The sequence below is a fragment of the Ipomoea triloba genome, chromosome 3 (genome assembly GCF_003576645.1).
Source record: "Ipomoea triloba cultivar NCNSP0323 chromosome 3, ASM357664v1".
Taxonomy (NCBI): domain Eukaryota; kingdom Viridiplantae; phylum Streptophyta; class Magnoliopsida; order Solanales; family Convolvulaceae; genus Ipomoea; species Ipomoea triloba.
Genome location: NC_044918.1, coordinates 19628020 through 19688565, shown reverse-complemented (window position 1 = coordinate 19688565; position 60546 = coordinate 19628020). Strand labels below are relative to the sequence as shown.

At 34.6% G+C, this 60546-nt stretch overlaps 7 protein-coding genes across 12 annotated transcripts; 6 read left to right on the top strand and 1 right to left on the bottom strand.

Annotated features, from left to right (window-relative positions):
- Positions 1–7060: 7060 nt before the first annotated feature.
- LOC116014194 (36.4 kDa proline-rich protein-like) lies at positions 7061–9312 on the top strand. Its single transcript, XM_031254195.1, has 2 exons — positions 7061–7923; positions 9074–9312. The coding sequence occupies exon 1, from the start codon at positions 7112–7114 to the stop codon at positions 7907–7909; it is 798 nt and encodes a 265-aa protein (XP_031110055.1). The 5' UTR covers positions 7061–7111; the 3' UTR covers positions 7910–7923; positions 9074–9312.
- A 2418-nt stretch (positions 9313–11730) lies between these two features.
- Positions 11731–12156, top strand: LOC116013034 (36.4 kDa proline-rich protein-like). The gene has a single exon (XM_031252695.1). It carries the CDS (start codon positions 11731–11733, stop codon positions 12154–12156), a length of 426 nt encoding a protein of 141 aa, XP_031108555.1.
- A 4455-nt stretch (positions 12157–16611) lies between these two features.
- Positions 16612–18918, bottom strand: LOC116014158 (spermidine hydroxycinnamoyl transferase-like). Of its 2 annotated transcripts, XM_031254161.1 has the most exons (3): positions 18195–18918; positions 17449–17796; positions 16612–17322 (listed from the first exon to the last, which is right to left on the bottom strand). In XM_031254161.1, exons 1-3 carry the CDS (start codon positions 18833–18835, stop codon positions 17094–17096), a joined length of 1218 nt encoding a protein of 405 aa, XP_031110021.1. In that variant the 5' UTR covers positions 18836–18918; the 3' UTR covers positions 16612–17093. The 2 variants fall into 2 exon arrangements, with proteins under 2 accessions (XP_031110021.1, XP_031110020.1); XM_031254160.1 differs by having other exon boundaries at positions 16612–17796.
- A 17033-nt stretch (positions 18919–35951) lies between these two features.
- On the top strand, positions 35952–38272 carry LOC116011936 (12-oxophytodienoate reductase 3-like). The gene is made up of 4 exons (XM_031251371.1): positions 35952–36145; positions 36242–36382; positions 37023–37153; positions 37285–38272. Exons 1-4 carry the CDS (start codon positions 36060–36062, stop codon positions 38124–38126), a joined length of 1200 nt encoding a protein of 399 aa, XP_031107231.1. The 5' UTR covers positions 35952–36059; the 3' UTR covers positions 38127–38272.
- A 1766-nt stretch (positions 38273–40038) lies between these two features.
- Positions 40039–43944, top strand: LOC116013322 (putative late blight resistance protein homolog R1B-17). Of its 5 annotated transcripts, XM_031253007.1 has the most exons (5): positions 40042–40974; positions 41077–42669; positions 42911–43026; positions 43266–43345; positions 43425–43944. In XM_031253007.1, exons 1-5 carry the CDS (start codon positions 40077–40079, stop codon positions 43825–43827), a joined length of 3090 nt encoding a protein of 1029 aa, XP_031108867.1. In that variant the 5' UTR covers positions 40042–40076; the 3' UTR covers positions 43828–43944. The 5 variants fall into 5 exon arrangements, 3 of the variants coding, with proteins under 3 accessions (XP_031108866.1, XP_031108867.1, XP_031108865.1); XR_004097235.1 differs by having other exon boundaries at positions 40039–42669; positions 42930–43026; positions 43425–43487; XM_031253006.1 differs by having other exon boundaries at positions 40041–42669; positions 42917–43026.
- A 6773-nt stretch (positions 43945–50717) lies between these two features.
- On the top strand, positions 50718–52716 carry LOC116013033 (putative late blight resistance protein homolog R1A-10). Its single transcript, XM_031252693.1, has 2 exons — positions 50718–52613; positions 52702–52716. The coding sequence occupies exons 1-2, from the start codon at positions 50718–50720 to the stop codon at positions 52714–52716; spliced, it is 1911 nt and encodes a 636-aa protein (XP_031108553.1).
- On the top strand, positions 52701–53683 carry LOC116014454 (putative late blight resistance protein homolog R1A-3). The gene is made up of 2 exons (XM_031254515.1): positions 52701–53340; positions 53462–53683. Exons 1-2 carry the CDS (start codon positions 52728–52730, stop codon positions 53560–53562), a joined length of 714 nt encoding a protein of 237 aa, XP_031110375.1. The 5' UTR covers positions 52701–52727; the 3' UTR covers positions 53563–53683.
- Positions 53684–60546: the final 6863 nt, after the last annotated feature.

Sequence of the window (60546 nt, the reverse complement as noted above, 5' to 3'; positions counted from 1 at the left end):
TTAATTTACCCGACCAATCACATCAAGATGAGGAAGCAGACTCACGGATGCGCAAAACTACAAAATAATACAGCCTCAAAGACAACATGCATTGCTTGCTAGCTGCATCCCCTTCACGGATTGGGGCCAAATCCATGGCTTTTGAGTTGTGACCATCCCCCACTCTCATTTTATTATTATTTTTTTTTTTTTGAAAATATCAATTTTAGTTTTTTTCATTTGTGTGAGTACACATGGCCTTGCACTTTTGCTTCTCTATTTTCATCCTATCTTTCTTTAATTTGCTAATTTCTCAACATCATTCGCTCTCTATATATAGATTCGAGATCATATGAAAACTAATCACCCCATGAGTCCATGAAACTAATTTCATTCATTAAAAAATAGATTTATGGATGAGATTAATTGATAGATTAAAAATGTCTGTGACTTATTAGGCATTATGATATGTGCATATTAAGCATGTCCTTATGTTGCACACAACACATGCTTAATATGCACACATCATAATGCCTAATATGCACACACACATTGTTTTTAATCACCAATTAATCTCATCCATAAATCTATTTTGTTAATGGATGAGATTGGTTCTCATTGACTCATAGGGGGTTAGTTCTCATAAGAACCTTACCATATATATAATTATTATTATGCACACATCATAATGCCTAATATGCACACGCACATTTTTAATCCTCAATTAATCTCATCCATAAATCTATTATGCACACATCATAATGCCTAATATGCACACGCGCATTTTTAATCCCCAATTAATCTCATCCATAAATCTATTTTGTTAATGGATGAGATTGATTCTCATTAACTCATGGGGGTTAGTTCTCATAGGAACCTCACCATATGGATGGATCAGATCAATCTCCTATATTTAAAAGGTTTTATTAAATTTCAAATTTATAAATATTTGTTAATGAAAACAAAGGAAAAAAAAAAAAAAGAGATTTGATTTCATCCATGAATAATATTTGTAGCAAAGAAAATAGGACAAAGAGAGTATTGGATAGACTCAATTCTCTCTGTATTTTTTTTTTTCTTTTTGAGTTGTGACTATCCGATCCCCACTTTCATTTCACTTATTTTATGTGAGTACACCTTGCACTTTTGGTTGTCCTATTTTGATCCTACATACCTTTCATTTGAGTTCTCACCATCAATATAATCTATAGATAAATATTATTAGGTAGATTCAAATATAATATAAATTCTTTTTAAAACTATGAGATTGCAAAAGTTCAATAATTAATTGATGTTTGATAACAAAAAATAAAATAAAATAAAAATACCAGAGATGTGTGAAATTTGTTTGTTTTGCCCGAGTAGAGTAATATATTTAATTTCAAGATTGTTTTTAAATGAAATTTGTAAGTGGAATAAGGACATAAGTTTTAAGATTATTTTCATATCATGTAGTTACTCCTCTAATGTCCCATTTCAAAATAACAACAATAACAATAACAACATCCTAGGTTGCGTGAAAATGAAAAACAATACAAGGAAATGCAGGATATGAAGCATGTGAGAAAAATACAATATAAAAAAAACAAAGGGTACACATGTGTATTTATAAATATTTTTCTTTAACCATTTTTCCGATTAACTAATTAATATCAGAAGGAATTTTTATAGCAATTTATATTAAAATTTGATTATTTAATTTATATAAATTGAAATGTAAATAATAATATAATGATGTTTTATTAGGGGTTCTACACTTCTACCATTTCTTGTTACCCGTTAATGCAACCTAATGTCAGAAATGAAAAGTGATATTTTGATTATATCCGACCTAGATCTTAAATTGATACTTTGTATTCTTGAGTACTACAGTTGAGTTTAATTTGTTCCACATTCATATATAACTTAAAACTTAAAAGTTATATCATTCAAAGCAGCTTTTGAATAAAAAAAAATAGTGTTAAACTTTAACTTTTTTAAATTAACTCGTAAAATAAAATTTATACATTTCAAATAAATTAAAACATACATCGCTCAAATTATCATTATTTAATATACTGTCCAATATCTAGTAATAATAAGTCCCACCAAACATCACATTTCCATATCTGAATTCCTTTTTTTTTTTTTTTGGTTAAAAAGAAAGAAAAAAAGAAGAAGGTGATTCTCCGTAACGCATAATATCTTTAAAAGCATCCAAAGTGAACGAATCTTGGGTGCATCATATCTTTTTGCGCATGTGATTCAACACCCTACAATCAGACAATAATGGAAAACTAGCATTTCACTGCGCCTATGCTTTTCCAAACCATTTTTATCCTTGAAATAATGCAATCCTTAAAGTTGTTAATAAATGCATATTATTTGCATGCTTTTTGTCTAATCATTCATGGGCTGTCATCATTTTTGCCCCGTCTATGGCAAAGCGCCCAATTTTACTGTGGATCATGATTTATGTAGCAGCGTGAATTATAAAGTATGTATCATTTTAATTACATTTCAGTTTAATTTGACAATATTGTTATGTTTTGTAGTTTCATTTTTCTTCCACATTAGTTTTATTATAGCTATACTAAAGTATCATTTTAAATTTTACTATAGTTTCATTTAATAATATACATTATTGGTTGAGCTCTATTTTTTGTTTCATTTTCTACACACACTAGAGGGTCCTCCCCTCACTTGTGATCACACACACTAATCTAATTATAGTAATGTTGAAGTATTATTTTAATTGCATTTCAGGTCATTTGACAATATATGTTATTGTATGTTTCAGAATTTTAGTTTCATTTTCCACGTAACAGTAGTTTCATTTTCCATGTAACAGTAGTTTCATTATATCAATACTAAAGTATCATTTTAATTATAATACAGTTTCATTTGATAATAATGCGCTCTGTTTTTTAGTTTCATTTTCCACATACACTAGTTTCATTATAGTAACAATAAAGTATATTTTAATTCTACGGTTTCATTCGACGATCATGTGAACCATGTTCCACTGTATAACAACAGTGGTAAGTCCTAGCAACAAAAGTAATCTAAAGGAAAAAATATTTTCTTTTCATGGATTTTGGGAAAAGATCCATGCATAATTTCCAGAATCTGAATATTTCCAAAATTATGTGACAAAATATAACAGTTTGTAGCTTCTCATAGATCTATCAGACCACTAAATTCGTGATGATGCTAAGTAACATGTGAAACTGGTCAGTTGTTGTTGGGGTTTTTTATAATTATTTTTTTTAATAATATGATGGAACCGAGTTATAAAATTATGTTGAAAGTAATGTAAGATAAAAAAAAAATATCGCTAAATTTCATAACTTCCCCACAAAAAGCAAAATTTTCTCATCCTAATAACGTCACCACACGCCGCCTCGACAAGATAGTGGATGGCAATTGCACAGTGATTTAGCGACCCATTAAGTGAGAAGTCAACTACATTAGATGTATGTAACTCTCACACTGCGATTGTCAGGACTCAATATTATGTCATTGTCCACAATCTCACTCAGGAACCAACTGAGACCTCTATTTAGTAAAAATCAAACCTTGTACCATGTAACTATCAACAAAACGGAGTTATATTAAATTACTGTAAATCTCAATGAATTAGTCAATTAATTGAAATATGCCACAACCATATAAGTTTTTTGGAGGCAATCGTACCCCAACCAAGTTGGTCGAACAGTTGGTTTGATAACTTCAAAATTTTATGCAAGTCCATTTTTTAATGGGAAATTGTCTATTGGCCTTCTTAATTTTAGTCCGTCAATTATGTATAGTACAACATTGTTGCACCTTTGGATAACAGTGCTTTCTCATAAATCAAAGGTATGTAAGTATATTTTTTTTTACTTGATACTGTGGGTATTGTTGCCATTTTCATACCAATAAATATTTGAACACGTTTTATTTTTAAAAAATTAATACAATAAATATGCTTACAACTCTCAAACCGATGAATACTCAATATAATTAAAACATTTATTAATACTAACTAATCATAACTATCCTTTTAAAAATTATAATTAGAATAACTCTCATTCTCGGCTAACATAGTGACATGTCACATTAGGTGCATGATTTTGAGAAGGGCATGCACGTGAAAGTCGACTAGTATAGCAGTTACGTTTCAGTGCTTGATTTATGCCTATTGTATTCTTCAGAAACAACAAATTTACGGAAATAAATCAAGCTGCACTTCAATATAATTAAAACATTTATGAATACTAACTAATCATAACAATCCTTTTAAATATTTTTAATTAGAATAACTCTCATTCTCGGCTGACATGTCACATTAGGTGCACGATTTTGAGAAGGGCATGCACGTGAAAATCAACTCGTATACGCAGTTCGTTTCAGTCCTTCTTGATTTATGCCTATTGTATTCTTCAGAAACAACAAATTTACGGAAATAAATCAAGCTGCAACTTGCACATTAAAATTAAAAAATAAAATAAAATTTTATTACTATTTCTGTTGTATTATTGCTAATGGTCTGTAGTAGTTTGGATCCCTAAGAAGTTTATGATATAATAGTTCTGCAAATCATTAGTTATGGGATACCTTACAACTGAGATTCTTATGTGTCAATATTTATATATTTACTAATACAATGTAGATTCCAACTCTTATTTCTAAAAACTTTAAACAGATTGGTATTGGACCGACCGGGACTCATGACTACGCGATGAATACGTATATGGTGAACAAGTAGAAGGACACTTAGTCAGTCGGTCGGTCGGACTGGTTAGTCAGTCAGTCAGAAGATGGTTGAGTAGACTAAGGCTTTGTAGTATCATGAGTAGAAGACAATTACAAGTGGTATTGTGTTACAATGCAATGTATATCACAAGTGGTGTGATGTTGTAATGAGATGAATCAAACAAGTGACTTTGTGTAACAATATATATTGGATAGGAATAATGTTCAAATTGGCCACTGAACGAAATGTGAAAGTGTAATTTGGCCACTGACGAAAAAAAAGTTCAATTAGGCCACTCAACACTCAAAATGTATGCAATTTCACCTAATAGCAGGTTAACGCCCCATCTAGCAGGTTGCATGTTGACGTGGACGATGACTTGGCATTTTTTTTAAAAAAAATTCCTTTTCATTTCTTCTTTTTATTTTTGAAAACCCTTTTCTAGCATAAAATCTACTGCAGTATATATTCAAAATTTTTTTTGAAAGATATATATTCAGTTTATAATTTTATATAATAATTGGTAATAAATAGAATGAAACAGGACCCTCTTGGCAGTGCACTACTTTGGAGCTAAATTAAGCAAAAGGTGGACCGAACACTACTTTGGTGCTAAAATCTCTCTTCACAGTGCACTTCCTATCATTACAATTTGCAAAAAATGATAGGAAGTACACGATAAGTCTGTAACATATTTTTTGTACCTAGGTACTGCAACATATTTTTTGCACAAGGGTCCACAATGTAAAGTAGACCATGGTCTACGGTATAATTTGCCCATCGGCCACAACATTGCCGCCGCCTCAACTTGAGCACGACACAACATGTAAATTATATTGTGGACTACAATATAACGAAGGTTCATTATTAATGTATTAAAGATTCATTGTTAAGTAGTATACCTAAATATTCAAATTAAACAATAAACATTTAATATACTAAACATACACATTCAATATATATACTAAAAATGAATCGGCTAGTGGTCCATGTATAATGATTGGGCAAAACCTCAACCTTGCCTTCAGTTCTTGCACGACGTGGCCTTGCCTCAACATGGAATTTGGCACGCAACACGAGCAACCTCGATTTTAGCTCAGGCAGGACATGGCTTCGGCTTTTGCATGGAGTTGGCGCATGGCAAGCTAGGATGACCTTAGCTTCAGTTTGGCTACGACCTCAGCGTAGCCTTGGTAATTGGTATGCAGCGAAACCTCAATGCACTAGGCTTGGCTTTGGCATCAAACACAAATGATGCTTGATTATGGACTCCAGTGTTGCTTCAAATTATTTGATCAAAATAAAGGTAAAATCACATAAATCTTATAAAGTAATTATTATACCATGCAACTCGACATTATATATATATTTACACATAAACCTTAAAAAAATTGCACTGCACTTGATTGACCATTGATACGATTATTTATATTAATTGATTATAATTGTTCGGTCATATCATGAAATTTTCTTTAATATATTGACAATTTTGATTAGTTTACAATAGTGATACATCATAACTTGGCAAAATAACAATGATAATTGACAAATTAAAAATTAATCCAATTTAATATTTTTTTTACTTTAATATAAACCCATATATAAAAAATCACCAAATAAATATTTACAAAATATAGGTAAAAATTACAATGGTAATTTTTTTTTTAATGTAATGAGCATGCATCTAGATGGACTTAACTTGATGCTTTTACTCTAACTTTGTTATAATAGCTAGCCAAGCCAGTGAATCGAATTTGTTTGCCTAGACAAATTTGAAATTCAACTATAAATAGATGGAATGCTCAAGATGAACACACATAGTGAAGTAACAAAGAAATTTGATCAAACATTTTGAAAAGCTACATATGCCACAATCAGAATTTCTAAGAGACTTACTTCAAGCTCAAATAAAAGATTTAGTTTAATTTTATATTAAGTCTCTTAGTTGAGGAATTCTTTCAACCTTTGTGTTGAAATGTTGTAAATCTCTATTGTGGATACGGTGGATATATAGAGGAAGAATAACGTAACATTTCTTTGGAGACTATATAGTTAACTCTCCAACATAACCTTCAAAGAAGTGTTAAAATCTAATTTAGTCCGATCCAAACTTTCTAATAACTGTTGTGATTAAAAATTTTATTCATCCACTCACCACTTTTTCCAAATTAACTGGGACCATATAATGAGTTTAAGTAGAAACTTATAAAAGATTAAGTTGACAACTAGCAAAAATTGGCATCTCCTATTCAGTCCATAGAGCCCTTATTCATAACTCACATGCATTGCTTTTAGGGCATTTTGTTTGTTTTCTGTACTCACACTCACCGACTCAGCTCACTGTTCTATATAACTCCTCACCCTATCTGCACAATCTCTGCAATTCTCTCTTCCTTCCTTCTTCATCACTTAACCATGGAGGTCTCTAAGGTAACAGCTCTTCTTCTCATCTCCATGCTCTTCATTTCCTCCGCCACTCCCATTTTGGGCTGTGGCACCTGCGGAAAGCCGATTCACAAGCCCAAAAAGCCCACGCCTAAACCTCCGGTCACCGTGCCGCCGATCACCCTCCCACCGGTCGTTAAACCTCCGGTCACCGTGCCACCAATCACCCTCCCACCGGTGGTTAAACCTCCGGTCACCGTGCCGCCGATCACCCTCCCACCGGTGGTTAAACCCCCCGTTACCGTCCCGCCGATCACCCTCCCGCCGGTGGTCAAGCCCCCGGTGACCGTCCCTCCGATCACCCTCCCGCCGGTCGTCAAACCTCCAGTCACCGTCCCTCCGATCACCCTCCCGCCGGTCGTCAAACCCCCAGTCACCGTCCCTCCGATCACCCTCCCGCCGGTGGTGAAACCCCCAGTTACCATCCCTCCAATCACTTTGCCTCCGGTGATTCCTCCGATCACTAAGCCACCATCCGGCCCGGCCAAGCCCTGCCCACCAGCGGCGGCGACCTGCCCCATTGACACCCTGAAGCTCGGGGCCTGCGTAGACCTTCTCGGCGGGCTAGTCCACGTCGGACTCGGCGACCCGGCCGTGAATGAATGCTGCCCCATCCTTAAAGGCCTCGTTGAGCTAGAAGCCGCGGCTTGCTTGTGCACAACCTTGAAGATTAAGGCTCTCAACCTCAGCATTTACGTTCCGCTCGCTCTTCAGCTCCTTGTCACCTGCGGCAAGACTCCTCCTCCTGGATACACTTGCGCTGTCTAAAACCACCTAATAAGGTTAATTAAGTCCACCCATTTTTCTTTCATTCCCTCAAAATAACATTATTACGTACTACGTTGGATTATTCTCGTACGTGTTTTTCTATGCAATCTCGTGACATATATATATATATATATATATATCTAACCCCACAATGCATGCTCATCATGTCTTTTATTTGGAAATAAATCAGACTGCACCCTAGTCCATGCAGGATTCATAAGCAAATTATAAATTAAGGTCCTGATTCCATAGCTACAGTATATTCAGTTAATATATTATATACCTATAAATAAATTAATGGTACATAATATGTTAATTGCATACGGCAAGTATATAATATGTTAATTGTAGTAATTGTGATTCATTTACCTTGTTTTGCAGAGAGTTACTATACAGATCTCACAAATTTAGTGAACATCAATTTCACTTTATATATTGCATTAACCCTCATGCCCATTTTGCTAAAAGTGTAGTTAATTTTTTGTATTGTCATCATTTGTGTAGTTTTTGTTTTTCTTGAAATACAATATAATGTGGTCCTTTATGAGGAAAAAGTAAGAATTAAGTAATTTTCTCTAGTTTCCTTAAATTAATATCATTAGTAAACTAGATAGCAAACTTGGGATAAAAGGAGTAACTTTAAAGAAAAATGTTAGGTGCAACATTAAGCAGGACATCCCATATCATGTTTAATGTATTAACTATAGAACCCAGCCTGATAATGACCTCTAGTTTAGATACTTATGGGGAGACATTTCTAATATTAGGGGTTCAACAAATTGAGACAACTTAGTAGTTTAAAAGCGGTCTGGTTGTGAGTCAAACTCGCTTAATTTTTTTTTTTAAAGTTAACTAATTAATACGCATTATAGATATTTAATTTACTACTCACTAAAGTAGTCCTATATAAACTTTGTGCCAAAAAGAACAGCTGTGCAAGTTGCATGCAAACATGATGCCATTTTAAAAGAAGACAAAATATACAGATGACTAAATGATGAATAATAGGTTTCATATAGTACAAGGTAATTAAATGTATTTGTTTCCATTGTACATGAATCAATGGCCTTTCACTATCACTTTCAATTTCTTTTTATTTTTCTTTTTATAATATATAATTTGGCTCATTATTTGTTTTTATTTTTATTTTTTATATTATTGCAGGGTCTAAGCTGTAGATTTGATGGATTGACATGAAAGGATGTCGAGCCTATGATTTCTTTCTTTATGATTCCACTCCCACCCACCCCCCCTCCTCCCCACCCACCCACGCCTTAGTATCTCTTTCTCTACAGTGTGGATTGAAATTAATTATGTATCTTTGGGTTTATTTGAACAGCAATTTATTGATGGTAATTTTATTTCATGTGTATTGTTAATGTTAATTTTATTTGTTTTATTTATTTCAATTGAGCAATGCAATAGTGTCACTAAATTAAACTTGTTTCTTTCTTCTTACAACTTGCTATATTACAAGCTGCAACGTAATCCATAAATTATAAAAAACCATATTACAGTCCTTTAACCGCATCTCAAAATCATCAATATAAATATAGTCTAATCATGTTCTAAAAAAAAATAAAAAAAAAATAGTCTAATCATATTCCTTCGTGATTTTAAGTAGAAAATCATATCTTTGACTTTCAACCTTTGAATGTAACAAAAAACGTTACAAATTCGTCACACTAGCGAGGAATGAATATGCCATTTTAGTTTTACAGTGATGATATTTCATATCATATTACACTAATTTTAAGAAAGGGATTGAAAAAAGAAACTCAAAAAGTATATATATTGCGGTCCCTTCCCAAATTGGAGCACATGAACATTTTTGTTTTTGCCCCTTCAATAATCACATCATTTCAGTGTCTATCATAAAAAACTAACAATGAAAATGACAATTTTGATCCATTAATTTATATTATAATTATAGTATAAATTTAATCACTCAGTTATTTTTTATGTAAATTTAACTTTCCAATTGTTATTAAAATGCCAAATTTAATTTCTAACTGAGGGTGTACTTAAACTTGAGGTTTATAAAGTTTTAAAGATTTTTATAAAGTTTTAAAGTTTGGAGGTATTCACCAATCCAAATTAAACTTTTAAAGTTTAGGTGGCAATCAATTTAGAGCATATAAAAGGTTTGAACTTAGTGGGGGTATTGATTTTTTTTTTTTTTTGCGAAGTCAGTAGTACTAAAAAAAATCAATTTAGAGTATATGAAGTCTTTCAAAATTGTGTGAATAAAAATTTTCAAGAGTCTAATTAATGAAAAAAATATCAAACGGTCTCTAAAGGCAATCTAGAGGGTTCGGAACTGATCCCCATCCACAGAGGTGTGTGTTGGCCTTTTACAGGTACCTCTTGGAGGTTAGTCAAGATCGGAAAATACATAGCTAGGGCCACTCTTTTACCCTGTAATTGGTTTTTACTTCCTGTATTTATATCATCGACCATGGTTTACACAACGTTGTGTGGACCATGATCATTAAATAAAATTATAGTAAAATTAAAATGATACTTTAATGTTGTTATAATAAAATTAGTGTGTAAAAAATGAAAATAAAAAGTAAAGGTCATTCAATAACGTATATTGTCAATAAAATTATAGTACAATTAAAATGATAATTTAGTATTGTTATAATGAAAACTGGTGAGTGGAAAATGAAACTAAAATAAATAGTAATATAATAACATATATTTGTCAAATGAACCTGGAGTGTAATTAAAATAATACTTCAGTATTACTATAATTAAACTATTGTGGGTAGAAAATGAAACAAAAAATAGAGTTCATGCAATAATAATGTATATTGTCAAATGAAATTGTAGTAGAATTAAATGATACATTTTGTATTGCTATAATAAAACTAATGCATGTGTGTGAAAAATAAAACTGAAAAATAAAACAATATTGCCAAATGAATTGAAGTATAATTATACCTATATCATAATCCACGCTGCTACCTATATGACCCATGGACCACAATAAAATTTGACTCTAGTGCATTACAATTGCTTTGGGTTGATTCACAGCCCAAGTTTGGAATCGATGTCCCAACAAGTAATCTTCAAGTAATCATTAGAGAATTTAAAATGGCATTTACAAATCACCTCTAAGAAAGATGTTCAAACATTTTTTTTTCTTTTTTGCGAATTTAAGTATTTAAGGGCCAAATTTGTGTGAGTGAGTCCGTTACATGGACCTTTAATTTATACGTGAGACGGGTCAAATCAAGATGAAATGTAATACTTTGTTCATGATTTAGTATTGCATTAGCTGGTATAAGTATTACATTTCAGTTTGACCCGACCCGTCACACACAAGTTTTTGTTATTAAGCCTGATTCCCAATTCAATTAACTCCATTGTCATCATTTGGCAATTTTGCCATATTCTGCAACAGATATATTAATCTGGATATTTTAAAAAGTAAATTGATTTAATCCACCAAGTACTGCTATCATTGACTATCTCCTCAACTCAACTAACTAACTCATGCTGACTAGCAAACAAGTCAAGAACTCAATTAGCTAGAAAGATGCGCCAATTATGGATCATTGACTATCCTCTTAAAACTGCAGGATGTTCATTATCGATCGCCACAAATTTTGGTTCCAATCATTAGTATTAAAAGCCATGCAGCCAATTCAAGAATAATGAGGTGATCAAGTAACGTAGTCATACTCATACTATACGTGCATGCATTTAATTTGCAGAGCTGTTTGAGTCCATCGTGGTGAATATCATAATCACTCTGATCTGTACCCTTTCTGTACTGTCACGCTCCAAATCCAACATATCAAACTTAACCATAAATGGAGACTTCCAAGAAGCTCATAATAGCTATAATTCTCATTTCCATGCTTTTCAACATTTCCTCAGCCCTTCCCTTATGGCAATTACCGCGGCTGAACTGGGCTCCACCATCACCGTCTCCAGCACTGACTCCGATGCCAGAACCACCGTCTCCGGCACCAAAGAATTGCCCCATAGGCACAATGAAGCTAGGGGCATGCGTGGATCTTTTAGGAGGATTGGTTCACATCCGAATTGGCGACCCTGTAATTGATCAATGCTGCCCAATTCTGGGAGGGCTTATGGGGATAGAAGCTGCGTTTTGCTTCTGCCAAACTTTTACCTTTAGGATGCTAAATATGAGTGTTTTAATGCCAGTGGCACTTGAGCTCATTCAGACCTGCGGAATGGAAGCTCCTCCTGGCTACGCTTGCCCCAAAAAATAACTCAACTACTCCCCTTCTCCCTGTAAACACTACAAATAAAATATGTTCTCAATCTAAGCTAATTGTTTCCCCATCATAATTACTATCTTTTTTTTTTAGTTCAGCGAAGTATGTAAAATGAGATGAAATTGAAGGGACAAAAAAAAATCATATCCAAGCTATATCAGATCTCAAAACGTCCAAGTGTTTAACCTTAATGTTTGATCGATCACATGGGATGATGGGCGGTGGGGTTTAGAGATCATGAATGTCATAACCATGCCCTTTTGGCTAAACAAGATTGGACCGGAGGATGATGCTCTATGGAAAATCTCCCCCCTTTGGAATTTTCTCTTGGGAGTTTTTTTAGAAGTACAAACTTCTCAAACCTTAAGATCAGAGGACATTTAGGACTAATAATAGTTTTAATTTTTAAATAATATAATTAATATACTATAATGTAATATGGTTAGTTATATTAAAAAAAAAATATAATTGATTGTGAATGATGTCTAATGACACAAAGTAACTCTCTCATATGAGAAGTCATGGATATGATGAGTCTCAGTGAGAATATTAAAAAAAATAATGTAATTGATTTTTTTAAGAAAATAATGTAATTGATTAAGTTAATCTAATAACTCGAAAGTTAGTTGACTTATGCCTATGGTAATAAGACATGCATAGGCCAGCCCTAACTAGTTAGGAACAATGTCGGTTACCTTAACTATGCAACTTAACCTACACCTGTGGCATTGAAGATATGGGCTAGCCTGGGTAGTTGAAAAACAATGGTTAGCTCAGAGCCAATTAGGGAGTGCCACATCAAGCCCATTGAAACAAGTCATCATGGCATAAGCATGCTATGTTAGGAATAAGCTAAGTATAAAATTAGATTTTGATGATACAATGTATAAAATAGATTAGAAATTAGAATTCCTAAATTTCCTTTTGGCTAAAAGAGATTGGGTAGGGATATGACACTCAATGCAATAATAGTTTCACATAATGTACTTATAATGTAGTTCAATAATTTGAAAAATAAGTCTAATATCTAAAGTTCAATGATTAATTTTTTTGCAGAACAAACTCGAGCCTAGCTAGTTGGCCTAAGCTCATTCGTTACTAGTTATAATGGCATAAGCAACTTATGTTATGTTGACGATTCAATAAACAAAATAGGTTAGAATGAAATTAAAACCCTTAAAATCGATTTCCTTGTAAAATTTATCTAAGGAATAATAGGATCGTACAACATACATTGTTACAATATAGGTTCTATCCACACTAGCTACAACGTCATTGGAATCGCTCTGAACAATGACTTTACAAATACCTTTGTTCCAAGTTCACTTGAGGCCGGATGGCCACACTTTCCACGTACCTCAGTAGGACTTGTCCTCCAACTCCTCCCCATGAACCACCACACCAGTTCCATTGATCGTCTCGTAGAGCTCCACCAAAGCCAGACACGTCACAGCTAGCTTTGACGCATCCATTGACATTAAGCACCATCCAATCATTCGCCGGTTTCCTCCAAGCCAAGATAATTTAAAAATCTTCAACTTGATACAATATCTTTGGAAAGAGTTAAACCTCTAACCTTATTGTAGTTGTATTAATCCAGAGCTACGAATAATCACCAATAATTTTGAGATGGCTAGATCTATGAACTTTTGGAATATTAATTCCAAGGTTGCATATGCGCCAATAGCAACGGGATGTAATACGATTCATATTTCTTATAATATATAAATATAAATGTGTAGTCATACCATTAGACATTCATCTATATCTATGTGGAAGAATTGAATGCATTAAGCATATAAGAATAACACATACTTAAATTTTTCTCCAACCATTCTTTTTCGACTTTTGTACATTAATCTACTACTGAGTATTATTGTTCTTCCATAATATAATCTTCATTTTTAATTAATTAATCCTCTAAAAATCATAGTCATATTAAATTTTTGTACTAAAATTTTTAAAATCACTTTGCTAAATTCTTAATATATGAGTATCTCTTTTTTTTTTTATTTAAAAAAAAGAAGAATGGATTAATTTAAAAAGAGTCTTGGGGTGGCGAAACCCCTACAGTCATACAAAAGGGCCGACTGAACAGATGCCGGCAAGAGATTGCAATCAAAATAAAGAGAGGGATGCTCGAGGGTGCAACCGATTGAAGCTAAAACAAACTTTAAGACAAACTGATGAAGATGAAAATAAAGAAAGATATCGTTTTTACACCTCTACCACTTTTTTTTTTTAAATCTTAATAAGTTTATTAAACAAAGACACCAAATAATATATTAAAGCAACAAAATGCTTAATTTATACCTACCCTTAAGTGGGTAATGTTGACATTCTATTCAAAATTATATTTAATGTGTCATCGAAATTTTTATGCAAATTAAAATAGGGAAAAAATTTGGAACTGTTACTTCTGTTATAAAATAGTGGATGGAGACTTCGAACCAAGTCAAGATGCACCATTTACGGATAATTGAAAATATAATCTCCACAAAACTTGTATCAACCATTAGTATAAAAGGGCATCTGATCTGAGTGAGAATGAGATGAAGTAATTGTAAATACATTTGCATTAGGTAAAAAAATATAATAAGTAGTTGTACATACATGTACGGAATAATGGAGATTTCCAAGATCATGGTAACTACTATTCTCATTTCCATGATGATTTTCAACATTTCCTTAGCTGTTCCCCATTTACCACGGTCAGCACCAAAGTTGTTGGCAACAAGAAAATCGCCTAAGTCTGCACCGGAATTGAGATCATATTCACGGTTGCCAACACCAAAGTCGAGATCGCAACCACCATCACCAACACGGCAACACCGAAGGTAGCATCACAACCACTACCACTAGCACGAAAGATACCAACAAAATTCCCACCAACGGCATTAAAGTTGGGATCAGAATCACTATTGTCAACAGCAAAGTTGGGATCACAGAAATCATTGCCTACATCAAAGCTAGCATCAAAACTCGGACAACCAAAGTTGGCTTCACAACCACCATCGCCCACACCGAAGTTGGCATCACAACAATCACTAAAAACGGCAAAGTCGACATCACAACCACCATCACCAGCACCAAAGTTAGCAACACAGGTATCATCGCCCAAACCAAAGTTGGCATCACAACCACCTTCACCCACACCAAAGTTGGCATCACAACCATCATCACCCACACCAAAGTTAGCATTACAACCATCACTAAAAACGGCAAATTCGACATCACAACCACCATCACCATCACCAAAGTTGGGATCACAACCGTCATTACCTACATTAAAGCTAGCATCAAAAGAATCCTCAAAGTTGGCATCAAATCCACCATCGTCTACACCAAAGTTAGAATCACAACAACCAAAACAGGTAATATTGGGAGAACCAAAAATATTTCACCGACAAAAGTCACCTACACCAAAGTTAGCATCACAACAACCAAAGGTAATAGTGGGAGAACCAAAAATATTTCACCGACAAAAGTCACCTACACCAGCATCACAACAACCAAAGGTAATATTGGGAGAACTAAAAATATTTCACCTACAAAAGTCACCTACACTAAAGTTAGCATCACAACAACCAAAGGTAATATTGGGAGAACCAAAAATATTTCACCGACAAAAGTCAGGATCCCAACAATCAGAGCCAACAAACCAAAGATCACAGGTAGGTGCACCAAAGTTAGTTTCACAACCACAAACACCCAAACCAACATCACAAAAACCATCCCCACCAACACCAAAGCAAGTGTCAAAAACTCCCCAAAAGGTGTCACAATCACTATTGCCAACACCAAAAAAAGTGTCACAACCACCATCATCAACACAAAAACAAGTCTCGCAGCCAACACCTTCAACTCCAAAGTTTGTACCATCACAACAACCAATTTCTACTCCAAAGTTGGTATCACAATCGCCGCCACTAGCATCAAAGCAACCATCAGCAGCACCAAAGATGGCATCACCACCACGCCCATTGCGCTTGCGATCTCTTCTCAGGTACTAACACAAGTGCTTCGGTTGGTACTTTCGTCACCAAGAATAAAATATTTTTTCAGTTTTGTTTCCCTTTAGAATCAATAGCTCTTTCAATTAAATGAAAGAAAGTGATATGGAATTGTAATAAAGCTATGTTTAGCCATCGTGTATGATCAGATAGGATAATGGAGGTCATAGTTTAGAGATCTTTGATGCCATAACCGTGCCATTATGGCTAAAGATGGTTGATGGATATATGATCTATGTAATGTCTCACTTTTGTGTGGCGTTTTTAAGGGATGTAAAGTAGAAATAAAAATTTCTTAGATGCAAATTTTCTTCATATCCTCTAGCGAAGCAAATTCAATAATTGTCTTGGCAATTTTAAAAGGTAAGTTTCTACGATTGGGACGCTAAACGTGCTTTTTGCACTTTATTTTGGCTTTGCAATGATTTCAGGGATCGGTAAAAATGCAAAAAAATTTAAAATGTACACACTACACAGGACGGAGCCACCTTAGGGGTAGGGGGCCCTGGCCCTCAACCCCCACCTCACCCCTATCCTCACCTTAAAATATTTATGTGTATTTTAATACTCTTCGACACTATATCACCCAGAAGACCCACAAACTCAAGCTCTGAATCTCCTATTGACTACTATTGCGACCACTAATACCGAAATCCTCCCCACATCAAAGAACGAGGAAAAAAGATAGAGATAGATAGTCCCACAAAGTTAGCTAGCTCTAAGTGGTAAATTCTGATAACTTAGAATCACCAATCTAGAAGGGAGGATGAAGTTGGATTATATTCTACTAACAACATTGCAGAATCAACATGAGGACTGACTAGGAGCTGAGGGTGCATAAGCTATTTACCTCATCCTCTAACTACAAGTGCCCAAGGGGGAACATTTTTAAAAGTAAAATACTAAAACAGGATAAAATTAAAGATTTGAACTAAAAGTAAATACACTCCCAGAGTAGAATAAATTTTCAAATGCTTCTATGTACTCTTTCTGCAAGCCAAATATCACCTTCAACGACCCATCGTCCTCATTACTAGGGATAATAAAACACATACCATCACCTTTTATTGCTCCAGGCCCCGTGTAAATCTCTTTCCCCCATCCGAAATCCATACCAGAGAGCGGGAGGTTTATCCAGGATGTGAACCTGAAATTAGGGTTTCCACATAAAGCTGTGTTACCGGATAATCTATACGAGCTTATGTCTTTAAGCTGTTTGTAGAACGCTAAGTTCAAACTCAGATACTCGCTTGTGGCTTTGTCAATTGCTTGCCTTATTCTACTAACAGCATAGCCCAGCGGGTTCTTCTGCAACTCCCCAGCGGTGGCAGTTGCTGCTAAGCGTAAAATCGCTTTCCCAAAATAGTTCATCGGTAATGGGGGTTTCAACCTATTACGAAATTCGACTGTGATATATGCATTTGTGGGCTGCTCCGGAAGGTTTCCTCGGGCCATGGTTGCACACCTCCAAATATGCGCCACCACCACCTCGAATCTACTATACGTGCGGCCCATTTTCGCATCTTTGTTTGCCGTGTCCTTCAATTTTTGGATGTTTTCTTTACTCAATTTCAACATCAAGGGACTGGTTTCCTTTTTCCGCTCTTCTAGGTTGTCGGACCTGTAAGCATGTAAACCACATTGAACAGTTAACATGTGGTAATTGAAAACGGATCTACTAACTTCCCGCCATAATTTAATACTTTGATTATTGTGATCGAGATGTATGTTGAGAAGAGGCTCACAGGCGGCTTATGAAGTCACCTTTAATTTAATACTTTGGTTATTGTGATCGAGATGTATGTTGAGAAGAGGCTCACAGGCGGCTTATGAAGTCACCTTAGGCTCAGTAATTTAGATGGTGTATTGCGTGAACCTGCGCAGGGACTAGGGTCTATCTATAGTCCTACGTCCCTACAGGTAACCGACTACCTAAATAGTTTGCACCACATAAAATACTTAATTTATTATTATTGATAATAATCCTAATAATAATAACACAAGGAAACGTTACAGCACCTGCCGATGATTAGCGGTGGCGGGACGAACTGGGTCTGGTTGATATCCACCGCTTGTGCGGCGGGCGGGCGGTGCTGGAGTTGTAGGATTCTTCGGTCGAGAAAGGGATATACATCCGGCTCTTCTCCTCGTGCGATTCTCGCCCATGTGCTAATAAAGCGGAAGGTGCTTTCGCCGTCCACAACAGCCTGGCAAACTGCGAAACCGAAGCCAAGGCCTCCACAAGAAAAGCGCGTTAATTGGGCGAGTAGGAGAGGCCGGTTTTGAAGCGGGGTGTTGGCGTAATCCACGGCGGGGATCAGCCGTCGGAGCTCTGGCGTCGGTAAGAAGTCCCGGCGGGCGTAATCGTCGACCCTGGTGTCCGATTCAGCTTCCAGCAACAGCGCTCCCTCGGCGTTGCAGTGAATCTCGGTACGGCCGCCGTCAAGCCAGCGGAGACGGCCTGCAAAGGGGTAAAATATGGAAAGGGCCCTGCTCAGTGAATGTTTTAAAGTATGAATGGATGGATTCCCAGATCGATAGAAGCATATAATGGGATTATGCGTAAGAGAATATATTTCGTCGCAGTCAGAGGAAGGCATAACAACGTTTGGAGTATCCTCACATGGTTTTATAACGTGAGATGCCTTCACCCACACCATTATCTTCTTCTTCTGATCTAAGTTCTAAGGACGACAGAGCTGAGATTGCTAGACTAGGGTGTTCTTGTATATTATATAATAGACTATACAATGAAATAATTCATATTATATATTTTTTTTAAATAAAATTTCTAACATGATTCGTTTGATTAGGATTTGATGTGATTAGAAATTGCTGTCTATTTATCTTCAAAAAAAAAAGAAATTGCTGTCTATTGGTGTTCTATCAATTGTATATGTAGACAAAAATAAAAATCCAAAGTTGATTTGAATAGAAATTGCTTTGTCTAGTGGTGTGTCATGTGAAAAATTATATTGTGCTCAGAAATATCTATCTTACGTGATGGATCTTTGTCTAAAAAATGAACTCATAATACATCAAAATAAATTTGTATCATAATTTAGTAAGAGTATCACCATCAATGGATAATAGTGGATTTTTAGAATAGTATTGAATGACATGGAGGAAAGAGAAAGGGGGAGAGAGAAAGAAGGGAATCATCTACAAGGGTGGTGTTTTGAAACAGTGCAAAAGTTTAGAAAATGGTTTGCATTCGGCGCACCGCAGGCGCCCACTCGGGCGCGTGCACTGCACGCGCAGCGCACCTAACATCTCTATTTTTTTTAAATCATATTTATTTTATTTTTTTTTCTTTCCCTCCCATTTTCTCTCTTTTCTAATCACACATACAAAAAAACTCCTAAAAAATCGCAAAATAACCTCACTACTAAGATGCTTTTACGCTATCCCCATTTGTGAGTTTTTAGAACAATAAAAACTTGGAGGTGACTTTTTTAACAAATGTGAAGATGAAGTTTAGGGGGTGTTTTTCTCCTGCAAGGAGGAAATTTTGTCAGCCCCACCGGATGACAGAATAACTGCGCCTCACGTTCGTGGGGCGGCGTAGATCGAGCACATAAATAATATTTTTTTTTTCAGTTTTTTAATTTTGTTTTATTTTTTCCCTTTCTTTTTTCCCTCTACCCATATTTTCTCTTTCATAACCACACTTACAGAAACTCTTCAAAAACCACACCAAAATTTTACACAAAAGGAACTTATAATTTGATTGTTAACGTCATTAAATAAAAAAGAAATTGATATTATAGTATATTAAAATTTAACATGGCCAAGTAACTTGTAGCTCAATGCAACTTCTGTGACTCTCTCAAATCGAAGGTCACATGTTCAAACCTTATTAAAAGAACATGTATAAATATATATTGCATTGTAATAGAGTTAATAATAATACATACACTTGTTATTTACCTAAAAAAAAAAAATAATACACTTGTTATGCCGTGGACCCAGGTCCACCTTGCAAGGTGGACCTGGTCCAATATGACGCCGTTTCACAATTTTTTTTAGAAAAAAAAATTTAAAAAATTAACAACGTTAACGGCTCCTCATCACAACAGAACACAAATTATATTCACAGACCCTATACTCCATATTCACAATTTGAAAACTCCACATTCACACATTACAGGGCTATATGTTTATTAACTATAATACCACTGTTATGCATTCACACATTCAAAACTCTATATTCACAATTTAAAACCTCCACATTCATACATTTCAGGGTTATATGTTTAGTAATTTTTTTTTTTAAAAAAAATAGTGAAACAGCGTCGTATTGGACCCAGGTCCACCTTGCAAGGTGGACCTGGGTCCACGGCATAATTTGCCATAATAATAATAATAATAATATTAACATGTATTAGATGCTTTTTGTAAGATAGAATTTTGATTCAAAATATAATTATTGTTTTCACGTGACCTGGGCCTAGTACACAGTTTCATGCCACCATGAAAATTAATATAATGCATGCGGGCCAACCTGCTCAACTGGATTCAACCTAAACATCGTACTGCGACGATTTTCCAAACATGAAACATACCGAATATTAAAGTTGATTTTCCGTATATCTAAATCTAAACGTATAATAAGCCTCAATCCAGGTCGATGAGTGAGAAGGTATTATTTAGTACTCAAAAGTAAGGGGACGACCGACTGAGGCTGCAGGGTCAAATTTAAAGAAGATTGACCCGTAATAGGGGTCGGCTTGGACAAGGAAGGGGTTAGTCAATCGAGAGTTGAATCACTTGGCGAGCTAGGAAGGCTAAGGTGACATGGGTTGAGCCAAGTGTTCCAAATAAGACAGCGGATAAGGAAGAAGATGAAGTCGGACCAGACGACTAAGAGGAAGTCAGACTCACTGACTCTCGAACGAGCGCATAGGTCAACGGAGATCGAAGGACGGACTGCAATGTTGCTTTCATCAAGACAGTTTGGATACATTGTATTGACTACCCTTGTTGGCATCATGAACCACGAGGGCATGACGAGCAAGTCCGAGTAAGCAAGAATGGAAAAAGTCGGAAGCCCGTCCCAGGCGTGGCGAGTGAAAGGGCTGGGCGGATTAGGCAATCGGAACGTAGGGGAACTCGGACTAAGATGGTGAAGATCAATCGCGGATTTCATGGGCGCTGCAAGGAAAGTAGATCAAAGACTTTAGAAAATCCCATCAAATGTAATAGGGCAAGAAATCATGTTATTTATGGTAGATTATGGTTACCAAATGGGGATTCCCTCCTTGTATAAATAGGGACCTTGAAAAAGGTTAAGTAATTCGAAATAGAAGAGAGGCTAAGACACTGCTTCATAAACCCCTTAGTTATTTTCCGGTAGTGTTGGCACATGCACCGATCGACTCTATCGTTGATAAAACCAACACATGTTATATCTCTAATTTATGTCTGTTTTTTTTTTTTTGGTTAATTTTTTATACATTATACTATAAAAGTTGTATTCATGGTTGCAGTAGACGCTAGACGCTAGTCGGGCTGTAGACTAGCGTCCATCCAGCGCCTAGGCGGCGATTTTTGCAATAGTGGTTGTACTACACAATTTTTTGGACAAAAAAAAATGTAAAAGATGACATAAGTTATAACGGTAGAAATATTTTTGTCTAAAAAATTGTGTAGTACCAACTTTTATAGCATAATGCACAAAACAATTAACAAAAAAGTTGGACATAAACCAGTAATATAACTTGAATTGAGGCTTATTATGTATTTAAATACACATACTAGTATTAAAAAATATTTTAATATAACTAAAATTTTAACATGGAATATTAATATTGGACATATATTTTTGCGAATCGCACATATAAAATATTAGTTTAAAAGTAAGTCTAAAACCATAGTACAATTAATAAATAGACTGTTAATAGTTAATACAATTATGAAGATAGAAAAGATGGCTTTTGTGTACTGTGTATGAAGATACCGGATAATATAAGGGAAAAAAATTAAACAAAAAACATTTGTGATTTCTCATGTATTACTTAGCTTCTCAAAAGTAGTTTGTTGATATCTTCACAAAGATAAAGAAATAATGTGGGAGATATCCAAGCTAATAAAATGTCAAGGATCAAGATATTGCATAAGTTATATGTTGACAAGAATTGACTAAATTATTTGGCAAAAATCTTAAATCAAAATAATGGATTTCACAATCACAAAGAACAACGATTAAAGCCATCATAAATCCAAGTAGTAAAAGGAATAGCACAAAACATCAATAAAAGGAGAATAAAGCAAATTGAGAAGACATGACTTGAATTGCAAAATCTCGGTATCTAGCCTTCAAAAAACTCTATTTCAAATACCGTATAGATTCACAAGAATAATAGTTAGAAATGATTACAATAGGGTGCATGATAGGGAAATCATCTATTGCATAATTTTGTTGTCCAAACCTAGTGTATTTTGAAATTGTTCTTAGAGCAACTACATCAGTATTCTTTTCATGATTTTTGAGCGGAAGATAGTCTCATGGAAGAGAGAGAATGTTGGTGAGAGAAAATTTAGTTCATTATGCAATTTAGGGCTCTTAAAACAGTGTTTGCGGACATCCATTTCGAGGAAGCAACCTCTCTTGTGCATGTTTCGCCCGTAGCGGGCGCGTGTAGTGCATGCGCCCCTTTGGGCGCGTTAGGCGCGCCTCACAATACTTTTTTTTTTAAAATAGATTTGTTTTTTTTTCTCCCATTTTCTCTGTCCTAATCACACTTACACTCTTTTTAAAATGGTAAAAAAACACTCTTAGGCCATGTTTAGTTTGCTGGAAGTACACTTCCGTGGGTTCCTTCATATCAAAGAAATTGCACTTTTCCAATGTTTGGTTGATTGGAACTTTTATTCCAATGGGAAGTGGGTTCCTCATTTTGCAGGAAAATAAAATCGGAGGTAGGAGCTGGGATTTTATTTTCCATCACAGTTGGGAACAAAAATTAACCTGACAAGACTATTTTGCCCTTCGATTTTCTTCCTCTTCTCCCGTTTCTTCTTCTTCTTCCCCACCAAACTGGAAACTGGAAGCTTGCCGGTCGCTGCCGATGCCCTCGCCGGTCGCCGCCGCTGCCCCGGCGGCTCTGCCTTCACCTTGCCGCGCCCGCCTCCGCGGCTCACTGCCTCCCCTCGCCGGTCGCCGCCTCTCTGGCTCTGCTGATTCTTCGACGCAGCTCACATACGCACACGGCACACAGGATGAGGACGGGTTTGGGATGAAAAATAAAACCTAAAATTTCCCTAAATTTTGCTTTAAAAAAGGCCCAAAATATTGCAAAAAAATAAAATTAAAATTAAAAATTGGCCCAAAAAAGGCCCAAATATTTGTCCCCAAATTAAACAATATTATTATTATTTTTAAACTAATTAAACAATATTATTAAGAAATATTAATTTTATTATCATTATTAATACACAAGGGCATATATGTCTTTATACTCATTATTCCCATATACTTTTACTTCCAACCAAACAACAAAATTTATCTTCCCAGCAATTTCTTTTCCACCAACCAAACAACAGAATTTATCTTCCTGATAACTACTTTTCCACGGAGTTTAACTTCCACTTCCCTTCAAATATTTTTCCGCGAACCAAACGTGGCCTTATAGAATTTAACCTTTTACCTGAAAGGTACACTACCCAATAAAATAGGATTTAACTTGAATTGGGTTAAAAATCTCTACATGTTACAACTTATGTTCAAAAATAACTCTATTCACCTAATAATTCATTAAAAACATCTACCCCTGATTTCTTTATATATGCTCTGATCCTTAACTTTAATTTGGGATATTACTGTTCAGAACTCTATGTTCACAATTCCAAAACTCTATATTCAATAGTATAACACAGTTTTTAAATATATATAACAAAATTGTGAATATAGAGTTCAAAATTTGTGAATATTAAGTAATATAATTTTGTATATTGAGATTTAAAATTGTGAATATAGAATTCTAAACTTATGAACATAGAATTTTTAAATTGTGAATATGAACCTAGGTCCACCTTGCAATGGGAATCCGAGTCCATGGCATAATTTACCCCATTTACCAAACAGGGCTTATGTGAATTATTTGTTAACAGTTGGTTTCAGAGCCACAAATAATATCTGCCTACCTTTTAATTACGATTTCAATTCTTCAAAAGCGCGTAGGAAAATACATCCTTTTTTTTCTTGATAAATGAGAAGCATGTTATGTGTTTATTTCACGAATTATTTGTTATTGATTTTTGGGCTACAAAAATTTATTTTTCATTAACCATGAATTTTCTAGTTTCCTCTTAAAATAATTTTTTCCTACAACTAAGGTGAATTTCAGAATGGAGTCTTTCTTCCCTTCCCCACCTATCTCCCCATCCCGTTCGCTAAAAGCTCCTCTCCCACCAAGATGCTTCGCAAACTGAAGATTGGGCTGGTGCCAATGGCAGCTTCAATAAGGAAAGACCGATGAGTTAACGTAGTACCTAGCTTTCAAGATTCTAGACATGAAAATGTATGACCACAAAAAAATAAAAAAGTTAAATTTAGATATAAGATTTGTAGAGTTTAAATATAGGATTCTAAGAGTTGGGGTAAAATAATGTCTAACTCTAACTTTTCCTATATATATATACTCTCATATTAGACATGTCACAAGACCTCTCACGAGCGTGATAGGCCTCGTGAAGGCTATGATTCACTCTCTGAAGTCGCCTCTCATGAAAGCTCTCACAAACGTGACACCAAACATGATAGCAGAATTTGCATTCTGAAGTTGCTCTCACAAAACTCCTCACGTGTGTGATATGCTTCGTGATAGCAGGGACCACGTTCTAAAGTACCTATTATGTTATGTATCACCAACGTGACACCTTTCCTGACATGTTCCTTATCCCGCTTTCATCCTATTTTTACCAATTTGAGTTCAAATTGTCCTTGATGTAACCCTTTTTGCCTTCAAACCATGATATGTTCCCAAACTTGCTTCTTCATACTCAAAGATGTAAATTAAAACTGAATAATATAGGATCTAACCTCCAGCCATAGTTGGTGTTTGTTGTTGCCTGAATGAACTGTGTTGAGTGCTGCCTTTGCTTGAGTGAACTGTATTTTTCCCTCACTTTTACTCTATACTCTCTGGATGGTGTATGAGACTGAATGTTTGAGCAGTGAGAGGTTGAGGTCCTTAAATAGCTGCAGACCATCAATGCAGCAGAAATCCCAAATGTCTTCCTACAGTTGTTTGTACCACAAATGGTTTGTCTCCCAAATGAAAATGACAGGTTTGGACTTTTATTGGACAAAACCTTTCATCTCCTTATTAGACAAAACCTTTCATTCTCCCACTTGGTGCAAACATTAAACTTAAAGAATAGAATAACACCAACCATAATGATATGTTTTCATTAGTGCGAGTAATATCCATTATGATCAAATGCAAACTGCTTTCAAGTACTTAATTAGGAAACAAGAAAAACTTAATGAAAATAAACCATATGTTTATTTCAAATCCAACCTAAATATTTTCTCAATGAATTTAAAGTGTACACAAAAAATGAGAAAATTTTCTGAATGCAAAAGAATTTCATTAAAACTGAATGTATACAAATTACAAATTGGGCGAAAGTCCCATCTTTTCAACAAGATCCTTGAATTTAAATGGAGGCATGCCTTTAGTCAAGGGATCTGCTATCATCAACTCAGTACTAATGTGCTCAATGACCACAATTTCTCTTTTAACACGCTCCCTAATAGCTAAGAACTTGATGTCGATGTGTTTGCTTCGACTCCCACTTTTGTCGTTCTTAGTTAGGAAGACTGCAGCTGAGTTGTCACAATAGATTTTTAACGGCTTAGATATAGAATCCATAATTCTAAGCCCAGAGATGAAATTCTTAAGCCACACACCTTGCGAAGTAGCTTCGAAACAAGAAACGAACTCGGCTTCCATAGTAGAAGTAGTTATTAAAGATTGTTTAACACTTCTCCATGAGATAGCCCCACCAGCCATGATAAACACGTACCCAGAAGTCGATTTTCGAGAATCAACACAGCCAGCAAAGTCCGCATCAGAATATCCAATAACATCCAAGTTATCTGTCTGCCTAAATCCAAGCTTGTAATCTTTAGTACCTTTGAGGTACCTTAAAACTCTTTTTACAGCTCTCCAGTGGTCCATACCTGGATTATGCAAATATCGTCCTAGCATTCCAACAGCAAAAGCAATGTCTGGTCTCGTGCATACTTGAATGTATCCAAGGCACCCAACTGCTTCAGCATATGGAATAGTCTCCATGGATTCTTTCTCCAGGTCACTCTTAGGGCATTGATCCATATTGAATTTATCTCCTTTTGCTATTGGAGCAACATTTGGTGAACAATTTTTCATCTGAAATCTTTCTAAAACTTTGTTTATATAGGTTTCTTGCGATAGACCCAGTATGCCCCGAGATCTATCCCTATGAATCTTTATGCCAATGACATAAGATGCATTACCCATGTCTTTCATATCAAAGTTCTTAGAAAGGAATTGTTTCACGTCACGAAGCATCCCCATATCATTAGCGGCAAGCAAGATATCATCCACGTATAAAACTAGAAAACAAATTTTGCTCCCACTCACCTTATGGTATATACAATGATCAGAGGGATTCTCAACAAAACCAAATGAAGAAATAACCCCATCGAACTTAATGTACCATTGGCGGGAGGCTTGTTTTAAGCCATATATGGATTTCTTAAGCTTGCATACTAAATTTTCACCATCTTTAGAAGAGAATCCTTCAGGTTGTTTCATATAAACTTCCTCTTCTAGATCACCATTAAGAAAGGCAGTTTTCACATCCATTTGTTGCAATTCAAGATTAAAATGTGCAACTAAAGCCAAGATAATTCGGAGAGAATCTTTCTTTGATACAGGAGAAAAAGTCTCCTTGTAATCGATTCCTTCTTTTTGAGTAAATCCCTTAGCAACGAGTCTGGCCTTGTATCTTTCAATGTTACCTAATGAATCTCTTTTGGTTTTAAAAACCCATTTACAAGAAATAGCCTTGGCCCCATTAGGTAACTCAACAAGATCCCAAACTCCATTACTCTTCATGGAATTCATTTCATCTTTCATGGCTTCTAACCACAAATCAGAATGTTCACAATTCGTGGCTTGTGAAAAAGTTTCAGGATCATTTTCAGCTCCAATGTCAGATTCTTGTAGATACGATTCATAATAACTAGGTAATGCTGAACGTCTTATCCGAGTGGACCGTCTTAATGTTGGACCACCGATACCTTGAGAAGGTTGCGGGGCAACTACTTCTTCAGGAACTAAGGGTAGTTCTTGAATTGGTTCAGTCTGTATCGGTTCAGGAACTTGCTGTAAATCCTGAAATTGTTGAGTTTCAGCAACTTGTGGAATGTCAATGGTGGGTTGTATAACCGCGGGTGTTAATGAAGGAACACTGCGTATAAGTACAACTCCATTAGATGACGTAGAAGGGTGAGAGTCGATATGATCAAAAGTAGGAACTAAGTTCTTAAATCGATCTCTCCCACTAATCAAGTCATCTTCAAGAAACTTAGCATTCCTTGATTCCACTATCCTAGTAGTATGTGATGGACAATAAAACCTATAACCCTTAGAAGATTGTGCATATCCAATAAAGAAAGCACTAATTGTCCTCGGGTCAAGTTTCTTTTCTTGTGGATTGTATATTCTCACCTCAGACGGACATCCCCAAATACGCATATGATGCAAACTCGGTTTCCAACCTTTGAATAGCTCAAAAGGTGTCTTAGGGACAGCCTTGGAAGGAACACGGTTTAATATATACGTTGCCGTCTTAAGTGCTTCAGTCCACAGTGATTTTGGAAGTGTGGAGTTTATCAGCATACTCCGCACCATATCCAAAAGAGTCCGATTTCTTCTTTCAGCAACACCGTTTTGATCCGGAGATCCAGGCATGGTGTATTGGGCAACAATCCCATGTTCTTGAAGAAATTTAGCAAACGGACCTGGTGCTTGTCCATTTTCAGTGTATCTACCATAATATTCACCACCTCTATCTGATCTAACTATTTGTATTTGCCTCTTGCATTGGTTTTCAACTTCAGCTTTAAATAATTTAAAGGCATCCAATGCTTCATGCTTATTATGAAGTAAATACACATAGGTAAATCTTGAGAAGTCATCAATGAAGGTGATGAAATATTTCTGACCATGCATGTCCATATCAGGACAACATATGTCAGTATGAATAATTTCCAACAATGTTGAACTTCTATTGGCACCTTTCTTTGACTTGTTTGTCTGCTTACCCTTAATGCAGTCAATGCAAGTCTCAAAATCAGTATAGTCTAGAGTAGAAAGTACTCCATCCTTTACTAATCTTTTAATACGCTCAAGGGAGATATGACCTAATCTCCGATGCCATAATATTGAGGAATTTTCGTTAATACTGCATCGTTTAGTGCCGTTTTGAACATGTAAAGAATTATAAATTGAAACATTCTTTAAGTTAAGACGATAAAGACCATCAGATAATGTACCAGTGCCAATACAAGTAGAATTCTGAAATAACTTGAAATACTTGGCATTAAATTCAAATTTAAATCCAAAGGGTACAAGTCTAGAAACTGAAATTAAGTTCCTAGAGAAACTAGGAACATAAAATGTCTTATCTAGCGTCAAAACGAAACCATTATTCAAAACTAAAGTACAAACTCCGACAGCTTCTACAGGTGATGCAATCTTGTTTCCAGAAAAGATGCTACACTCAGTTCCCGTTGGCTGTCTCAGATTTGTCATAGCCTGCAAGGAGTTTGCAATGTGGATTGTTGAACCAGAGTCAATCCACCAAGAATTAGTATTAACTTCTGACATATTGGATTCAAAACATACAAAAGAAGAGGAAACATTACCTTTTTGGGACATCCACTTCTTGAATTTGATACAGTCCTTCTTCATGTGTCCCTTCTTTTTACAAAAGAAACACTTCTGTATCTTCTTAATGTCAACTTTTGGGGGCAGTTTGCCCTTAGCTGCTACGGTGGATCCCTTGGACTTTCCAGATTTTCTTTTATACTTTGTTGTGGCCATTAGAGCGTTTTCCCCAATCTCAGTCATAAGCCTTTGTTCTTCTTGCGCACACATGGTTATCAACTCATTGATAGACCAATCTACTTTATGTGTGTTGTAAGAAATCTTAAAGGGGCTATATTCTTGAGGAAGGGTATTAAGTGCAAAATGCACCACAAAGGTATCTGGTAAAATGATTTCCAGCTTCTTTAGTTGAGCTGCAATATCCCTTACTTGCATGATGTGTTTACGCGTGCCCTTAACAGTGGTAAGACGAAGGTTGATAAATCGCATTATTAGAGTACTTGCCGATGATTTCTTTGAGTCAACAAATTGATCATCAATGGCCTTGAGCAGAGGCTTGGTTTTCTGAATTTCCTCAATGGAACCACGAATTTCTCTCGAAATTTTTGACTTAATGAGGTGCACACATAACCGATTGGATCTCTCCCATCGTGCACGAAGCTGCTTGGCTTCGTCAGTGCTTTCTGCAGTAACCTCGGAGGGTTCCTCATTCAGAACAGCGTAATCTAACTCTAATAATCCCAAATGTAGGAGAATAGCATCTTTCCACTCTTTGTGATTATCGTCGTTAAGCAAAGGAACATCAATAGTTATGGTTTGAGTGACGGGTAGAGTTGCTGTAAAGAGTAACAATGAATGCTTGGTTATAATTTTTCGAGGCAAAAATATATAGAGAGAGAGAATAAAGTGCATATTGTTACCAATGTAAATTATGCAAAAGATAGACTCGTATGCCATAAAAATTGCCTGTGGGCTAAATTTTTACGCACAATGAATCTATCAAGACTGAATGGTGGAAATAGAATGAGTACGATTTTTATTTGATTTACCACCCTTAATGACAAAACTACCAAACTATATGCCGATACATAATCCCTGTGGGTAAATTATGATCATAGTTTCGTATTTCATCCTAATTAACACTACAAATACAACAAAATTGCCTGTGGGCGAAATTTTATCATATTACGCAGAGTTAACCACAATATTCTTGCCTTAACTTTATGTGAGTAAAACTTAAGATGTAATTTTGGTAAATTGAAAATGCTGTGGCTACTCTTTAATCGACCAAAATTAAATATTATCACATTGGCAAGAAAATCCTAACAAACAAATTGAACCAAATCATGATAGACAATCCTTAGGTATACTCCCAGGAAAGTTGGTAGGTGCTAAGGCTCCTTTAAAAACCAACTCCTTAGACAGAGTAGCGTCGCAAGGGGACTAGTAGCAATATGGCTGAAGGCACTATGACAGTTTCAGCCAGCAAGGCGTTTTAAGCCAGGGCCATAGAACTAGTATTCCTCCCCAAGAAACTTCCCTAATTCATGTGTTCTCATGTTTGAAGTAAAATCGTTTGAGAGTTCTATAAGATTGTCGGTTCACCTATGGATAAGGCTTTTAATAGGGTGAACTATCTTTGTGATTCTTTAATGTGCCCTTAAATAGACACAACCGAAGAGTAATAATATGCTCAATATATCCTTAAAGGCTCTAAATTCACCTAAAAAGCACTATATCATGCATAATAAACATTTAATTCAGACCTAGAAGGCTCTAAATTCATCCTAATTAACATGCTTTTCTAAAGGCATAATTATAACAATCAAATAATTATTGCAACAAATACAAATAGCATGCTCAGATTATGCATATTATTAACTCATACTTTATAATTAAATTGCAATACTTAAACAATTTAATATAATCCTCAAAATTAAAAATTCATATAGCAAATGTAGAACTCAATATTTGCTCAAAATTGAATAATAATTTAATGAGGAATTAAATTGAACAATTAAAGATAAAAGAAGTCCAAATATGATGTAGGAAAATACTTAAACAAGCCCAAGAATAAAATAGGCCCATATATAATTATAGTGAGCCCAAAAGTTAAAGCATGTCCAAATGACTTAAACAATCTAAATGGGCCCAATTATATATATATATTTTTTTTTTTAAGTATAATGGGCTTGGCCGAATTGGGCCAAACCCAAACTAATACAATTTCCCTTTATCATTCTTCTTCAATAGTTCAATAATTTTCTTTGATCCATCAAAATAGGCTCAAGCCCATAACCATAGACTATTATAATTTTAAGCTAGCCCAAGCCCATATTATTAATCCCATTCCATTAGGCCCAAAAAAATAATAATCATCCTTATTTAAACTTAGCAGCCAAACCAAGCCAAACCTAGCGTATTTAACTTCTGTATCAATTAGCTCCCTTGCGCAGCCAGCGAACAAAGAGTCGAAAAAAAGAATGGAGACCGAAGCAATCGGAAAGAGGAAGACGGTAGCGGCAACCGGATGGAGATGAAGAGAAACTGGCCGGAGCCCATTCCTCGCCATCGCCATCCGCCGAACCCAGCTTCACCGTCGCCCGCCGTCCGCTGCTTTTGGTCGCTGCAACTCGAAGCTCTGTCGCCGGCGTCGCCTAAAAAAAAGAAGCAGTGATAACGCCACCGCCGGTAACCCAGCTTTGGCATTTCTGACTTCGCCACCGAATGGAGACTGATTCTCCAGCGAACAAGTAGTAAGGCAGTATGTTTATTCTTTATAAATTTATTTTGAAATTATATTTCCTTTATATTTCGAAAAATCACTAATAATATTTTCCAAAAAAAAATTTGGATAAATTTTTATGTAGGTATATACACATATGAAATCTAGATATATATGTACATATTCGGAAAAAAATGCAAGGCATAAATATATGTATGCATTTAACAGAATAATAATATTCAAAACAATGCATACATAAACAAACTAATCAACTAGGCAGAGATTATATTTTGCTCTGATACCAACTGTAAATTAAAACTGAATAATATAGGATCTAACCTCCAGCCATAGTTGGTGTTTGTTGTTGCCTGAATGAACTGTGTTGAGTGCTGCCTTTGCTTGAGTGAACTGTATTTTTCCCTCACTTTTACTCTATACTCTCTGGATGGTGTATGAGACTGAATGTTTGAGCAGTGAGAGGTTGAGGTCCTTAAATAGCTGCAGACCATCAATGCAGCAGAAATCCCAAATGTCTTCCTACAGTTGTTTGTACCACAAATGGTTTGTCTCCCAAATGAAAATGACAGGTTTGGACTTTTATTGGACAAAACCTTTCATCTCCTTATTAGACAAAACCTTTCAAAAGAATCATATAATTAGTCAATTTAAGTAATGTTAAAGCAATTTTATAGTCAGAATTAACTAAAATATGCGTCATAAATTAGCACAATTGAATACCTACCTACGGAGAATAACGTGGTTTATGCAAAGTTAAAACTGAAACATTGATGCATTTGAGACTTCAGACCACACATCAAATTCAAGAGTACGTGGTTCGGCTTTATTTTGCATTAAAGCTTGATGTATTGGGGTTGGCTTTGCAACCACTTCAGGAATTACTTTTAAAATTTCTTTAAAGTGATTGAAACCCTTAAAATTGGGCCAATGTGGTAAATTTTTTTGTACAAAATTTTAATTTGTATATATTTTTACTACCTTGGTGGTCAGAGCTAGGTTGGTTGAGTACGTAGTCAGTATAATAATTATAAGGTTCCAAATTATTTCTTGCCTGGTGTAAATTTGTTATTGTCACAAGACGAGCTTCAGTAAAAAAACATATCAGATAACGGTTGCAAGCTTTACCGTAAATCAAAGAAATATTCTTTAGAAATCAATGCATTCTTTATTAACATATAGGTACACCAATTTAAGGGAGACCATCTAAAATGAATAGTGTAATATGTAGGAAAATCCATTAATTACATTTAATTAATAAATAATAATTACTACGTACTATTCTACAATTTTTTACAAAACTAATGTGAGGTCATATCAGTAACGATATGAATGACCAAACTCAAGAATGTAGCATTCAAAAGAACCAATTTACAACCAACAAATTATTAAAAGTCGGTTCCAAATCTTTCATTCAAACACTTCCTAAACCTAATAAATCTTTAATTTTCTGTAATTCTGTACATGTATACTTTGATAGCCATTGCAATATGATGTGGTAAATACAATCTAATTTTACACATTAATTGGGACCAAACTTCTGGTCTACGTTTCGTGATGTGGGATCATTCCTCTTTCCAGTTATACTTTAATTTTGGTACCAAAGGTAATGGAATTCAATCATCCATAGCTTTTATTTGTTGTAAAGCTTCCATCTTTTCTCCCAATTATTGTACTTTAGATTTTAGCAGTGATATATGACACTGTTTGTTTTGAATAGTTACTATCCAAAGGCAAATTATGGTCCACGCATATGTGTAGACCATGGTCCAAAATGAAGTAGTTGAATTTTATGAGTTAGAATAATCTACTCTATGTGTTAGAATAATATACTTTATGTGTTAGAATAATATGTGTTAGAATAATGAAACTTCTGGGGTAAAATAATATACTTTATGAGTTAGAATAATATTCATTATGCTTTAGAATAATATACATTATGAGTTCTAAAAATGTATGTTGCAGTGTGTCACTTGAAAAAAATACGCAAAATGACGTCGTTTTCAAAACGTGCTCCACACAGCTATGTGGACCACGGTCCACACAATAACTATTGCTATCCAATGTTTCGATATTGATGCATAACAAGCCCCCAACTGTAGATTAATATGTAATAAATTATATATATATATATATATATATATATATATATATATAACTTGATTATAAGGGTAATTTTTATATCAAATTAATAAATTTTTTTTATCAAAAGGCTATTGGTTCTATGGTTAAAATTCTCAAGTGATATACGGAATAAAAAAAGAAAAATACTACTTGCACTCTCAAATTGTACATCCGATTTATTCTCTCAGTCAAAATGTTGATATAAATATTTTTTTCAAGATCTACATGATGAAAATAATTTATTATTACTTGTCATATCAGGGAGTAATAAATGAAGGAATATAAATTGAAAACCTATGGAGTATAACTCCCAAAAGAATTAGCCATGGCCGCCAAGCTAGTTTAGGTTGTTTAGCCCCAAGCAACCCCCTAGAATAACGAGGCCAGTTTAGTTCCGAGCTTGGCACGCATTACCCAGTACGTCGTGGTCCAAAGTCAACCCTTATATATCCTTTTATATATGTGTGTGTGTTTGCAATTATTTTTAGACGACTTTTCATTTTTAGATTCTCTCTCTAGTATAAGTTTGTTTTTTTTTTTTTGAGAAAACATCTCAAAACATTTCCTTTTGTAATCAATCCACATTTGATGAAGAATTGAAGATCATTTCAGCTTGTAACTAATACAATTACAATTGTCATATTTCATCTTTCATTGTTCTTGCTCAAAGTTAAGTTTTTCTTACTTTCTTTGCATTTTCTTATTTCAATTGTTCTTGCAATGTGTTTCATTTCAATTAATGCATGTTTTCATTTCAATTCCAAACATGAGTAGCTAGATTCATTTTTAGGGATTTGGTTTAAACTCTTTTGTTATGGATGCTATGTGATTTGAATTGTAATTAATGCTACATAGTGTAATAGCTCAATGATGATATATATACGATGATTTTAGTTTTGAGTTTGGTGATTTATATTTACTCCAATATATGAGAGTCTTGCAACTCATCAACATAAATTCTATCACCAATATACACCTGGGCTGTTTTCAAAAAATAAAAAATAAAAATAATATACACCTTGGCTCTTAAATTTGCATCATCAACTTTCTTATTTTTCTTTCTCATATTGTTTCATTATTGATGCATTTCTATACTTAAGTTGGTCATCATATCTAAAAACATAATAAATGTGAATGAAGATTATACCTCTCATTTATGTATGTTTTCTCCATTAAGTTTTTTTGTACATTATGCTATAATAATATTTTAGACAAATATACCACGTAACCTGCAGCGTCCGGGCGAACGCCGTCCTGACTGCTGCCGCCGACAGTGACATGTACGCAAACACCTACAGCAAGCAGAAGACTACGGCGCACTTTGTTCACATTGCTTCAAACTGGAAACGAAAAACAGCGTGTGAAATAGAGTCAAAGAAGGAGGACCTGATCGTGGCCGAAATCGAACCAGACCTAGCTAGATGACTTCAGGGAATACGGTTGCGCCTCTGGAAATCTCCCAAACCGAAGCTCCAGACTTCGAACAACGAATACACAGTGACAATCGCATTCACAACCGCTACGAACCTAACAAATTCCTTTTCAATTATTTGAATTTAAATAATTATTTTTTAAAATTTACTTTTTAAAAATATTTTAAAATTGTTAGTTTGTTACCCATATACACCTACCAAAAATAAAAAATTAAATTTTTTAAAAGGTTGAAGTAGTTACTTGAATGTTTTTTGATTTCAGGGTGCTAATTGAATATTTTTGAGTAATAGAGGGAGCTAATTGATCATTATCTCTAAAAATAAAATAAAGTGAGCCTGGTGACCGGTCCGAGTCAATATTCAACTTTCCTTTCTCCATTTTCCGCCCAAATTTTCCGAAGAAAAGTCAAACACAAAAGCGGTACTGCATTAAATAACATGTGACAACCATGCAGGAATTACCCCAATTCCGACCTTTTATCATCAAAGGCCAATAATAAAAGCGTTACTTTTTGTTGTGAAATGAGAATGTCGTGTCAATATCGTCTTACCGACCATATTCTCCTCCTCTATAAAACGATAAATACACATTCAGCGTTTCCTCAATCGACTCAATTCTCAAACACGCTTTCCTTAATCTCTCCGCCGCGAACCACCGGCTAAATATTCTCTTCACATTCGATCGCCGGAAACAACCGGTACCATGACTCAAGCGTTGCCTATTGTTCTAGGTTCTGGTCCCAAACTCTTCTCACCTTACAAGTTGGGAAGGTTCAATCTCGCCCACAGGTTTGCATTCGTTTCTTGCATTTTTTATTTTTAATGTAATGTTAGTCATTTGTTTCTTCTTCTGTTTGACACTCGACATCTATCTGTTCTTTTCAGGGTAGTATTTGCACCATGCACAAGGTGTAGAGCTTTGGACAGTATCCCACAACAGGCACACGTGGAGTACTATTCCCAAAGGGCCACTCAAGGCGGATTTCTTCTCACTGAGGGAACTATGATCGACCCTACTTCAGCCGGGTATGTTTTTTATTTTCATGGACTGGTTTGATCTGTCGGTTTTTGTTGGGCAAAGGCCTGAAAGGTCAAGTCTTGGCTTGAGAATTGTTGGGTGGATCCAACACTTTTCCTTTCAAATGTGCGCTACTAGCTACTATGTTAGTGTAAATAAATAAAGTTTTGCATTTGTTATTAATTATAGTTTTTGCGTAATGGGTCCATCAATTGGTAGCTAGAAAATTGTTGAGTAAAGGCCGGTAAATGCCTAAGTCCAACACCTTGATTCTCTAAAATGTGATGGTGTTTTATAAGGAAATAAAATTGCTCCTTCCTTATCAGCTACTATTTTCGGGCGTAATCTTTATTGACAAGTGGTATCAGAGCCACGAATTTGAAAAATGGTTCAATTAAAACTCCCCCTGAGGGGAATTGTCCAGTCCTATATATCAATTTTTTTTATAGGTTAGTTTTTGTTAGAGAAAGATCCAAAGAGTCAAATCGAGGTGGCTAGGGGATTGTTGGGAAGCCTCTCCATTTTGAAATGCTTTCTTAATTATTAAAAAAATAAAATTACCTCTTTTGCTACTAGCTATAGTTTTTTACTAGTAATAAGCGCTTAATACAACAATAAACTAATTAAGGTTCTCTGGGTGTGGTTTAGGTTTCCAAATGTGCCTGGGATTTTTACCCAGGAGCAAGTGGAGGGCTGGAAGAAGGTGGTCGATGCTGTCCATGCTAAGGGTGCGGTTTTCTTTTGCCAACTTTGGCACGTGGGTCGTGCATCTCATCAAGGTATTACTCAACGTTTCATATGTGGCACGATGAATAATCCATTGCTTGAACCATTTCTTATAAATTTCTTAATAAATCTTTATTTTCTGGGTAATATATTGATGGGATTTTGCATCATTTTGTGGTGGCAGCGTATCAGCCTGATGGGGCTCCACCAATTTCATCCACAGAGAAGCAGATTTCAGAGCATTGGCCTCTGATCATGCCAGACGGTTCCTACGGCCACTTCTCAAAACCAAAAGCTTTATCAACCAACGAAATATCCAAATACGTAGATTTATATCGCATCGCCGCAACTAATGCCATCGAAGCAGGCTTCGATGGCATCGAACTCCACTCAGCCCACGGCTACCTAATAGATCAATTCTTAAAAGACGGAATAAATGACCGGACCGACCAGTACGGCGGGTCCCTGGAAAACCGCTGCAGATTTTTACTGCAGATAATTGAGGCGGTGGCCACGGCCATCGGACCCGACCGGGTCGCCGTGCGGATTTCCCCTGCCATTAACCACATGGACGCCACCGACTCCGACCCGCTCGCCCTCGGCCTAGCCGTGGTGGAGAGGCTCAACAAGCTGCAGGCCGACCTCGGCTCCAAGCTGGCCTACCTCCACGTCACGCAGCCGCGCTTCACCGCCCGGGATGACGGCGACGCCAACAAGTTCGGCGGCGAGGAAAAGGAGGCGCTGCTGATGAACAGCCTGAGGAAGGGCTATGAGGGGAGTTTTATGAGCAGCGGTGGGTATACAAGGCAGCTGGGGATTGAAGCTATTGAGAAAGATGAAGCCGATCTCGTGTCGTTTGGGCGGCTTTTCATCGCAAATCCGGATTTGGTGTTGCGCTTCAAGCTGGACGCGCCGCTCAACAAGTACGATAGGTCTACGTTCTACACCTCCGATCCCGTTGTGGGATACACTGATTATCCTTTCCTAGACCAAGTTGCAGATAGCTCTGTTCCTGCTCAAGCTTGATATTCGAGATTTTTTGCTGGATAATTGACTGGTTAAACTATTTATGCTTACAACTTTAGTGTCAATTATTTTGTAGTGGTTAAAAATTAAAATCTTTCCTGTGCAGCGAATCCTAGTAGCACAATATGAAATCTTCTTTTTCCATATTCGTAGATTGCTTATCCCCGAACCAAGACAAAAAATGGAATTAACTTTTAATATAATTTTAGTTTTTAAGAACAACTAATTCTAAACATTCAAATAAGTTAAATGAATATTTCTATAATATTCTAAGAATTTTGATTTAATACATAAAATAGCACTAGATAATACAAGATCATCACGGAATTCATAAAGTTTATCAACAATATTTACAACATAAATAAAAAGAAATGTCTCATCGGATAATGTACGTCTAACAAAGTCAAAGTTGCATAATTAAATTCTTTTAATAATTTACATATTTTTGTACAAGCATCTCAGTGTTGCGAAAATAAATAGATTTTATTGTTATTAAAAAAACATACCAAAATTTTATATTAAATAGTAATACGTAACAAATTAAAAGTAAAATTCTAACAAGTCGGTACACCATGATTAAATGTGATAAAAAGTCAAATTTTTTTAAAATTAGAGTTCTACTACATAAACTCTCAAATTTTACTCCTTAAATTTACTCTCCGATGCAGCGGATACTGATAAGCTATTTTTTCATTTAGGTCTAATACAAGTGTCTACATCAAGATTTTGTGTGTATGAGAATAAAAATTGAGAGTAGAAAATTACGGGGTGTTTGGTTGGAGGGGAGGAATTATGTGAAAAAAGAATGGTAATTCCATGTGAAAAGAATAACGTGAGAATAAAGTGGAATTTAAATTCCCGTGTTTGATTTGAAAGAATAAAATTACTGGGAATTTCAATTTCAATGTTTGGTATACTGAAACGGAATAAGTAGTATAAAGTCCAAAATGCCCATTATTATTATTATTATTATTATTATTATTATTATTAATCATCTTATATGACAAGTATCTCTTGGACCCATTTGCATATTCAAACACCCAAAAAATATAACATATGAAATTCAAAATTTTATTCTTCAAAATTTAGGCAAATATGCTATATGCCTATATACACATCAAATTTAAATACTTGAGAGTATTAGAAAACATACTTGATTAAAGTTGGCCTAGAATGATTATATTGTTTAGGAACGGCGTTCTTTGTTGATAGTAGTCTAAGAATAATACACGTTACATCTATATGTGAAGGTGAGACATTAGTTTTAGGTTAAAAAAAGGGAGGGGTAATTTTGTCTTAGGACTTTCTATTTTTTTTTTCTTTCTAAAATCCACGGAATTAAAATTTCAGAAAAAACCATGAGATTCTAATTCCATGAAAATGAGGGAATTGCAATTACCTTCCAACCAAACTAAAGAATTCAATTGTCTTTGAAATTAGGTGAAAATGAAATCCAAATTACCTCCAACCAAACGCCCTATTAAAGTAGATATAATATTTTCCCAAAAATTATTACTACTTGAGTAAGTGAGTACTGAGTAGTGCATTTCCTAGTGCAAAAAGCCAGAGGTGCTTAACCTTTGAGTTAGGCTAGGCCCCATGGGCCTAATAAATTATTGTGTGAATCATGATTCACATAATATTATATGGATTATAATAAAAAATATATTTTTAATATATTAAAAATATATTATTCATTACTGAATGTATATTATACAAAATAATGTACTTTTAATATTTAAATAATGTATTTTTTTAAATACAATATATTTTTTAATATATTAAAAATACATTATTTATATAATAAATGCACATTATTTGATTTGATAGTAAGGTCCATGGTGGTAGGCCACTGGCAAATAATTTAATTCTTCTATTTTTTATGTAGCCTAATAAAGATGAACTAATCATCACCATCTTCTTCTTCATAATTGATTTTGGAAAAGAGGGATGGCTTGTGTGGCTGTAACTTCATTGATGCGGACGATAGAACTTGAGTTCCTGCAATCCAATCCACGTCTAGCTCTAAAAAATAGAGAACATATCAAGTCTCTCCACGAAAAGCTTGGCTTTCTTCAGATGTTTCTTGAGGAATCGGAGAAGAAAGCTGACAATTGCGAGGATCTGATAGCAAAAATTAGACGAGTAGTTTCGAAAGCAGAATATGACATTGAAGCAGAGGTAGCAGGGATTCGTCGTCTGCAGACAATGGATCGAACCTTAAGTGGCGTACTTGAAGACGTTGAACAACTGATGGAGATGACTAAGAACGCCCACAATCATGACCTTGCTAAAGATTTCCAAAAAATTCAACATTTGGGGAGTCTATCATCATCACCTGGCAGCCAATCATCGTCCTCGCAACACTACACTTCAAAATTTGAGGACACAATGGTAGGGCACTACAAAGAATTCGAGGAGTTCAAAGATCTGCTCCTTCCATTGTCGAATAATGAACCGCGAAAAGTTATGGCGGTGGTTGGTATGGGAGGTATTGGGAAAACAACTTTTGCTAGAAGAATTTTTCATGATTGTGCAGTGAGATCTTATTTCGACTGTTGCGGGTGGGTAACCATAACTGAAGAGCACAATAAGAGGCAAGTGCTCCTTGATCTTTGTTGTTCTGTGATGCCAGTAATGCGCGATGACTTTAAAACTCGGACCGATGATCAGCTAGCGGAACAACTGCAAAAAAGTTTAAAGGGACGGAGATATCTCATTGTTGTGGATGACATATGGAGCACTGATGCATGGGATAATATCCAAACATATTTTCCTGAGCACGGGACTAGCAGTCGAATACTATTGACTGCTCGGCTCCAAGAGGTAGCTAGCTATGCCTGTTCCAGTAAGTTATGTTATAAGATGCGTTTTTTAGATTGTGATGAAAGTTGGAATTTATTTTGTGTGAAAATCCAATGGTGTTTGAACAAAGACTTTGAAACGATAGGGAGGAAGATTGTTGAGAATTGTCGAGGATTACCGCTCACAATTGTGGTGTTAGCAGGACATCTATCTGCCAAGATGGCTGTGGATGAGTGGAAGAGTGTTGAATCAACCTTAAACTCATTGGTGAATTTAGATCTGTATCAACACTTTTCCAGAATACTGAATTTGAGTTACAACAACTTGCCTTGCCATTTGAAGAGTTGTTTTTTGTATTTAGGAGTATTCCCTGAAGATAGTGAGATTGAAATTAAAAGGGTTATTAGGTTATGGATTGCTGAGGGATTCATAGAAGAAGAAGAGACGACCACGCTAGAAAGAACAGGCAAAAAGTATTTGAAGGATCTCATCAATAGAAGCCTGATTATGATAAGTGGGCGAGGCAGTAATGGCAAAGTTAAAACATGTAAGATGCATGATCTATTACATGAGCTGTGTGCAAGCAAGGCTAAAACAGAGAAACTTCTGTGTACTAGAGACAGCAGTGGACATGATGATAAGTATAACAACCTCGTTCGTTCAGATGGAAATCGTTGGTTAAATCTGACATTGGTATCTCAACTTCATCATTTGAGCATTACTTCCAAGAAATCTCGTTCCATTTTATGCTTTGATAGGCGTGATCGGTATTTGCGAGTCAACTATGTTAAGATGAGAGCCGAGTGTTTTAAGATGGTAAGAGTGTTGGACTTAACTGCACTTGACTATGTTGGAAGTATACCTTCCGATATAGTTCTTCTTAGATACCTAGCTTTAGCCTCAACCCGGCTGCTGACCTCCATACGGGTGTGGAGGAATTGGAATCTGCAAACACTTATTATTTGTGAAGATATCAGTGGTGTCCGTAAGCTACCTCGCGGAATATGGGAGTTGCCACAGTTAAGGCACCTTGAGTTATACCACCAGCTAATTCCAATGTATACTCCAGAAGAGGCTCAACTAAATCTGCAAACAATGTATTGGTTGAAATGCTTACAGTGCACAGAGGAGCAAGTGCTTTTGAGGATTCCAAATGTTAAAGAGTTGGGAATACTTGCCCAAGGATGTAGATGCCATCATTGCTTCTTGGATAATCTTAGCTGCTTAAATAAGCTGGAGAAGCTAAAAGTTCAGGGCAGCTATTGTCCTGTAAAACTGCAGCCTTATACTCTTCCACAAAGCCTCAAGAACATTACTTTTGCAAAAACTGTAATGCCCTGGGAAGCTATGAACATTATCAGTATGCTGCCCAAGCTTGAGGTGCTAAAACTTAAGAACCATGCCTGTGTGGGACAAGAGTGGAAACTAACTGTGGAGAGGGGCTTCCCTGAATTGAAGCTTTTGCTCATTTCTGTTATGGATTTGAAGCATTGGGAGCTGGCGGATGATGTTGATGATGATCATCCTTTCCCAAAGCTTGAGCGCTTGGTATTGAGAAATTGCTTTGAGTTGAAAGAGATGCCAAGTTGGATTGAAAACCTTAGTAATTTGAAGTCAGTTCAGTTGGAGCATTGCCATGCTTCCCTTGTGACTTCTGCCAGGATGATTGAAAAAGAGCAACGTGAGTGCTGCGGAGAAGAATGCGCATTTAATATTCTTGAATTCTACACTCAATCAGGTCTCATCTCTCAATCCCTCTCACTCATTTAATCTACTATCTACCTTAGTTGCAGTAAGGCATTGTACACGTAGTGCTGTTTAGATTATAATTTCTTATACTGAATGCTATACTTTCTCTGAATATAATATGGTCCACACAGTTTAATTGGTGGGCCGAGTTTTCCAAAATGATCTGAGTACTCTAAGTTGTATCCTACATTCCCTTATAAAAATATACTGTATATATTCTTTATTCCAAGATGAAGATCAAAACAATAGCCAGGGAGAGGAGATCAAAGAGGATCAGAAGAGTAATGATGCGGAACAGATTGATGAAATCTTCGATGAGCAAAAGAACGAGAAAGATATAAAAATGGTGATTCCACCTTGAACTTTTTATTTTCTCAATTTTTTTTTTATAAAAAGGATAATTTTTTTCTTCATTAGTATTACATTTTTCATCTGAATTTGATCAGATGTGTCTTATGAGTCAGTCCAGTAAGACAGTCTCCAAGGGAGACTCACCCAGTCACTCATTATATATATATATATTGTGGCGTGATTTTGAGTTTTGACCAAAAGCAAAAGCAATTTTGGAAATGTTTTGTTGTGCAGAGTGTATTCCTTGATGCAAGAAGTCTATACATCCCACACGTGAACAGTCGTCGGTATTGGATGTGGACTAGGGACTCCGGGTAAGTAATCTTTCCACTTGACCCTCTAATTTGAGTTTTGATTGGACCGGTTTACAATAATATAATTCTACATATGCAGACATGAGGTTGCAGAACTTGTGAACGTATGCTGGCTTGAGATCACAGGAACGGTGGACACCGGCTGCCTAAGCAAAATCACTTGTTACTCTGCATACTTAGTTTTCAAGCTTGACCCGCTGTCAGAACGCCTCGAGACGGCAGTCGCTTGTGTAAAGTATCTCAATGACAAGGGAAATTACGGTGAGAATCGACGTTGTCAGGTGTTTTTAGAAAAATCTAAGTATTCTGGAGACCCTGGCCAGTTCCCAGATTGTCGCCCGGATGGTTGGATGGAGATTAAGCTGGGAGATTTTTATGTTAGTTCCGGAAATGAAGGTGAGGTCCAAATGAGGCTCTGGAACACTGAACCAGATTGGAAGTCTGGCCTTATTGTTAGGGGTATTGAGGTTCGACCTATATGAGGAACAATTTTAAGTTAATTTATTGTTATGATGAAACCCAAACCAAAATTATTCGAGTTAATTCCAGCAATAGTCCTCCGACTATGTTGATTTTCCAAAATTAGTTAATTTGGACAATTTAGATCCATTGACTTTCAAATTCTTTTCAATGTTGGTCATTTCGTCAAATTTTGGTTAAATTGAGGTCAAATAAAGGGGTAAAATTGTCCGTTCACTTATATACTCGTATTTCTTCTGTCCTATACGCTATATATATGAATATAATATCAGTTGAAGAGACATCAAATGAGATTATATGACTTCGGTTGAGACTTCGACTGAGATTATATTCATATATACAGCGTATAGGATAGGAGAAATACGAGTAATAATACACTAAGCATGTGAACGGACAATTTTACCTCTTCATTTGACCTCAATTTAACCAAAATTTGACGAAAGGACCAACATTGGAAAGAATTTGAAAGTCAAGGGACCTAAATTGTCCAAATTAAAAGTCGGGGACTAATTTTAAAAAATTAACATAGTCGGAGGACCATTACTGGAATTAACTCAAAATTATTCCTACCAACTTTCTTTACTTTACAGAGCGTCCAATTCAAGTTATCTATAATACAATTAACATATTTATATAATCGTATTTGGTTCAAATTATTTTGTTAAATTACATTTTTACATTATAATTATGAGGTATTGTTTTTCTTCTTTACTTGATCTTTTTAAAAAAAAACACACACACATATTTACATATGTTTCGTCACGTAGTGAAAATAATATGTTCTCAAAATTAATGCTCAATGTAAAAATTCTTATCAAATTGAAACAATAATTAGTTTTGGTTTAAAATGATTTTTTTAATTGTAAATTGAGATGTTTCCTCACATAAATAGTGTGCAATAGATAATTATTAATTAGATATAACAACTTATAACATAGTAAGAGAGAAAATCATAAATGTTTATTATTATTCATTGCTTAACCCAATATATATCAGAGATACAAATCTGTTACAATGTAATATCTGTTCATAACTACTCGAACCCACTCCCGTCATTGGCATATACACATCTATTTATTTACAATAATTTTGTTATTGGATGATAGACAAATTTGTTTTTCTAATGTTTTTTACTTATAAAAGTCCTCTAGCAATACAATAACTTATTTTTACCTGAACAAGTTAGGGTTGCCTTACATGCCACGTGCATTATTATTATTATTACTAATATTTTCGCCCGTTTGTTATAATATTTTAAGAATATTTGGATCGATATATAATTATATGAATTATAACATCGAATATTATATTGCACAATTGATGAAATTGGTTGGATTGATTATGTTTTCTGATGTTTTCCTTGCTTGAATTAAAGCAAATAATTGTCCAATTACTCATGCGATACACAAATAAATTTTTTTATTATATATTTAGATAATAAAAATAAAGATAAAATTACAAAAATTCTAATATTGAAAGTGTACATTTATTTGATTATATGATTAGTACAAAAGCATTACTCCAATTAATTGAATAATATATGGCTTGATTGTCTACAATTATCTTAAAAAGATCAATATCTAATATGACTTATGTAATTATATTATTACTAAAATAAATATAGGAAAAATGAGAAATAATTTAATTATAATTATTATAAAAATAAATTCAATAACCCATGCTTAGCTTAATTACCATAATAATTATTCGGTAATTATTATTACTCAACTTTTCTTTCCCATTTTATCTTTACTATTGTTTGGGCAGAAATTTCACAAATGATGATTTTAATTTTATTAATAGTAGTATAGATAAGTATTCGAATTATTATTGGTGTAAATAATTTTAATAAATATTTTTTTTCTTATAAAATTACGCAGAATTTGTTTCCATTATTTAAAAATTATAATGGTTTATTTATTCTCAAAATTTGGTAAATAAAATTTTGTTACCAATGAAACTTTATTAATTTTTTACCAATTAATTAATAATATTAGTTTGTGCGGGAAAGTTGATGGGGAGGATTTTGCTTTTATTAATAGTATTGATACGTGAATATAAAAACAATATTACTAATTAATATATATTAGTTAATTTTATTTTACATTTTCTTATCAAATAAGCTTTATTAATTATTTGACCAATAAAATATTTAATTAATTGACTACAAAAGTTTGTGTGGGAATTGAAATAGGAGGATTTTACTTTATGTATAGTATAGATTAAGATCTTTTTATATTTTTTTAATCAATTAGTAATATCGGTTTTTCTTTTTCATTTTATCTTTACTATTGTTTGGGCGGGAATTTCACAAATGATTATTTTATTTTTATTAATAGTAGTATATATATAGAAGTATATATAAGTATTCGAATTATTATTGGTGTAAATAATAATTAATAAATTATTTTTCTTATAATTACCAAATAAGCTTTACTAATTATTTAGTCAATAAAATATGGCTAAAGTGTAATCTAGCACCATGAACTATATTTGATTATTCATGCCGCATCCTGAACTTTCATATCGCATATATCAAGCCACAAACCAACAAAAAAATTTCGCCTAGAACTTTTAGTAGGTTCCCTATCTTCCTGCTGACATGGCGTCTGATGTGGCATTTCTCTTAACCTTATATTCTCCATGTAAGCGCTTACATATTTAAAATTTAAAAAAAAAAAACAAAATTATTATATTAAAATAACCAAAATTTTCTTATCTTTATTTTCATAATGTATACTTTTCAATTTTGCAATTCCGATGTTTCAAATTTTTTTTTTCAGAATTTATGTTTTTTGACTAATTTTTTGTTTTAGTATTTTTTCAATTTTCCAAATTTATAGAAATGCTTTTTTTTGGTCTTCGGTTTTTGTTTTTGTCTTTTGTTGTTTTTTTTTAATTTTTATTTTTAATATATAAATGCTTACATGGACAACATAAGGTTAAAAGAAATGCCACATCAGTTGGAAACATGCGTCATGTCAGCAGGAAGAAAGGGAAACCTGCTAAAAGTTCTAGGTGAATTTATTTTTTTGGTTTGTGGCTCGATTTATACGATATGAAAGTTCAGTGTGCGGCATGAATAATTGGATATAGTTCATGGTGCTAGATGACACTTTAGCCATAAAATATTTAATTAACTGACTACAAAAGTTTGGGCGGGAAATGAAATAGGAGAATTTTACTTTTATATATAGTATAGGTATAGATATAGATTATATACTATTATTATGAAAAGCTATAATTCTTTTTTTCTTTTAAAAAACGCCGCGCCATCAATAGTATCGCATTATTGTGGGTTGAATTCAACCACATCAGATGGAAATCGCTTAATTGATGGTAACTTATAAAATTAACTATTGTGGATCCCAAGCGATTTAATTTTAACCAATTATATGATGGTAACTTATAAAAACACGGTGTAGTTAAAACTCCTAATGCTAAGAGGGGGAATTATCAAGTCCTATCAGTTTTTTATCGGTTAGAGAACATAGAATTATGCTAGTGAATGTGAGCACAAATATAATATGTGCAGTCCAACTATCAGTTTAGACTTTTAGTTGCGATGGAGCACATGCTTTAATTTGGTATCAGAGCTATGCAAAAGGTCATGGATTTGAAGGCTTTTGGTTGAGATGGAACGTAACACATGCTTTAATTATGAACAATTATGCATAAAATTTAATAAGCTCATATCCAAATAAATTGTACACCATACTAGCAATTTAAAATGAGCTATAAAATTGTTAGTTTGCTCTAATCTTTGATAATATGTGCACATGCATGGCAAACGCATCTAAATTTTGATTTGATCCAAAACAAACCTTTTTATTATTATTATTTATTATTATTATTATTATTATTATTATTATTATTATTATTATTATTATGTTTTATTTAAAATTTCATGAGCTGTAGTTTTCTTTTTGAAAAGTCATGAGCTGCGTGTATTTAAACAATGAATTGTTAATTTGCCCTAATCTTTGATAATATGTGCACATGGCACACGCATCTAAATTTTGATTTTTTTTTTTTGGTTCAACATCTAAATTTTGTTTTGATCCAAAACAAACCTTTTATTATTATTGACGGTAATAAAGTGTTACCGGATATATTATTTGAATGTTATGATAGTACAATGTTTGAGTGCAGTGCTCAGTGTACAAATGAGTTCAGTATGTGTTTTGTCTAAGTTCAAGTGTTGTGCCTCTACTTTGCGTTGTGAGCCTTTTTATTTCCTTCAGCTCAGTAATGGAGCATTAATGCTGAGGAGCTGAACGTTGGACATCAATGCTGAGGAGCTGAACGTTTGGACATCAATGCTGAGGAGTTGAACGTTGGGCATCAATGCTGAGGAGCTGAACGTTGGGCATCAATGCTGAGGAGTTGAACCGTTGAGCATTGATGCTGAGGAGTGAGGTGTCTTGAGTAGTTTGAACGACAACTGTCTTGCTTTTTGGATCCTGCCAGTGGTTTCGGGTCGGGTACCCAATTATCCTGTCAATTATTATTATTATTATTATTATTATTATTATTATTATTATTATTATTATTATTATTACTATTTCATGAGCTGTATTTTTCTTTTTGAAAAGTAATGAGCAGCATGTATTTAAACAATGAATTGCTAATTTGCCCTAATCTTTGATAATATGTGCACATGGTACATGCATCTAAATTTTGATTTTATCCAAAACAAACCTATATTATTATTATTATTATTATTATTATTATTATTATTATTATTATTATTATTATTATTATGTTTTATTTAAAATTTCATGAGCTGTGTATAACTGTATTAAGTGTATTTAATTTAAATAATGAATTGTTAATTTTCCTTCATCATCATCTTCATTTCATGAGCTGTATTTTTTTTTTTTTTGAAAAGTCCTGAGCTGTTTTTAAACAATGAATTGTTAATTTGCTCTAATCTTTTATAATATGTGCACATGGCACATGCATCTAAATTTCGATTTGATCCAAAACAACCCTATATATTATTGCATTGTTTATTTTTGCACCATAACTTATTAATGTTTAGTATTTATATATTAATATTAATTCTACTTGATGGGACTAATTTATTGTAGAATCTCATCTTAAGAAGATCCGTCAACTCCTATATTATAAATTTACATTATGCAAACTTGCAAAGTGTAAAATATTTGGTTTTTAAAATTAAAAAAAAATTAGCTATTATTTTCTTCTTCAATAACTGTTGCGTGTATGATCCACTTTGTCAAATAAAAAAACATGTTGTCAACGCCAGGGTAAATCCAAGTCAAATTAACTCTCAACAATTATGGATTGATTGTTGGAAAAGTTAGATAAATGGTCATTTAAAGGGGTAATTTTGTGGTATAGTTTTCAGTGTGATTCACTTATGATTTAGATCGGGTTAAAGTGTATTAAAATTCTTCTATGTGAGATGTATGTTAATTTGATATATTTTACGTTCAAAATAGATAGTGATTGGATGAGAAATTAATTCTCAAAATGTACCAATTTAAATTGTGAAAAATGAAGTTTTTTTTTGGGCTTTTCTCAACCGTATCCCTCCCGCAGAGATTTTTTTTTTTATATATTTTTTAAAAATTTATTAAGAGGGAATCAGTTACAACCAATTGTTATGCCGTGGACCCAGGTCCACCTTGCAAGGTGGACCTGGGTCTACATTCACATACACTATACTCTACATTCACATTTTGTAAACTCCACATTCACATACACTATACTCTACATTCACAGTTTGTAAACTCTACATTCACACATTACAAGATTATATGTTTAGTAACTATATTACCACTGTTATGCATTCACACATTCAAAACTCTATATTCACAGGTCCTATACTCCATATTCACAACTTGAAAACTTCACATTCACACATTACAAGGCTACAAGTTGCTAGAACTTCTAAAATCTATTACAGATTCACACATGCATAACTCTACATTCACGATTTCTATAGTCTATATTCACAATTTGAAACCTTCACATTCACACATTTCTGGACAACTCTACATTCACACAATCATGACTGTACATTCACGATTCCTATACTCTACATTCACACTTTGAAACCTCTACATTCACACATTTTTGAACAACTCTATATTCAGCAATATGTTTACTAATTTAAAAAAAAAAAAGAAGAAGAAGAAGAGAGACAAAAACGACGTAGTTTTGGACCCAGGTCCACCTTGCAAGGTGGACCTGGGTCCACAGCATAATTTGCCAGTTACAACAAAGCCACAAGACTAAGTCAGAATAAACTACCAACAGACTAAGGCCCTGTTTAGTAAATGACTATTAGCCGATGATGCTGTTAGCTGATTGGGTTAGAATGTATAATTAATTGATAATATTAGTTGATTGTAGAAAAGTATTTGGTATAATTTCTTTTCTCAAAAGGCTAATTGAAAAAGTTGTTTTAGTAGCCTTTTGAAATTTAGTATTTTGGTCTTTGGAGTTACAAAAAGCTTATTAACTAAACATTGATTTTTAACCAAGTCAAATAACTGATTAAAATGGAAAATATGTATATGGTAATAATTCATGAACCGAGTATACAATGTGTATAATTGATAGACTAAAACTATCATTTTCCTTTATTATTATTGATTATGATGAGTGCTAAACGTGCTAAAAAAATGTCAACTGCATTTATCTTTAAAAAATGGCTGAATTGGAATTTAATTTTTTGCGAGTCCACTTTGTGTCGACAAGTTTGAGCAACAAATTTATTTTGCAGTTGTGTGTTCAGTCTTTATAAATACACTCCAAAGCCAATATCTCATTCTCCACAGCTTAGAGCGAGATTGAGTTCCTGCAATACACATACAGAAATATATAATTAATTATAGTTTGTAGAAGCTAAGAGTGAGTCATGGCTTGTGTTGCATTAACTTCTTTGATGCGAACACTAGAGCTTGAGTTCCTCCAACCCAATCCCCGTCTCATTCTATATGACAAACAACTTATCCACTCTCTTGGCGAAAAGCTTGCCTCTTTGCAAACCTTGCTTGACCAATCTGAGAAGAAAGCCCACAATTTTGAGGAGCTGATTGCAAAAATTGGAGGAGTAACTTTGGAAGCAGAATCTGACATTGAAGCAGAGCTAGTAGTGGATGATGGTCCAATGATGACACAATTTAGACTAGCTCTCGAAGCAGAATCTGACATTGAAGCAGAGCTAGTAGAGATTCGTCATCAGATGCTGGATGTAACCTTGAGGCGCCTACTTAAAGATGTTGAACGTCTGATCCTGATGATTAAGGCACGAACAGCAAAAGGTTTGCCAACTCAACATCCAGAGGAGAGTTCATCATCCTCCCAACATGCTTCAAAATCTGAAGACGTGACCATGGTAGGGCAAACCGAAGAATTCAAGGAGTTGAAGAAAAAGCTTGTATCCTCGAATAAACCATTGCAAGTTATGTCCCTTGTCGGTATTGGCAAGACGACATTTGCAAGAAAACTTGCTAATGATTCTGCAGTCAAGCTTCGCTTCAAGAACCGTTGTGGTTGGGCAACCATGTCTCAAGAGCATAATAAGAGGCTAGTGCTCCTTCAACTGTGTCGTTCCGTCATGCCAATGCGCGATGACATTAGCACTATGAACGATGGGGAGCTAGCAGACCTACTGCGCAAAAGTTTACTGGGCCACAGATATCTAATTATTGTGGACGACATATGGACTAAAGGCGCATGGGATGATGTGAAGGGATGCTTTCCAAGTGAGGTTGAAAACACTGGCAGTCAAATACTGTTGACTACTCGACTCGAAGAGGTATCTAAATATGCTTGTTCTGATAATTTACATGACATGCGCTTTTTAAATTTTGTTGAAAGTTGGACTCTATTTTGTCAAAAGTTTTTGGGTAGAGAAAGTTTGAACAAAGAATTTGAAAGGATAGGGAGGAAAATTGTTGAGAATTGTAGAGGATTACCACTTACAGTTGTGGTGGTAGCAGGACATCTATCCGCCAATAGGGCAGTACATGAGTGGGAGAGTGTTGAATCAACCTTAAACTCATTGGTGAATAAAAAGCAGTCTGAACAAATTTCCAGAATACTCAGTCTGAGTTACAATAACTTACCTTGCCATTTGAAGAGTTGTTTTCTATATTTAGGAGCTTATCCTGAAGATAGTGAGATTGGAATTAAAAAGTTGATTAGGTTATGGATTGCCGAGGGATTCATAAAAGAAAAAAATGAGAGTGAAGAGACGTTAGAAGAATCAGGTGAAGGTTATTTGAAGGAGCTTATGAATAGAAGCCTGATTATGGTAAGTGAGCGAAGCAGTAATGGAAAAGTTGAAACATGTAAGATGCATGACCTATTGCATGAGCTGTGTGCAAGCAAGGCTAAAACAGAGAAACTTCTGTGCAGCAGTAAATATGGTTACTCTATTGAATCAGATGAAAATCGTTGGTTAAGTCTTAAAATAGCATCTCAGGATTCTCTTCACTTACCTGCTTTGAAAAAATCCCGTTCCATTTTATGCTTTGATATGCGTAAATGGAATGATCCTCAATGGGATGTTTCTGATTGGGATTTAAATTCTCTAACCAAAATTGCTCAGATGACAGCCTACTCTTTTAAGATGTTAAGAGTGCTGGACTTAACTTTAGTTGACTACAATGGAAGTATACCTTCAGATATTATAGAAGTAGTTCTTCTCAGATATCTAGCTTTAGCCTCAAACCGGCTGCTCACTTCCATACCAGTGAGCAGGAATCGGAATCTGCAAACACTTGTTATTCGTGAGGATATCAATGGTGTCTGTAAGCTACCTTGTGGAATATGGGAGTTACCACAATTAAGGCACCTTCAGTTATACCATCAGCTAATTCCAATGTATACTCCAGAAGTGGCTCAAGTAAATCTGCAAACAATGTACTGGTTGCAATGTGTTCAGTGCACAAAGCAAGTGCTTTCGAGGATTCCAAATGTTAAGGAGTTGGGAATAATCGCCCAAGGATGCATATCCCACCGTTGTTTAGATGATCTTAACTGCTTAAAAAAGCTGGAGAAGCTAAAAGTTCAGGGCACCTATCGTCCTATAGAACTGCAGTCCAGTACTTTTCCACAAAACCTCAAGGAGATTACCTTTGCAAAAACTCTCATTCCGTGGGAAGCTATGAACGTTATCAGTATGTTGCCCAATCTTGAGGTGCTAAAACTCAAGAATCATGCCTGTGTGGGACAAGAGTGGAAACTAAGTGTAGAGAGGGGGTTCCCTCAATTGAAGGTTTTGCTAATTTCTGTTATGGAATTGAAGCAATGGGAGCTGGCTGATGATGGTGAGTATACATTCCAAGTCCTTGAGCGCTTAGTATTGAGAAATTGCTTTGAGTTAGAAGCGATGCCAAGTTGGATTGAAAACCTTAATAATCTGAAGTCAGTTCAGTTGGAGCATTGCCATGCTTCCCTTGTGAAATCTGCCAGGATGATTGAAAAAGAGCAGCGTGAGTGGAAAGGAGAATTTGCATTTCACACTCAAGCAGGTCTCTCTCTCCCTTAGCTTGCAGTAATTGGTTTGATTTCTTATTTTCCAAAATGTGGCATTTTATTTCCTACATACTTTAAATAATTCCACCTTTATTCCTATTTTGTATGCTGAAATAGATGAAGATCAAAAGTTATGTACACTCACTCAGGTCTCTCTCCCTCTCTGTCACTCGTTAGCAGAAGATAGAAAAATGGTGATTCCATCCACCTACCCTTAATAAGCTTTTTAATTATTTCCGTTTTATTATATATATTATTCTACCTCTTGTGATCGAACTTGACCAACTGTAAAAGCAAATCTGCAAATCTTTTGCTATATATGCATGCAGAGTGTTTTCCTCGAAGCAAGAAGTCTCTACATCCCACACGAGGACAATCCTCAGTATTGGAGTTGGACTTGGGACTCCGGGTATGCATTAATCTCTCATTTTTGTTCTCTAATTTGACCGATTTTTGTAAAAGAATTGTATATAGTACAATTCCCCTTTACAACGTGTGCAGACATGAGGTTGTAGTACTTCTGGCCGTTTCCTGGCTCGAGATCAAAGGAAAGTTGGACACCAGGCGCCTGCACGAAAACACTTCTTACTCTGCATACCTTATTTTCAAACTTGAATGGAAGCCCTACCATCGCCAGCTCGATAGAGCATTCACATACGTGAGATACATCAAGAATAAAAGAAGTTTTAGTGAGAATCAACGTTGTCAAGTATTTTTAACAAAAAGAAGGTTTTCTAAAGGCCCTGGCCGGTTTCCGAACCGTCGCCTTGATGGGTGGATGGAGATTAAGCTCGGAGATTTTTACATTAGTTCAACAAATGAAGGTGAGGTCGAAATGCGACTTTGGAATACAATCGCGACTTGGAAGTCTGGTCTCATTGTCAAAGGCATTGAGGTTCGACCTAGCTGATTGATGAGGAAGAAAATTTATGGGATAACACCCACTTAAATTGTATTAGGAACTTTCTCTTTCTCATATAGGTTTAGTTTAGTTTGAGAATTGGCTGGGCTATATAGGCATGTGGAGTTGTACTGTTCTACGTGGAAGCAAAGCTTATTGCCAAGTTTTGTGGTTTGTGATACTACTGCCGCTAGTAATTGGATGCCACCACCAACTCACAAGCTTAAATGTAATGTGGATGCAGCAATTTTTGGAGATGGGGCTGGTTATGGAGCAGTACTTCGTGATCATCATGGGCATTTTGTTTCGGCGGTTACTGGTCATTTGAATTGCGGGAATGATCCTTATCTTGCTGAGGCAATGGCGGTAAAGGAAGCTTTCACTTGGCTCAAGAGCTCGGGTCATAATAATGTAATTTTTGAAACAGATTGTTCAAACTTTTGTTTTGCTTTTAATTATGCTTCTTTAGACTTGTCGTATGTTGGTGCTATTGTTAAGCAATGTCGTCATATTGCTATGGATATTAGAAACGTTTCTGTTTGTCATATCCGAAGGTCAGCGAATCATGTGGCTCAAACTCTTGCTAGGGCAACTGATTCTTTGTCTGTCATTGGTTCGTGAGTGACTACCCCTCCTGCTTGTATCTCTGATTTACTTCCTCATTAATATATGATCTTTCCTTTGGTTTTCAAAAAAAAAAAAGATTTAGTTTGAGAATTAGTAGTTAGCAGATTAATTGGTAAGCAATTGTCTTCAAAATAAAAAATAAAAAATGAAAAATTGGTAAGCTATTAGTATATAGTAGGTAGATTGTATTAGTAGATTTTACCAATAATCGCTCATAGAATCTTTTGAATTAACTAAATAGCAGATTATAACCTCGTTCGTTCAGATGGAAATCGTTGGTTAAATCTGACATGGGGGGGGGGGTNGGGGGGGGGGGGGGGGGGGGGGGGGGGGGGGGGGGGGGGGGGGGGGGGGGGGGGGGGGGGGGGGGGGGGGGGGGGGGGGGGGGGGGGGGGGGGGGGGGGGGGGGGGGGGGGGGGGGGGAATTGACTAAAATATTATAAATCATAACCTAAGAGACCAAAAATATAACTTTTCTACAAATTTGACAAAAATATACTGTAAAAATTATGTTTGCCAAATGCGTTTTACTTTTTTCATATACGCACATTAAACGCATTTGACATTTCTCAAATGAGTATTATAAAGAAAAAAATTAAAATGATTCCGACCGCATGATAAGGCAACCATTTTGGTCGCCTTCTCCTTCGCCGGAGAAGGCAACAATTTTAAAAAAAATAATTATTATTGATGTGTTGCCTTCTCCTTCGCCGGAGAAGACAACCATTTAAAATAAATATATATATGGTCACCTTCTCCGGCGAAGGAGAAGGCAACCACTTAAAAAATATATATATGGTCACAGGTCACCTTCTCCGACGAAGGAGAAGGCCACCATGTTTGTCACCTTGTGAGAAGGTGACCAAAATGGTGGTCTTCTCCTTCACCGGAGAAGGTGACCATATATATATATATATATATATATATATATATATATAAATGTTTGCCTTCTCCTGCGAAGAAGAAGGCTGGGTTGCTTTTCCTTCGCCGGAGAAGTCGGCTTTCAAACTATTTAAAGTTGAAATTCGGTACATAAACATACCGATTTAATTAATCAAGGCATAATTATTTGTTAGTGACCTGTAATAACAAGAAAATTTAAATGTCACTTTTTTAGCATAAAATGTGTCTAATATGCCATCAAACTGTACCTGAAAAATCAATTAAGCCCTCAAACTTTTTAAAGTCGCAATTAGGTACATAAACATATCAATTTAGTTCATCATGTGTAATTACCTGCTAGTGACCTGTAATACCAGGTAAATGTAAATGTCACTTTTTTAGCAAAAAATGTGTCTAATAGGCCATCAAACTGTACCTGAAAAATCAATTAGGCTCTCAAACTTTTTAATGTCGCAATTAGGTACATAAACATTTCAATTTAGTTTATTAAGGCATAATTACCTGTTAGTGACCATCGAATGTGTCAAGTAGACCATCGAACTTTATCTAAAAAATCAATAGGCATTCAAACTTTTTAAAATTGCAATTAGGTACATAAACATGTTAATTTAGTTTTTAAGGCATAATTACATGTTAGTGACCTGTAATAATAGGTAAATTTAAATGTCATTTTTTTTACATAAAATGTGTCAAATAGACATCAATTAGGCTTTCAAACTATTTAAAGTTGCAATTGGGTAGATAGAATGCCAATTTAGTTCATCAAGGCATTATTACCAGTTAGTGACATGTAATAACAGGTAAATGTAAATGTCACTTTTTTTTAGAAAAAATGTGGCTAATATGCCATCAAACTGTACCTGAAAAATCAATTACGCCCTCAAACTTTTTAATGTTGCAATTAGGTACATAAATATGTCAATTTAGTTTATCAAGACATAATTACCTGTTAGTGACCTATAATACAAGGTAAATTAAAATGTCACTTTTTTTGCATAAAATGTGTCAAATAGGCATCAATTAGGCTTTCAAACTATTTAAAGTTGCAATTTGGTACATTAACATACCAATTTAATTCATCAACGCATAATTACCTGGTAGTGACCTGTAATAACAGGTAAATGTAAATGTCACATTTTTAGCAAAAAATTTGTCTAATAGGCCATCAAACTGTACCAAAAAAATCAATTAGGCCTCAAACTTTTTAAAGTCGCAATTAGGTACATAAACATATCAATTTAGTTTATCAAGGCGTAATTACCTGTTGCTGACCTGTAATACCAGGTAAATTTAAATGTCACTTTTTTTTGCATAAATTGTGTCAAATAGGCGTCAATTAGGTTGTCAAACTATTAAAGTTGCAATTTGGTACATAAACATACCAATTTAATTAATCAAGACATAATTACCTATTAGTGACCTGTAATAACAGGTAAATGTAAATGTCACTTTTTTAGCATAAAATGTGTCTAATAGGCCATCAAACTGTACCTGAAAAATCAATTAAGCCCTCAAACTTTTTAAAGTCGCAATTAGAAAAATCAATTAAGCCCTCAAACTTTTTAAAGTCGCAATTAGGTACATCAATTAAGCCCTCAAACTTTTTAAAGTCGCAATTAGGTACGTAAACATATCAATTTAGTTTATCAAGGCGTAATTACCTGTTGCTGACCTGTAATACCAGGTTAATTTAAATGTCACTTTTTTTTTTTTTGCATAAAATCTGTCAAATAGGCATCAATTAGGCTTTCAAACTATTTAAAGTTGCAATTTGGTACATAAACATGCCAATTTAGTTTATCAATGCATAATTACCTGTTAGTGACATGTAATAACAGGTAANATGCCAATTTAGTTTATCAATGCATAATTACCTGTTAGTGACATGTAATAACAGGTAAATGTAAATGTGTCTTTTTTAGCAAAAAATGTGTTGAATAGGCAATCAAACTGTACCAAAAAAATCAATTAGGCTCTCAAACTTTTTAATGTTGCAATTAGGTACATAAACATGTCAATTTAGTTTATCAAAGCATAATTACCTGTTAGTGACCTGTAATACCAGATAAATGTAAATGTCATTTTTTCTGCATAAAATGTGTCAAGTAGACCATCGAACTTTATCTAAAAAATCAATTAGGCACTCAAACCTTTTAAAATTGCAATTAGGTACATAAACATGTCAATTTAGTTTTTTAAGGCATAATTAAGGTACATAAACATGTCAATTTAGTTTTTTAAGGCATAATTAAATGTTAGTGATCTGTAAAAACATGTAAATTTAAATGTCATTTTTTTTCATAAAATGTGTCAAATAGACATCAATTAGGCTTTCAAACTATTTAAAGTTGCAATTGGGTACATAGAATGCCAATTTAGTTCATCAACGCATAATTATCTGTTAGTGACCTGTAATAACAAGTAAATGTAAATGTCAATTTTTTTAGAAAAAATGTGGCTAATATGCCATCAAACAGTACCTGACAAATCAATTAGGCCTCAAACTTTTTAATGTTGCAATTACGTAAATAAACATGTCAATTTAGTTCATCAGGACATAATTACCTGTTAGTGACCTCTAATACCAGGTAAATTAAAATGTCACTTTTTTTTTTTGCATAAAATGTGTCAAATAGGCATCAATTAGGCTTTCAAACTATTTAAAGTTGCAATTTGGTACATTGACATACCAATTTAATTTATCAAGGCATAATTACCTAGTAGTGACCTGTAATAACGGATAAATGTAAATGTTACATTTTTAGCAAAACTTGTGTCTAATAAGCCATCAAACTGTACTAAAAAAATAAATTATGCCTCAAACTTTTTAAAGTCGCAATTAGGTACATAAAAATATCAATTTAGTTTATCAAGACGTAATTACCTGTTGCTGACCTGTAATACCAGTTAATTTAAATGTCACTTTTTTTGCATAAATTGTGTCAAATAGGCATCAATTAGGTTGTCAAACTATTTAAAGTTGCAATTTGGTACATAAACATACCGATTTAATTAATCAAGGCATGATTACTTGTTAGTAAATTGTAATAACAATAAATGTAAATGTCACTTTTTTAGCATAAAATGTGTCTAATAGGTCATCAAACTTTACCTGAAAAATTAATTAAGCCCTCAAACTTTTTAAAGTCGCAATTAGGTACATAAACATATCAATTTAGTTCATCATGTGTAATTATCTGTTAGTTACCTGTAATACCAGGTAATTTAAATGTTTTTTTTTTTTGCATAAAATGTGTCAAATAGGCATCAATTAGGCTTTCAAACTATTTAAAGTTGCAATTTGGTACATAAACATACCAGTTTAATAATCAATGCATAATTACCTGTTTATCAAGGCATAATTACTAACAAGGCATAATTACTTGTTATCAATTTAGTTTATCAAGGCATAATTACTTGTTAAAGACCTGTAATAACATGTAAATGTAAATGTCATTTTTTTTAACAAAAAATGTGTCTAATAGGCATAATTAGGCACTCAAACCTGAAAAATCAATTAGGCACTCAAACCTTTTAAAATTGCAATTAGGTACATAAACATGTCAATTTAGTTTTTTAAGGCATAATTACATGTTAGTGACCTGATATAACAGGTAAATTTAAATGTCATTTTTTTTTTGCATAAAATGTGTCAAATAGACATCAATTAGGCTTTCAAACTATTTAAAATTGCAATTGGGTACATAGAATGCCAATTTAGTTTCATCAAGGCATAATTACCAGTTAGTGACCTGTAATAACAGGTAAATGTAAATGTCACTATTTTTTAGAAAAAATGTGGCTAATATGCCATCAAATTGTACCTGACAAATCAATTAGGCCCTCAAAGTTTTTAATGTTGCAATTACGTACATAAACATGTCAATTTAGTTCATCAGGACATAATTACCTGTTAGTGACCTCTAATACCAGGTAAATTAAAATGTCTTTTTTTTTTTGCATAAAATGTGTCAAATAGGCATCAATTATGCTTTCAAACTATTTAAAGTTGCAATTTGGTACATTAACATACCAATTTAATTTATCAACGCATAATTATCTGGTAGTGACATGTAATAACGGGTAAATGTAAATGTCACATTTTTAGCAAAAAATGTGTCTAATAAGCCATCAAACTGTACCAGAAAAATCAATTAGGCCTCGAACTTTTTAAAGTCGCAATTAGGTACATAAACTTATCAATTTAGTTTATCATGTGTAATTATCTGTTAGTTACCTGTAATACCAGGTAAATTTAAATGTCTCTTTTTTTGCATAAAATGTGTCAAATAGGCATCAATTAGGCTTTCAAACTATTTAAAGTTGCAATTTGGTACATAAATATACCTGTTTAATAATCAAGGCATAATTACCTGTTATGACCTGTAATAACAGGTAAATGTAAATGTCACTCTTTTTGCATAAAATGTGTGAAATAGGCCATTGAACATTACCTGAAAAATCAATTAGGCTCTCAAAATTTTTAATGTTGCAATTAGGTGTATAAACATGTCAATTTAGTTCATCACGGTGTAATTACCTGTTAGTGACCAGTAATAAAAGATAAATGTTGTTGGTCCCAAGGGGATGGGGTACAAGTCTAGAGGGGGGGTGAATAGACTTGTATAAGATTTTGCAAATCTTTTCGACCTCTCGTGTGTATTGAACTTAGGATGTTTAGGTTCGATACCTCACGAGGTGAAGACAAAGTTTTATGCGCAGCGGAAATGTTATCCCCTTTTAGTTAGCACGAGTTTGGGTTAGTTCGAGA

Excerpts from the sequence above, each read along its gene's own strand:
- LOC116014454 (XM_031254515.1), top strand. The coding sequence starts at position 52,728 with ATGTACTGGTTGCAATGTGTTCAGTGCACAAAGCAAGTGCTTTCGAGG. Across the intron at positions 53,341-53,461 it reads TGCATTTCACACTCAAGCAG|ATGAAGATCAAAAGTTATGT; the intron begins GTCTCTCTCTCC and ends ATGCTGAAATAG.
- LOC116013033 (XM_031252693.1), top strand. The coding sequence starts at position 50,718 with ATGGCTTGTGTTGCATTAACTTCTTTGATGCGAACACTAGAGCTTGAG.
- LOC116013034 (XM_031252695.1), top strand. The coding sequence starts at position 11,731 with ATGGAGACTTCCAAGAAGCTCATAATAGCTATAATTCTCATTTCCATG.
- LOC116014158 (XM_031254160.1), bottom strand. The coding sequence starts at position 18,835 with ATGGTGTGGGTGAAGGCATCTCACGTTATAAAACCATGTGAGGATACT. Across the intron at positions 17,797-18,194 it reads CCACCGCTAATCATCGGCAG|GTCCGACAACCTAGAAGAGC; the intron begins GTGCTGTAACGT and ends ACATGCTTACAG.
- LOC116011936 (XM_031251371.1), top strand. The coding sequence starts at position 36,060 with ATGACTCAAGCGTTGCCTATTGTTCTAGGTTCTGGTCCCAAACTCTTC. Across the intron at positions 36,383-37,022 it reads ATCGACCCTACTTCAGCCGG|GTTTCCAAATGTGCCTGGGA; the intron begins GTATGTTTTTTA and ends GGTGTGGTTTAG. Across the intron at positions 37,154-37,284 it reads GGGTCGTGCATCTCATCAAG|CGTATCAGCCTGATGGGGCT; the intron begins GTATTACTCAAC and ends TTGTGGTGGCAG.
- LOC116013322 (XM_031253005.1), top strand. The coding sequence starts at position 40,077 with ATGGCTTGTGTGGCTGTAACTTCATTGATGCGGACGATAGAACTTGAG. Across the intron at positions 42,670-42,910 it reads TGAATTCTACACTCAATCAG|ATGAAGATCAAAACAATAGC; the intron begins GTCTCATCTCTC and ends CTTTATTCCAAG. Across the intron at positions 43,027-43,265 it reads ACGAGAAAGATATAAAAATG|AGTGTATTCCTTGATGCAAG; the intron begins GTGATTCCACCT and ends TTTGTTGTGCAG.
- LOC116014194 (XM_031254195.1), top strand. The coding sequence starts at position 7,112 with ATGGAGGTCTCTAAGGTAACAGCTCTTCTTCTCATCTCCATGCTCTTC.